The sequence below is a fragment of the Corapipo altera genome, unplaced genomic scaffold, assembly GCF_003945725.1.
Source record: "Corapipo altera isolate COAL_440 unplaced genomic scaffold, ASM394572v1 70, whole genome shotgun sequence".
In the NCBI taxonomy this organism is placed as follows: Eukaryota; Metazoa; Chordata; class Aves; order Passeriformes; family Pipridae; genus Corapipo; species Corapipo altera.
Genome location: NW_020884911.1, coordinates 5,362,673 through 5,434,761, shown reverse-complemented (window position 1 = coordinate 5,434,761; position 72,089 = coordinate 5,362,673). Strand labels below are relative to the sequence as shown.

Sequence of the window (72,089 nt, the reverse complement as noted above, 5' to 3'; positions counted from 1 at the left end):
AAAAGTGCTTCCCTACAGCACATACTTTTGCACAGAGAAATTCCAGACTCTAGAGAGAAATTCAGATCCCAAAAAGCTAAGGCACCTTTTGGATAGTCATGCAGATGTTTTTGCCCTTTCAGTCCTGCCCCTCTCTTAAAATCCAGCAGCAACAACTAAGAAGAAACTGCAACAGAATTGTCTACTGTGTTTTTAAACTGTTAGTCCAGGGAGACTCCAAAACCAACAAAAATACTGCTTTTTTTGCTTTTCTGCTTGTTTTTAGTCCAGTAAAGCATAGAATATAGATTTTATTGATGTTATGAAAAAGTACATGCAATTGTCAAATTGTGCCAGCATGTACATTACACCACCAAGTTGTTTAGTATTGTAGTCAATAGACAAATAGAGATCTAAATTTTGACTTACGTGGAATGAAGATAAGTATAAATATACTAATAAATACAGCCTACCCGAACATAAATCCTGAGTAAGTTTGCATATCTCTTTTTTGTTAACTTTGTATATTGCAGAATTAGTTCTGCAGTGCTATGAGGCTTCAGCAATATAAAATATTTGTCCAGGCTATGATTTACCAAACCTAAAAAGTTCACTGTACTTCTATAACACAATTTAATCATTTCTACACAAGGTCACTCACTTATTAAAATTTAAATCCATGTGCAAACATCACTAGACTGAAATATTACTGTATTTCCAATATAAAAAAGCAAGTCCTCAGACTACATTGACTTTAAGAAGGGCATCCTAAAGATTAACTGCAGGAGGAAAAGGAATAAAAGTATATAAGTAAAAATTATTATTACCCCAAGGATCAGAGAAGCAGAAAGATCAGACTGCATGCAATCTTTAAAAAAAAAATTAGCTCTGCCTTTATATCAGCCATAAAATAACTGAAACAGGAATAAACCAATTTCTTTTGTAAAAATCCTGCCTAATTTATTTACTTTTTAAATATTATATTATACTCAAATAAGTTAGTGTTAGGGTTTTTTATTTCTTAATCTGTTGCAGTTATGAAGACATTCAGTGTCTAAGCCTGTAGCAATACTTTCAGCCTTGTCTGCTGATCTCAGGTTTTAAAGAGCTGTAAATTTACAGGGTTCCAATCCTGTGCAACAGCATCACATCAGCTGTCACAGCACTGGTAACAGTCTGGCTTTCAACACAACTACCTGGAACATCCCAGTGGCAGAGGGGCTTTAATGCTCTGTCACACCAATACCTCAAGTCACTGGGCAAGCAACCAAGAACAAGGCCAGCAGGTGTAATGTAAAGATACATAAATATGTAGAACTAGAGATACATGAGTGTGTAGACTGTGCAACAGCCCCGAACTACATGAACAGCATAATTCTTAGAAAGGAAACAAGTGTGAAATCTCCCCTGAGGAAAAGAAAGGCAGCAAACACCTGGGCTGTGTGGATCAGTGGCCAAAGGATCAGCACTTAAGCTTTGTTATGATGGGCCAGCTCAAACCTGAGATTAACTATCAGGTCTAACAGATCTCGTGGTCTCACTTCAGAGAATAGAGGTGTCTCAGAGCAGTGGTAGATGAGATGTGGCACCAGGGCTGCTGCTGAACAGCATTAATGAGAAATATCCATTCCTCTGGTTGAAACACAAAATCTGAGATGTCAGCTATGAAATGCATTAATGCCCAGTTGTGATGGTCACAGTTTGTAGAATATCTCTGGTTTGAAAGTGCCTCCCCCCGTTCCTCATCTTTCCCTTTAAAAGAGCTGCAGATGTTGAGATTGCTTGGTTTGTTTTTTGGTTTTGTTTTTTGAGTAGGAGGATTTGTTTTTATAGAAGCATATCTAACTTAAAGAATTCAACATTTAGAGTGGAGAGTGGTAGAGGACAGGTGAGGGAAGAGTAGTGCAGGTTTTGCTTGCCCTTATTTTAAAAAAGTTTATTCCTTTTTGCCTATCACAGAGCTAGAAAAGAAACTGCAGAGCCTGAGGAACTGCAAAGCCTCATGGACTCCATTCTCCATTTCTCCCCAGCTAATAATTTGCTTGAAGAACTGGGTGTTGAGATTTATTTTCACATTTACAAGTGGCATTCCATTCAACCCCAAGCTGTCCCAAAAAATTAAACATAAATTAGGAAATCAGTTTAAAGAAAATTTCCCAGAAATGTTAAAAAAGCTCATGTGGCCCTTCCAAAAAAATCATTTCTCTTTTCAAACAGCAAATTTTGCTTTTAATCTCTGTTTTGTTCTACCACAAATAAGTTTCCATGACATATTTACAACTAGAAAGTACTGGATGAAGGCTCAGATGGTCCAGTTTAGTATAAAAGCAGTAACATCTTTTCAACTCTGCCACTGTGTGCTGAAGATCTTAACTAAAAAAACTGATGTACAAAGTGTTTTTTCTTCAATCTGCTAAATCTATGTTTGCCCATCAAGACTCCAGCTGAGCTCTATTAACACTAAAATAATGTACAACCACTGAATTTCACCCCAAACTTCATCAGCCTTTGTCTCTCTGTGGAAGAGCCACCAAAGCTCTATTTTTTATTCTCCCAACAAGCAGAGGATTAGTATATTGGCTGCCCAGCAGTGCAAGAAGCTCCTGAACAGAAGAGGGGTCTTGGGAATGGTTTGCATTTTAGGAAGATGTTAGATATCAAACTCCAATTTATTAATTTATTTACGCATTTTTACAGAAGTACATGAGAAGAAGCATGACTGCCAGCCATAGTTTAATTCACTCTGATAACACAGAGGCTATAAATCTTTGCTAACAGCTCAACATGAGAGGCATTTGATGTGTCTGGGAACCTGCTGCATGAAAGAAATTAGCTGTAGAAAAAGAAGCAAAATGCCTATTCCCATGGGAAGAGTCTGCAAGACTGGCAATAGATCATTTGTTCATTTGGAAGACACTTGTTCCTCTAGTAAAACAGCAACTAATATTTTCTCTTTCCACCGCTCGGACAGGAAATGTGGTGCTAAGGGCCAATAGACAGAGCAAGTCATCGTGCTAATTACACGGTCAGTAAATGTTTGCTCTCCCATGTTTCCTAAAGGCCTGAATAATTCCTGGTTAGAATTCAGCACTAGAACCAGCCACCTTCTTCCTCTCTGACGCAAATGCTGAGGAGATGTATCACATTTAAGAGGATATCCAGGTTAAACATCCCTATTTTAACGGGATGGTCGTGGCACCTGGAAAAGGTTGAGCGCTATCACATTTAGAGGGGAAATGAGATTCTTGAAGTAGCAGAGGAGAAAAGTTCCTAAACTGCCCATCAAGAGATGGCAAACATCCAAATTTAAACAGCCTGATAAATTTACAAACAGGACTGTAGAGCAGGTCAGTTACTGTGAAATTATTTTAATTTTTGTTTTGGTAGACAGATCCCTTTTAGTCCTGTGTTCAAATTCCATATGTAAGTTATTTCTCACATGCAAAATCATTCAAAATGAGCCACCTGACTACACAAGAGGGCATGATATGGAAAAGCCTTTACTGACCTAGAAAAACACAACTAAAGAAGCAGATTTTTCTTTTAAGGCACAAAAATCTACTTGGTTGCTCTAAGTTTTGGGTTTTACTACACTTGGTAGGATTGAAATTCTGACAAACCCAGTATTTTTTATTGGGCCACATCTTCTCTCCTGTCTACCCATCAAAAAATGAACAACATCCTAAGTATCTGACTTCCTTCCAGAGTGGGCTTGTTTAGTAAACAGAGAAATCTACCTACAGATTCCTAGTAGGATATTTTTGCATCCTCTCCAGGAAAGCAAAATACCTCCCATCCACACAGTACTCAAATTCCTGCCTGCTACTCACTGGATTAGGATGAGCAAGTCATGAAATGCAGTTGTGTCAACATCAAAGGAAAAACAAACATTTAAGTGTTTTGAAAATGCTTCAGAGTGAAATCCCGTTTCTCACGTGCCTTGAGTGCAGCTTCACCCCCATAAATTTTAAGTAAAGCAGCTCCCTAATAGTATTCTGAGCAGTGTAATTGCAGGCAAAATGCTTGACTTCCACCCACTGCTTCCCAAGCTCTCAACACGTGCCACCAATCATTTCCATTTTGATGTATAGTTGCTTTTAATTCTAAATGAGGGGATTATTTTGTTGTTTAATTTAAGAAAAAAAACAACTGTAGACTCCAAGTGAGGAGGAGGTGGGTTAGATCCTGCCCTGGTAGAGACTGACAAACCCTCCTGGAATAGAGCCACTGTGGTTGATATCAGGAATGAGCCAACTCTGTGGAATTTCTTCTTTCATACCTCAACTCAGTTGTACTCCAGAACTAATGTTCCCAAAGAGGACACTGATTTAGGAGTGCTCTAAGTGCTGGATTGTCAGAGACTTACAGGTCTAATTAACAGCAGTGCTGAGCATGGGATTCTCAAATAGACAAGTAGTTTGGGGTTCCAAATATCTCCCCAAATCCAACCACAGGCTGGTGACGCCCAGAAATCAGCAGGGGCAAGAGTGAGCAGCACATCCCTGAATCAGAGGTTGTTTCTGAAGCCAGCCCTAAGTTCAGTTCCAAGGCACTGAATCCCTTGGCATTATCCCCATCAGGTTTTAACGGGGTGCTGTGCTCATTGCACTGTTTGACAACTCCTCTCTCTCGCAGTTTGAAACACTGTTTAGTCAAGCTAAAAGTCTGAATGTTATAAGAGAGACTAGGACATACTTTTCCTGGAGTTTTCCCTCTGTAAGAACTCAGCTGGATAGAACAGTAATTATTTAAGTGATATTTTTAGCCACATTTGTCCCCCTTGGGATTTGATAAACTTTTCCCAGTGCAGCAGGTTGTTTTACTGGTCTTTCAAGCAATGTACTTAAATTGTTTTATTTTCACCTCCATTAAGGCTTAAATGCCTCCGTGAGGCATTAGAAACAGTTACTCTGGGCAGAAATTGCAGAACACCACAAATGACTGTGCATTAATAAACAGGCAGAGAGCTCTGCAGTTCTCTCCATTACTCTGTCATCAGAGATATCTGCTCTAGGTTGTGCTCGGAGCATTAGCCCATGTAGCCTGATATGAGTTCACGAGGCTGGAATTCAAAACATTAACCAGCTGTGGGAACCCGGGAAAGAGGCTGTCACACTAAATGGTATCCAGATTAGAGCTGTGAGAATTTGGGAAAGCCCGTCTAGCAAGCAGGATCTCTTGGGGAGAAGGGAAGGAGGGAGGGAAACAGTTCCCAAGTTGTTAGACTCACAAGCCTAAAGGAAACTGGGGCTCTGTTAGATACTAACACTGCAAGGCTCAGCTGGAATCAAATCTGTAACAGGAGATATTTTCCCAAGGGAAGAAATACAGCATTATATTGAATTAAAATATAGATAACTACCTCAAAGATGGTTTTCCCTCCACAGTGCAGTCTAGGGTTGGATGTACATGACTCCCTAAAGGATCTTAGCTGTGGTAAAACTGATGGGAATCATGATCCAAAAGATGGACCCTCTGTATTACCTCGCACAGGAAGGAGTATGTGCCCAACATGAAGGTGCTTGATTTAAAATCCCCACCAACTTGACAGCCAGATTCAATTGAAAGGGATGACTACACAGTTAGATATGCAAGGAAGAGGGAGAGCACAAATAATTTATTACTTATCTACCCTACAACTGATATTCCACTTAGAGAGTGATAAAGGTGGGGGGGAAAGTAGGAAATTTTTCTCTGTTTTGGCTCCAATACCACAGGTGATGTAACATAGAAAAATATCTTTACAACCAAGCCCTGCAATACCTTTTTAAAGGGATTTATTTTCCAAGTCTTGCCAAGGCATGGTAGACTTGAGGACCAAGTACCACACTTTTATTTGCTGCCCCTTTATAACAGTCTTGGAAAATTCTCTAAGAAAGCAGGAAAAATGAGAACTCTTTAAATATGACCACTGGCTTGGTTGGCAACCTGCTTGGTTTCCTTGGATCCAGCCACATTAACTCCCCACTCCACAGTGCCCACACACGGATGGACAGCCAGGGTTTCAGAAAAGGAGGAAGTGCTGAGTGAGTTGTGGGCACATCCATCAGTGTCAGCGCCGGAAAAGTGATGCCCGTCAGGTGCTGGCTGTTGGAGGAATCCATCACAGGGTGGAAGAGGCCTGTTCAAAGACAGGGATGCCTCAGGAAGTGATCCTGCTCTGCATACTCAGTGACCCTGAACACAGGAGCCACGCAGATGGTGTCAGATCACTCTGAGACTCCAGGAACAGGGCCCACAACCTGATTAATGTCACACCTGTACGACTCGTGGGAGGAACTAATGACACGTGTCCAGTGAAATTCCCCTCTGCAATTTCCCCTCTTCCACTAGAAACAGGTTTATTTATCTGCTAAACTTTGCTCCAGACTCAGAAGGAATTAAAAAAAAAAATATCCACAAGTGGTTCTCTTCTGTGACACATTAATTGGTCTGATTATGAAAGAAAACAATCACAGGGACAACAGGAAAAAAAACAAACAAAAGGACAAGACTTACAGACTCTCTCCCGTATACAGCACTGAGGCAACAAACCAAGCAAAGACAAGGGCAAAAATTTCTTCCTCTTTGTTAATTAGCAACTTACAGCAGTCAGAAAAATTTTGATGGTCTTTTGTCTTCCAATATATTTTGTTTCTTCAGTGGTAGCATAGCTGTGATATGACATTTTTCTTGTTGTAGAAAGTTTGGCTTGTAATGGAAATGGGTAGTACAGTCAAATTTGCAGTCTTGCATCAAACAAAACTGCAAATTCTCATTACTAGATGCCTTTTTCTCCCTGTTTTTTCTCTCTTTTCCGTAACAAAATACTAGACAAGAAGAAATCAGGGAAGAGAATGGCTGGTGAGTCTTTTGAAAGCTAGATTCCAAGCATAATTTTCACAGCTCAGGAGAGTTTCTCCACAGCAGTGACAGAAACCAAAGTAACATAACTCACACCTTCCCACCTCCATTTTCCTGCATAGGGAAGTCCACACTCACTTGCAGGAATCAGCAAGTTCTGGCTGTCATTCCTGCTTTTAACTCAAGCCCTGTTGAAACTTCTGCTTGGGATACCAGCCTCAAATGTGCTTTTGTCTGCCTTCATATGTGTTATAACACCAGATCCTGAGAGTTTCCATATCTTGCATGTCCATGCAACAGAACCCCTCTTCCTTGGGAATCCCCAGACCATCCCAGGGCACCTCTCCAGCTGCCCAAGAGGCAAAGATTATAAGATGCTGTTTCTTCCTGAAATTTGCTTCCCTTCTAGGTAAAAACAACTCAAGTCCTTGCAGAAACCCATCTGGCAGCCTTGGCTCATGTAAAACCTTCCCCAGCTCCCAGTACAGACATGGACTACAGAAGGATGTGCAGGATTAGGCTGTAAGAGATTTAACCTGAGGCTGGTTAATGTGACTCATGAAACTAGACATCAATTACTGAGCATGGGAGACAGACTGAGCAAGAAGTGGAAACTGTTTCTTTTCATTAACTCGTTTAAGCTGTGTTTGATTTAAGAGGTCTTTGACAAGAAATGCACTTAAGGGTTTTAAATGCTTCAGCCATTCCAAGCTGCAAGTGGATAAACCCAAAGGCCAAAGCACCTTGACCCCTAAACACTGATCAGCCAAAAATCAGTCAAGATATAACATGTCCAGCCCAACATCCTTTCCCAGATTCCAGCTGCAGTGCTACAAAGAGTCAGGCTGTCAGACGGTAAGGCAGCTCTTCTGGCTTGTTCTGCTGCAATCATTAGCAGCAAAATGGGTCTTGCAAGTGATCTAGTCAAGGCAAGTTTGCCTACAATCAGGATCTCAAATTGAAAGGCAATTTTCAGCTGCCCAGTGTTTATCACAGCAACCTGCAGAAGCTTCAGACTTGCATGAGAACCCCCTTAAGTTTCATATTGAACAGCAATTTGTAGGAGTCTGTACAGAAAACACAGACTTGCTTCCAGATTTGCGAGTCAGGAACAGTCTTCTGAACTAAACAGAGAAGTGGATGGGAATCACTGACATTTGCAAGGCTCTGTCCTGCCTGTGTGTCCCTCAGCTCCAATATATCTAGAGAGGTTCACTGGTTCTACACTTCCCCAGAATGCTTCAAGTGAGGTCTAAAAGAAAACAAAAATAACAGCTATGCTTTAACAATATGAGGATGCCTCTGCCTGAAAATATTCACATACATCAAAGAAGGGCCTGCCCAGTGTTTAAATAAGTCACTTGAATTTTTAGGCACTATTACAAAAGGAGTTTTTATTTGTACTGCTGCTTTTGATACTTATTCACTTATTAGCAAATAATTTTCATCTGTTAAACATTTGCATCTTATATGAGAAACATCAAAAGCTCCAGACCTTTGATGACACTTCTCCCCATCAGTGCACAGCAAATGACAGCCACGAGAAAGAAAAATCCAAACAGAAGGCATTCAAAGAAAACCAGCATGGAAGGCAGAAATGCATCAAGCTCCAGGCAATTAAATCTTAATGAATAAACATTGTTCTCCACTGCTACCTCATGCTAAGAGATACCCACAAAGCAGTCAGCACAAACTTAATTTTTTCCATTCCCTCTGTCTTCCTTAAGGCAACTTTGTCACTTTGCTTTCAGCCTGAGCTCTGCAACTCTGCTATCAGCTAGGTGTTCCCAACACTGATGAGGCAAAATTCTACAAGGTGAGGGAAGGAGAAAAATCTCACATACAAAATGTGTAAGTTTTAGGTACTGCCCAGTTTGTAACATCCATCACGACGTGCATTTCTGGGAGGTCCCACACATAAAGAGGCACATATTCAAATTATTGAGGGGTTATGGAAGGTAGGGGATGGGAAGAGGGAGGCAAAATTTGGTACTTAAAAACCTTGCACTGCTTTTTTAAAATAGAAGTTTCCATTAAACAAAAAAGTGCAAGGTTTGGTACTTGAACTAGCTCTGAAAGTTATGTTAGTGAAAAAAACATTGTGACATTTAGCTCCAGTGTGATACCAGAAAATTGGGAATGCTCAATTAACTATGAGAGCAGATGTTCTTTTCTGAGCAAACTGACCTGAAAAATCAATCAATCAATACAATCACTAATTCTGTCTTGCACATAATTTGGCTGTTTATCAGTTCAATAGATGTGCTACTAAAAGTCTTTTAGGTGCAGCTTGGAGCCTGTCTCTGGAGTTCCCCTTGTGACTCTGGCAGGTGGAATGCATTAGCTAAGCCTTCACCTTTGTGAGACAGGGAAAGAGCTACATTTGTTTACTTGAAATAATTCCTTTCTCCTGTAAGAACATCATAAGCTCCAGAGTTCTCTACACTTCACAATGCAAGCACAGTTTTTTATTGTGCTAAACCAAGCCTATATTTTATCAGTTACACACTGGAAGCTGCTCAAATAGTAGGAAATATTCTCTTTTTTTTCCAGTTTAGGATTGATAAGCAACACTTGGATGCAGTCCCCCAGCAATACAGATATATATATATAATTAGGTATATACATAACATTCAACCTCACAAGTGTCTTATTTACAGCTTTAATACTTTACAACACACACAGATCACACAGATCCACCACTTATATTCCCATTTGGTATGCTATAAGAAATTTTGACAGTAAAATATTGAAATTTCAGGAAGAAAATATAAAGAGATGGCTTTCAAGGCACTAACAGGATCTCAGGTGCCTCATGCCTTCTGTCTAATACCTGATATCACATCACCTGTGTTATTCAGGAATAAAGAGAAGACTTAAAATGGGTAGGGGGTCCTCACCCTACAAACGGCAGGATAAGGCCTCTTTCAGCTTGCTAATGTTGATTAAAAATCAGAGGCAATAAAAATTAAGCTTTTAACCAATTAAAAGCTTAGAGGTTGACTGTAGTGCTGATCTAATAATTTGAGTGAAATAATTCCAACTGCAGGTTCAACAGAACCTCCTGTCCTTTGCACAGGTTTATGCTAAACCTACAGGAAGATTAATGCTTAAGAGCAGTACCCCTAAAACTACTCATGTTGAAGAAGTTAAATCTATGGATTCAATGTCTCTTTCAGCTGACAATTAATGCAATCACGGAAAGAAAAGGAGGAAACACGAGTGTCAAGGGATGAGAAACGGGAGCTCTGATTTCTTTTGCAAAATTAACTCTTGGGGCTGAAATAAAATTCAACATGTTGGCTAAAATTTGGCTTTCTTCCTATTAAAATACCTGCCTAATCAGTTCAACATGTTAGATGTCTCAAACTGGACCTTGTACCTCTGGGGGAAGCCCCACTGTTGATTTCTTGTTCTGGAGAGTACTACCTAGAATGTTTCACACACCCAGGCCTCTTTCTGTTTTTAATCCAAGCATGCCATTAGTATACAGAAACAATGCTAATAGATAGTGCCAAGTCCTAATAAACAACATCTAAAATATTTTTCTAATTAGCAAACAGTGAGTTGTCCAAAACTGAAGTCAACAAAAAGCCCTTTTACCACAGGACAGGGCAGTAATTCAGAGGTGTGGAAGTAACTGTGCTGAACCATAACTTGGAGCAGGACATATATGCAAAGGAACATAATGTCATAGCAACATTTTTCTCTGGTGAAGCATTAGAGCACTTGTTTTTGAGCAGGCATTTAAAAATCAATCAACATTTAAAAGAATTAAAAAGTGTGTTGAAATGCGTTACCAAACTACACTCAAGAAACAACTCCCTTCCAGAAGTTAACTCTGATAATGGGGTAGGGTATGAACTAGAATTGCTCCCACATCTCTGCTTTCCTGAGGATGAGGAGCCAGGAGCATGAGGAAAGGCTGAGAGAATTGGGATTGTTAAACCTGGAGAAGAGAAGGCTTTGGGGTGGCCTAACTGTGTCCTTCCAGTGCCTGAAGAGAGCCTATGAGAAAGATGGAGAGAGACTATTTACAAGGGCCTGGACTGACAGGAAAGGGAGGAATGGATTCAAACTGACAGAGAATAGGTTTAGATTAGACATTAGGAAAAAATTATTGGCTGTGAAGGTGGTGAGGCCCTGGCACAGGTTGCCCAGAGAAGCTGTGGATGCCCCGTCTGTGGAAGTGTCCAAGGCCAGGTCAAACAGGGCTTGGAGTGACCTGGGATAGAGAAAGCTGTCCCTGCCCATGGCAGGGGGTTGGAATGGGACCATTTTTAAACATCCCTTCCAACCCAAACCATTCTATGATTCTCTAATTCCAAGCATCCTTCCTCCAATCCCAACTGTTAACTGGGACAGCTGTGCAACGGCAGGCACTTTATCACTGTGAAAAAAAAAATAGAAAAAAAAAGTCAAACAAACAGCAGAATCTTTCTATTTTATGGCCTGAAGAGGCAGGGGGAAAGCAGGGAGGGATCTGTGTCTCAGCAGCGTGGCTCTGAGTCACGCTGCCTCCCGGGGCTGCTCCTTGGGTGGTACAGTTTACACACCATCTCTTGCTCAGAGGATGAGCCTAAAGTCACCACTGAGCTCCTTGGGAAGGAAACAAACACAAATTTTACATATGCTTGGTCATATGGCCTATGTGATGTTATCCAACATGTAGTTATCAAGAGCAAATTTTCTATAGCTCAGACTGCTTGCTTCCAAAGAGATCCCAGTGGAAAGCACTTCTACTTCCACATTTCCCTACTTCGAATATTTTTTTTTTTTTGCTTTGGTTTTCCAGGTCCTCCTATAATTTATACCACCTACTCAGCAAGTTTCAAGGCAGTCAATAGTGACTGACCACAGCCATAGAGCAACTCAGAGCCCATGCCAATTATTTTCAACAATATATGGATTAGATTACACACACGCTGCCAGAAAAAACGATCTACCTCAGATTTAAATCATTAAGAATGACCCTCTGGAGACAATAATCTCTCCTAAATGTGAAAGCTACAGACAAATGTCAGAATGTTGTCTGGCCCAGGAATGTTTCCTCATAACAAGGCTGGTTTGTGCAATCAATGAGGCTGACAAAATCTCCGATACGCTCTCAGGGCCTGATCCAAGGCACAGGGAAGTTTATGGTAACACTCCCATTGACTAGAGCTCTGTGGGAAACTTTTTTTTCCCCCTGACCCACGAGAATTTTTGAGATTTTGAAAGTTTTTTCCCATCCTGAACAAGGCAGAAAAATTGAAATCTCAAATTTTTGCAACCTGAATATCTACTTGCATCACTCCCATAAAAGAGACGAGATTCAAAGAAATAATAAAAAACTGATTAAAATATTCCATTTAAAAGTGAAGGGAAAAGACTAAGTTCTGAAATTAAACCTCATATTTTCAAAATCAAAGGCTTTGCATAGAGAAGTTGGCATTTTTTCAATAAAAGTGTGACATCAAATACTTGTTGAACAATTCCAACATTCTCTCCTGAACTGTAGGGCAGGTCTTTCCTGCATGAATGAGTTCACCTGGGCTATTTTGCTCTTTAAAATAGAAATCCCTTATATACAGGCACTCTATTCATCTTCATAACAAGCATAATTTGTGTTCCAGCCACTGAAGAGAGACAGTCTCCCTTTGCACACCAAGGGGTGGAAGCCATTTGGATGCAAGGAGAATAAAAGAAATAGGAGAAAAATTCCTCACAAGCAATTGCAAAATGTAAACATCACATCTTAAAATTAATAAGACTTCCTTCTGTGAGGTGACAACTGTCACATCTCGTGCCTTAAAGTAGCATTTTCCAGCCCTGAAGGTCTTGAACCCCTGTGAACCAAATCCCACGTTCTTGTTACAGCAGGAGCCACTGGATGGAGCTGTTAGAAACAGTCTCACAAGCTCTGAGTGAGTCATGTCTAGTCTTTAAGAAATCTGCATTGGTCTGATTTTTAAACCATTTCCAATGGGAAAGCTCTTGGGAGCAGCAAGGAAGGTTTCTCTCTGTTTATGATGTTTGGACTTCTTGCTCAGCAGGGAACAGAGGCCTGCCAGTTTTGCAGAAGAGACACCCTACAAGGGCCCTGAGAGATGAGTGATGTATTTTGTGTAATAGGAGCAACACACACCTACATCCCCACACCAGTTTCGTTTCCTGGGAAGAGAAACCATCTTGGAAGACCCTCAGTATGGACTAGCATTCAAAAAGATAAACAGAACAAGATAAGCTCCACTCCACGTGGAGTTGAGAGAGGAAATAGAGTAATAGACATCTACTGACTTATGTGGTCATAAAAGGAAACATGCAGAAAAGCTGGAATTTGAACTAAAAAATTCTGATAGCAAATGCTAAGGCGTTCTCCTATGCATTAAGGAGTTCCTGCCAAGATTTGAGTCATCGCAATCCATAATTCTTAAGAACAGTAGTTTCCCAGACAAAATATCACCAGTAATAGCAATATAGAGCTGAAGTTCATTATTCTTTCTATACGTGTGTGTATGTGTAGCTAGAGAACAACCCTGAAAATCCAGGAGCTAATAATAAACCAGGTGACAGCACCTGCAAATAAATGGCTCTTCCATGGGAACTTATGGATTGACATTTTCCAGCCTCTGACTCTAAGGGCCACATGAACTGTCTCACCTACAGAACCTGGAACACACTTTTCTACATGACAGAGAGAATGGAGCACCCAAGGCTCCAGCTGAGTGTTAAAAGAAGAGCAGGCCATGTTCAGCAACATCCTCAGCAGCGCACAGTGTGCTGGATGACACCAGCATTCCCTGTGGAATGTGCCACTCCAGCAGGACATGTGCACACGGTGCAGCAAATCCCAGTGCTCCTCCTGTGCCGGTGACTTTGACAACCAGCACAGTAAGTTCAGCTTCATATTTTTCATAGTAACTTCAAAATAAGTGCATGTGTCAGCTCAGATAGCAATCTGCCCAGAGATCTTCCCCTCCTATCTCCATCTTTCCATGAGCTGTCAGGAAACTCAGGATAGCAGTCAGTTCCCTCATTTCTGCTCAGAGCCTAAGGCCAGTTTCACAGACACTCATTTAACCTCCCACTTTAAACCCTCTTGCTGAGTGTGCCATGTTTTGTATCATCAGCCACCTTTCCTCAGCTATCATCTCAGCTCCCACAGCAAGCTTTCCCAGCACAGGAGCTCTTCCAGTGCTTCCTGGACAAAGTAGCACTTGAGGCCCCTGACTGCCCTGCCGCCTTATTCTCGCATCCTTGCACCTATTCACACTTCCATATGCACCAGGCCAATTCACTGCCTGCTTTCCCAATCACCATCCAAATGCAAAGTCTCATCTGTCTTTTCAGATGGTGCAGCAGATGGAAAAAAAAGCTTAATTTGTCTCCAGTTTGTTGTATCATTGCTATGCATCACATGTGCTGTTAAAAAAAAATGAAACTGGGCAGTCAAAACATGCACATCTTGCTCCTTCATGGGCTGTGGGGTCCTCCAGGCAAAGAAAAGATTGCGTCCCTCCTGAGAATAACTGCACAAAGTAAGCTTTGAAGATGCCAGAGGGCAGGATGGGTCCATCTAAAGTTGTTAGGCAGCAAGCAAAGAACACAAAGGGAAGCTGGCAGACTCCTGAGAGGAGCAGGACCTTGCCTACCCCAAAGACATTTAAAAAAAAAGCTTCATTTATGGAAAGATGTAAAATACTCAAAGACTTCACAGGCACTGCATGGAATTAGCTGCAAGCTCAACATCACCAATAACTCAAAAACACACAAAGCAAGACTGAAAGGTGCAAAGCAAACTCCAAGGATGTGGTCAGAGAATGAGTTGAACTGGATCCCTCTTGGAAGTTGTGAGCTTTCCACACCAGAGTTTTTTTCTTGCCATTTTTTAACAGAAGTAGAGCCTAAGAAACTGAGCTTTTTGGCATCTTCTGGCACATGTTTAATAAAGAAGTGGCACAGTTCTACCTCAAGAGTAATGTACCATCCCATTAGAGGTGGGATCAAGAGATTGCAGATCTGTGAAGACTATGATAAAAGTGCCAAAAAGGCATAAAAAGGTCTGTCCTGTAAGGGACAAAGTTAACACATGTGCATTACTCAGCAGGTGAAGTGACGTTCAAAATATTCCTCAAATATACACTTCCATTAATTGATAATAACTTTGTCCTCCATCCCTTGTTTCCATCCATACATTGAAAGGGTTTCTGTACAGATGAGACAAGGTTTTATTCTCAAGCTGCATATTCATAGGCATAGAAGATGACTGGATTGGAAAGACAGTGAATAATAATTCCATTCCAGTAATTCCAGGATTACCTTTTACTTAAACTTGGAAATTAGATGCCTTTTGCATCTTTAATATTCCTGATTTCTAGGCATTTGGGGGGGGGTGGTGGGTTTGTTTCTTTGCTTTGTTCAGGTTTTTCTTAAGGAAAGCAAGATGAAATAACTGTATTGTTCTACTGGGGAGAGCATTTCCACGCTGCCATCATGGTTTTATGGATATGTATATACATACAGCTGCTCATGCCAGCAAGAGCACAGAAAATCTTTGCATCCAACTTTAGGAAATCTTTTCCCCCCCATCTCCCTCCCCAGAAGTGGAAAATTCAGTCTTTGAAAGGTCCTTTTATTCTTTCTTTCTGTCTCCATGTTACGACTAAGTAGAAAAGGGTAAAGAGTGACAGGAATAAAAGTTAAAAAAAGAAAAATCAGGAAGAAAACATAGCTTGCAAACTTGAAATTAGAACCTAGAAGTTCTATCAGAAATTTTTTCCAGGTATAAACCATTCCTGCTCTGAGTTCTTGTAAAAAGGAGAAGTACTTTGTTATCTCTCAATTTTGAAAATCTTTTCTATGTCTGAAGTTGCACTATTAGTACTATTATGCTTGTTACAATGCCATTCATCACCAAGGACTCAGCAACTGTTAAGTGTGATATAAACCCATGCACATATAAAAATATGTACTATACTAAAATGCATCTTTTTAGGATAGAAAAACACCTGATCTGTTAGTACCATATCATTTTTACCTAGCTAATGTGTGTTCTTGACTTTTACTAATCTCAAAAATGCAAGAGTACAGGAAGATTCTACATAACATTCATCAGTTCTCAATGAAAAATAAAAAGTGTCAGTCAGAGCATTCTTATCCCTAAGATAAAAGGACAATTTGCTTCCTCTGCTCTTTCCTTGGACATACCATTTGCACTCCAGAGGACTGAAAAATGCAATAAATTTTGAAATCAGAGACACCAGAACCTCTAGTAGTTTTTAAACCTAAGCTCACTTTATTTTGGCAGGAGTATAAAATAGCCCCATTTCTGATGATTAATGATCAAAAGACAGTTAGAGGGGGGAAAAAAATGTTCAAGTGCAAAGTTTAAACTTCATGGACTTAAAGGATAACTTTTCCTGGCATTCTGGAGGAGAAAGGAAGTAAACCCAGGCCACTGAACTCTCTGGCTTGCACAGGCCTGAAATCATGACCAGAATCTCATCTCTGGCTGCAAATGCACACCAGAATCATGAGGAAATAACTTATTCAACACTGGCATTTTTTGAGAGGGCACTCAAGGTTAAAGTTAAAATTCACAGGTGTTGCTGGTAAACAGCATTAACTAAGAGGGGAAAAAAAAAAAATCCTCTATTTTGTCTGTAAAACTGTTCCTTCCACATCCAAGCAGCAGACAGGCATGGATATATGCACTTGCTACTATCACGTTGTTGGGAGTTCTGCCAGCATGTAGGATTAAACCACATTGCACATCTGGGAATGATGTGGAAGTCAGAAGACCATCCTAGAGCATCACCTCCACAGTTTGCCCTCGGAATCAAAGCCCTTCTTTATCCCACCCACCACTAACATCGCTTCATAATTCACCAACCAGAGATAAATGAAACACATTATTTCATTTAATGGGTGTTGTGACTACAAGACCTGCCTCTAATTTACCATATTGTAAACTTGCTGCTCAGAAGCAGCACGTGTTTTCCCAGGCTTCAGCTACACTACCTGGGGGGGATCCATTCCCTGTGGTAATTCCCACTGGGAACAGGCAGGCGAAGCGCTGCAGCTGTGAGGTGTCTGCCCGGGGCTGACCCTGGGTCAGCACCAACAGCCCAGGAGGTGCTGGAATCCCTCATAACCTCCCGGAGGATTTTCACAGCTCTGCATTTTTGCAGTGGGACTCTTCTCCCCATCCCTGAGAGCATCCCTGGCATGGCCTGGGAACAATACCCCGACGGGATCTCAATTAGGTCGATAACAAATTCATGAAGGTTCAGCCCCCACCATCTGTCCAAAGGGAGCGAGGCTCTGTTTGCCTTGGGGCTTGGGATTTTTCCCCCCCCATTCCCATCCCTCCTTTCTTACGAGCACCATTTGACAAAGCCATCTACATAACAGAGAGATTTAATGGATTTTATGGCAAAAAAACAAAAGGGCAAATTAAGGCAGTTTCACTATTAATTCCCACCACATTGGAGCATTACATAATTTATCACTTAACATGTACATAATTTAGAATAATTCAACAGTCAAGCACATTAAACAAAGACAGAAAGACAATAGTGAAAGCTTATTAATAATAATGATTCTTCCTTTACAGAGGAGTCATGTCTGTTTGAAATCACAACACCACTAAAACTTCAGTTTCAAAAAGTCAGGTGCACTTGGTATTGGAAGAAAAAAAAATAAAATAATGGATCAGTAGATCTGAAGTCAGAATAATTAAACAGGAGAAATTTTATAGTTTGTTACAAGACTGTCTCAAAATCTTTACTTCCTGTACACACACGGAGAGGATAAATTTCGATTTCACAGCAATTTAAACCTTGAGATAACCTGTCAGATACTCACCTTGTACTGCCAAGAGCTTTGCAGGGCAAAAGGTCTACACAGACAGCCAGTGCACCTCACTCTATGGATACTTCCCATGTGGTAACTTCCACAGCACCACATTTGGGAATTACCTTGGATGGTTTGTGGCCCTGGGCCCTCACTCAGAGAGTTGCATGTTCAGAATTCATTTCTGTTCCATCAAGGGAAGAAAATAAAGTGCCATAGACCAGGATGAAGCAAGGAGTCTCAGTGCAACAGTGAGGGATGTAGGGAAGTACTGAGATAGGAATGTACTTTCTCCAGGTGTGTTTTAGGATGCTTTTAAGAGCCTGGGCCACTACAGCAACTGCATGAAAAACATGTGGGCAGAGAGGGGGAGAAGAAAGGTGGAGGAAGACCTTTCCTCCAACATACAGAAACAATCAGAGCAGATTTAATCATTTTGCTTGTGTTGAAAGGAGCAAATTCATGCTAAACTTGCCATGCTGAAGATAATGGAGCAAGTCATGGGAAGGAAGATGTTATTGAGCTAAAAAGCAACGAGGGAGAAAGCGGCAAAATTCTTTGTTTTGTTTTGAGATACTCTGTAAGGTTATGTCATCACACTGACATGAGTAATTTTTTCAGATGGTGGTTTTTTCACCCAGGACTTTTCTAGCTCTGTCTCAGTCAATACAAACAAACTTAACAGTTCAATATCATAGCTTTCAAAAATGTGGTCATTTTCTATATTAAGAAACAGCTTTTGTGCTCTAAAAACTAATAAGTTTCTACATGTCAATCAAAACAAACTGTTAATTTCCCTTCACTGCTCAACATCTGAAGCCCGAAAGGCACTTTTCACACCGACATGGCTGTCTGGAAAGTGGGAGTATAGCAGAGAGTATAATTCTTATAAATTATCTGCCATCTGTGGAAAAATAAATGGACATCACCTTTGCCCTTTCATCCCCCAAAACTGGCTGCACACAATCACAAATGGGGACAGATTAGGAGAGGAGGAAGCAGAGGGGAGCAGAAATCAATTCTTCCACTTACAAATAATTAAGACATAGGAGAGTTAACCCCAAGTTGTGGCTGTACAATCCAGTGCAAACATAAGTAACAAAAACTCGTTAGAAGAGATTGAGCATCTGAAAGTATTCCAATGAAATGAGTAGAAGGGAGCTTTAGTATGGGCTTCAAGTGAGTCACAGCTGGGGGCAAACTGGTTTTGAAAACCTGTTTCTAGACTTGTATTTCAGCAATTTAGTAAGTCAGGGACATCCATTCAAACCCTGCTCCAAAATCCATCTCCCGGACAACCCAGCACCAGTGAGTCATCCTATTTTTCTCATCCTATGGGACTGAGCACCAGAAGAGCTGCAACTCTGTTTTAAGAAGGTTTTCTTGTCTTGGTCTTTCCTGGGCATTGTGGAAGCAGAAGAGTGAAAGATGAAACCATGTTCTTCCAACCACATTTGTCCACATAAATCACCCACACCTACCCAAGAAAAGGAAGATGGTACCTCAAGCTTAACTTAATCCTTCCTTTGTGGGAATGGGAAACTCTCACCTCAAATATCTTTCACCAGTGCACTTATTCCACTCTTACTCTCCTTGATGACTCCTGAAGATAACTTTGAACTTTTGGAAAAGTCTGAAGCCATAGCAATGAAAAAAAGACATTCTTAGAAACCAAATTCAGTTTTACCTTTAAGCTTTTCTGATTGAATATTTCTCTCCCTCACTCTTTCCATACTGAGTATTAATCAGGAAGGGTTGATTTGAAAAGAGAAAAATATTTTTTTTTTCATAACTGTGTATTGAATGGAAGATTTACCTCCAGTTTAGAGAAAGCAGAACTTAGTGTTTCAATTATAAAGTGCAGAATTCAATGATATTTCATTTTCTGGCTACTGACAACCTTTATCGGACATTTCCTGTAATTCATTGCTTCTACAATCTACAGATATCTTTTGCAATGAAGAAAACAGTTTACATAAAATTGAAGATGTTTCACTCCACAGCACCATTTGAACAACAGTTGTTTATGACAGCCTAAGGAAGAATTTGTTTCACTAGATTTTTGGTCAAATAATGAAATCCTTATGCACAAAAAAAAAAAAAATTAAATTGGCATAATACTTGTCAGAAGGTGCAGAAGTCTGAACACCACCTGGAGTGCTCTTAGAGTAAGTCCAAGAGGAAAGGTCAGGTCTGATACATACTTTGTCCCACAATATCTTCCAAAAAATATTATTTGAATATCTTATGGACAAAGACAGCAGGGCTAAAACAGGCAAGTCTGTGGGATCAATGTCTAATTTTCCTAAAGGAGTTCTGGAAGCTTCACAAAGTCTTATTTGAAAAATTTAAGCCTTCTGACCTTAAATGTAAGGGCCTTTGGATTGTTCTGATAAGATGCATGATACATCTTCCTTCTGGTAAGGCCAGAAAGTTCAGTTCTTCAGGAAAATAGTTTTTTATACCATTTTTAACAAAGTAGAACACACAGACCTTCAAAATATTCAGAGTTCAGCTAAGTTCATTGCAAGAAATGAGTGAGGTTTTAGTATAATTCCTCTTTTCTTTAAGACTATTCACACCACTGCCATCCTTAATAACAATACTGCTTGTTTGTTTTTCTTTAAATAGGACTGTGTGCAAATGTATAGAGTTTGCTTATGCAGGAACATCTTTCCAAAGATGCAAAGACTGGTTTTTAAGAGTGCCTGGCACTCAGAAGCTTCTGGCATCAAATTGAACACAAATTTTTCAAAGGAAGATGAGCACTAAATACTCAGCAGCTTATGAAAAACAAGTCATATTTGAGCCTTTCTGAAAGTCTGTCCTTGATTATGGAAACTCAGTAAGATCAATTCTGAGAAGGGAGACTCATCACCGCTCACAAAACACTGCTGCTGGACCATATGAGGATTTGGCAACAGCAGCCTGCATTCTTCACTGTCAGCTTCAACCAGGACTAAATGAAGACAAGGCTTTCAGTTAAGGTAAATGCTGATTTTTTAATATTTAATAAAAACACCCCATTCCTACAAACCCATTATCTAATGAAAAACAGCTCTGCCTGCGGAGTAAAATGATAAAGGAGTTTAAACTTTAAAAGGAGCAATGCAGTAAATTATTACATCCTTCACTGATGTAAACTGGCACAACTTCAACAGAGATCTGTTGATTAACATCAGCACACAATCTTGTCCGACCTGTTCAGCACCGACAAACTCGTGCACTCGTGTGGTACTAACCTCAGAATATCTAATATTTGCTCTCTGCTGTCAGCAGGTATTAGTCAAAGAGAGAGATAACTCATAAATTACAAAGAACAATAAAAGAGGTTTTTCTTCCTCATTTTGTACAAACTCCAAAAGATCTATTTTCTTTTCTTGCACTTGGGTTATTTTTGCTCATAGAGGCTTTGGGACAGCGGCAGTGGAAACTGAAGCTGTCTGGTTAATCTGAGGTCAAATTTTGTGTAGGCAGCTGCAATCCAAGCTTCCCCACCCTGCCCTACCACTAGACTCAACTCTGACCTGCTGGGACCACCCCCTCACTCCTGCAACAGCTCAGTCCACATTTCTACAGAGTGAGCACAGACAGCTAAAATGCCAAAATATCTATGTGTGAAAATACATACACACTGTCAGGCCTCTGAGTTTTTTGGCTGGAAGATAACCAAGACCACCAAATGCATTTGGCAGTCTGGAATCTACTGATGAATCGAGTCACTTTGCACACGTACTTGGTCCCTGTGAACGAGCTACAGTTTTGAACTGAATCAGTGGTTTAAAGGGAAAAGAAAACACACACACAGTCACTGCCACCCCACAACCTCACACATCCGCAGCAAGGCTCTGAAGTCCTTCTAAATCTGTGACAACTGAAAAAGTGTTCAGTGCCCCAAACTCATGACTACCATATTCACAGCAAACTGCTGGGTCTTGAGCACTTCTGAAGTCAAACCACTGGTTCAGGGGCCTTTAAATTTGAATTTCGTAGGGTATCTAGGTGATCAGTCTGATGTTTTCCTGACAGGTGGGGATGGTCTTCAGGAACTGGGAAAATCCCATCCTAGAAACCTACAGTAAATTCTGGCTTCTGAACACCTCTGTTACATCTGTTACTTTAACACTGAAGCTCATGACCAAGGTCAGCCTCATTGATTTCGGTGCTGTAGAGAGACCATCAGCTGTGGAGAGCTGATCCCCTCAATGGCTAAGCCAGAGGAAGGGCAAGAGGAAGTTTAACCATCCTCATTTTACAGGTGGGAGACTGAAGCACAAGGAAGCAAAGGAGGGGCAGGAAAAAAGGGAAAGATGTAAGTGATATGTTCAAGGCCACCCAGGAAGACTCTTGCAGAGCAAGCACATGAATTCACATTTCTCACTCCACCCCATTTCCCTCCTCTCTGCATACAAAGTCTCCACTCTTGGAGCTGTGGGAAAGTTTCTGTGGGTCAGTGCTACTGTGTATGGTAGTTACCCAGAGGAGCCCATGTCCTCACAGGTGCAGAAGGATAGAAATCCATGTGCAGCTCTCAAATCAGTCCAGCAGAGAAAGGACCAGTGTATAAGAGCACTCACATCCTGCTCCCTGAGCTCCAGGAAGGAGACAGAGCTGGCAACAGAATCCTTAGTAAGGACCACACTGAAAAAAAAAAAAATCAGGGAAGCGCAGTCCATGAGCATTTCCTGATCAACATCAGATGCTGAAGAAGTGGGAGAACAGGAGACATCTAAATAAGCAATTTAAAAGGCCAATTCTGCCTATTTTAGAGAAAGATCAGCACAGGCCAACATGAAGACAGTGGAGCTAAAAAAATGCAGAATCTAAGTCCAGCTGGGCAGATGATCCCTGCATTACTTTTGGGAAAATCACTCCAACCCTTTCCCTTCACTGGTTTCAAACCATAAATGTCTTGAGGCAAGGACTGTGATTAAATCTGTCTTCATTCCACACTGACCTGTGGGACAGTTGTGTGGGTTTCCTGCACAGGGAAGACACTTTATGTGCCTGCACAAGGCAGTCCCAGCAACTGCAGCATTTAGGAATTACTATCACAGGGTTTTCAAATGCATAGGAAAAGTGCTGGGTTGATTGTCTTCCATCCAGGATGTCAAATCAAAGATATCCAACCAAGCTTTAGGTAACATCTATAGTGCCACTGACAGCCCAGAGTTCCCTGCCTCTGACAAGCAAGGAGGGCTTTCCTTTAAGAACAAACAGCACAGCAAAATCAAGCAGATCACTAGTTAGCTACAAGCTAGTTTTCAGAAAATACAGGACATTATATCCTCCACTAGGCTTTGGTCTACACACCAGTGACTGCATCTGTGAGAACCAAACATTGCATCCACTTCAGCATCAGTGCAATCATAGCAACAGTGCAATTTTGAAGCAGATCCACCAGCTGTCCCCACAGATCCCATCCAGGCTTGCCTCAGTGTGGTTTGGTGTGGCACATCAGCTAAGGCACCTTCTCTCCAAGGTTTTGGGATATACTCAGTCCAAAGTACATCTCCCCACCAGCACTGATGCACCCACAGCAGAGCCTCGAGGGGCTCAGCCCTGACTGCTTTGATCTCCTGATACTGCACCAGATTAACCACTCACAAAGTCAAAGCCAATGCAACTTGGAAATTATGGAGAATTAATTGCTCTGTTGATGGGAGCATTTTAATAAGAAATAATCACCATGAGCAAAGAGATAAAAGTTAAAAGCAAACTAGAGAAAAATTCCTGTGGTCAGAGCAGTTTGGCAATGTGTGAAAACTGAAAATGTAACAACCAAGGCACAGCACACAAGTCTTGTCTGAACTACTGCGAGAATGGCTTTCACCAGAAAGGTGGTCTTTTGAGAACAGCAGAATTCTGTTCACAAAAAAGAACAGTTCTCCCTCTAAAAAACAGGTTGTGTGTAGATGTTTCCTCCAGAAATACCAATTTCAATTCTTTTTGTACTTCTTCAGAAGTAGAAGAATCGCTGAAGTCATTAAGTGTTTCAAGTCAGAAGATGAACAATGAAAGCCATTAGGTATTCATTTTATCTAGATCAAGTGTCAGACTGCTTGAATTTCTGCTTTACTAACATATCAAGCTTTTATTCTGACTTACAGGCAAGTTAATCTTTGAGATAATGAACCTCTTACAAAAGGAAAAATTATCACCTACACTCTTAAAGGAGAAACAGAGTAAGTATTTCTACCTTATAGAAGTGTCAGCTGGTTCAAAACCTGGAAATAAGGACAAGATCCCACACACAGGCTTTTCCCCTATATAATTCACCCAAAATCAAAAAAAAAAAAAAAACTAAACAAAAAAATCCCCCCAAAACAAACCAACCCCCCCAACTAAAACCAAATAAATGCACACCTTCATAATTGCCTCAGCATTTTCCCAGTGTTAGCCCATTAACATCAACAGTTAGTCCCACAAAAAACAAGATAAATTGTCTTTCTAGTGATGTCACAGTGATGAATAAATTAGGTAGAAGTTAGGAAAACAAATAGAAATTAAAAAAAAAAATCCCAGCATCCAACTTCGTGCACACATTTTAGCCTAGAAGAAGGGAAGATTTGGCCTCCTGTTGCCCACTCATCCCTGATTTCATTGAATGCTGTAAACACAACCATGAAAATCTCCATTTTAAAAAAAATCACAAAAGAGCACATATATGTGGTAGGACATGAGAGTACCCTTGAGGCTTTCTGTCCAAACTTTTTACAGGCTCTAATGAAATCCAAAACTTTCCTCCATTGCCAAGTCAATACACATACCTTTAACCCACCGGCAAATAACAGACTGAGGAGAGATGCACAATGACTAATTAATTTTTTTTTTTCTTACAGTTTAATGGAGTTCTAGGAGTGCCATGTCAGCAAACAGAACACCAATATGGGTCTTCTTTGTGCCTTTTCATCAGTGAGAAGTTTGCATGGATTTGGGGTTAAAACATAAGCAACTCTAACACTGCTTAAACAGAAGCAAACCTCTGCATTTTCAGGCTGAACAGGAGTTTCAGCCCAGAAAAGAAAAACCAAACATTATAACACCACCAGCTTGATCTAACACAACTGGCATGACATTATAGTGCCTTCTCAGGAAGGGGAGAGAGTTTTCTCCCAGGTTCCATTAATGTTCATGGAAAGCCCAGTGCAGAGGTGATGAGGAGCAGAGTCACACTCAGCTATATGAAGCAGAGCATCCAGCCAAAATCTGCTTGCTTGGAGACAGATGGCAAATCCAGCCAATGCTCAAACTCCAGCTGCATGCCTGAGCTCCCTCAGATCTATGTGTGGGATCACTACACACTGAAAATTATCTAATAGAGTAGAGTCTCCTGGAGACCTGGGTTTCCAGGCTCTTGTTTTCTTTACAGAGGACCACATTAAACTTACCCAGAACAAAGCCAAAAGAAAACAGTTCTCAAGCTTTTCCATTTAGAAGTGTTATGTACACAAAAACACACTGAATGGACTTAATTTTGTCCTGTGAGTGCAATTTGCTCACACTCTGCATCAGAGGGAGCAGTTGGGAACAAATTCCAGCAGGAAGGATGAAGAGCTCCCACTGCACCTTCCCAATCTGGACAGCTGCCAAGTGGGCATCACCCTCTTCCTTCTCTCTTTGCTCTGGAGGGCAGCTCCAGCTTTCCTGGGTACCCAGGAACAGGAACATCCACCTGCCTGCTTGTTTGGAGAGCTCCACACAGAGCCCAGGACCATGTACCCAATCTGTTGCTGGTCAGGTTTTATTTAGCCCAGTGCCAGCAGGCACCAACATATTGTGGACAGGAGTAGAACATGTGCACTGGTAGGGCTCACATATAACAACTGCACTGAGACAGAGAGCATTTATTTTGTGCTTCTTCAAGGGTAGAGGGGATCTCTTTCATAGTTCTCCCTTAATATAATTTTTTTCCTCTCAACATCTTTTTTTCCTTTTATATCTGCCCCTCTCCCAGTATAAATGACTTATTCCAGGTCCTATCAGCGACACCACACACTGTTCAGACAGGAGAGAAGGAAGAGGTCACTCAGTGACACACACTGAGTGCTTTGCTTCACTGGTACTTCCCAAGCTCCTCAGCCCTCAAAGTCCAGCCAGCATTCAGCTCCCAAGGCTGGGTAATCCCACCACAGCTCATCCTTGCAACCAGGCTGGCAAACACCTGGCAATACCCCAGGCTAAGACTGAACATTTGCTATTAACTCTCATCAAGCATCTTAGCAAGAAATGTCCCTCCAGAACAAAAGGCTGTCCCCTTTTGGGGTGGGAGGTACCCATTTTAACAATATGTAATACCAAAAAGCCCAATTGCCTTATTGTAGGATTCTCCTCACTTCTTATTTCAAGATATTTTTGCCCTAAATCAAAGCAGACTCATGCTTTGGTTGTTAGTTGCACTAAACAAAGCAAAATCACTTTGTGCAAATAAAAAGCTTCAGCACTTCTTAATCACTATTTTTACTGTAATGCATTTGGCAAGAGTTAAAAAATTATTGACTTTTCTCCAAATGAATATTACCCATGGTATGAAAATCACATTTCCTGTACAGATACCTGTATTTCCATTTCTTATTACTGGCTACATCTATGAGGGGGTTTTGTTGGTTTGTTTGTCTTTAAGGGCATAAAATCCTCACGAAGGTTGGTGAAGGTATGTTTTTATAATAGCTTGAGAGTTTAACTCCCCTAAAAGATCAGTACCAAAACCTTGCCTCAAAACACATTCTATACAAAACACTACAAGCAAATGCAAAAATGGAGGATTTCTCCTGTACTGTGACCGTGATTGATTCTCTTAAGTCACCAATATTCAGATCAGAAACCAAATTTTTCAGGCAGAAGCAAATCTGAAAACAGGCAGTACAAAAAGCAGTTCAGTTTGATATCTGGAAAAATCGATTTGTCAGCGTGAAAAGTCAAATAATTATTAATTTTCAAAGAACAATGGTGTTTAGCTGTGTGAAGTCCATTATAACCCTGACAACCAAATAAACTCAGAGATATGTGTATATGACCACAAACTAAGAAGGTCAGTGAGCACCACACAATGAAAGTCTTGGGCGAGGAGTCCCTTGGAAAAGGTGTGTTTACTTCCCAGAAACCAAACAAGTAGGCTGGATTGCAAAGCAACTTCTCTTTCTGGCTCTGACTGATAAAAACTCATATGCATGCAAATGGAGAGGAGAAAACAACAACAACAACCCAGCCTTTGCCAAGCTGCATTGACCTGTTTATTCAGAAAGCTTGTCTCCACAGCCAGAGCAGCACTCCATCAGATAGCTTTGTCCTACAGGACTTCTGAGCCATGTAAACTATGGACACCCTATCATAGTGGCTTGCAAAGTAAATCACTTGTATGTAAAGTTGATGCAAACAAGAAAACCAAAACAATCCATCTCATTATTTTCTTCAGCCAATTATGTCAAATACAAACAAACAAAAGATATCACTTATGTGCAGAGAACACAGACCAGTGCTGGTTTCACAGAGGAGTGACCGACTCCAGCAAATTAAATGCCCAGGGCTTCAGAGGCTTCATCTGGTCCTAATTTTCAATTGGTAGTAAAATGATATGTTTTTTTTTCACTTTCATTGTAGCTTGTTTTCATCTAGTTTAAGTTCCAAGGCATCCTGTTTTGCAAGCTCTGATCTGCCACATTAAAAAAAAAAGAAAAGGACTTGAGAAATGTACAACAGCCGACATGGTGGCACCGCTAAGGCAGCTGAGCTCCTGCACTGTCAGCTGACTGGAGAATCCCTCTTCCCAAAGCCAATAAAATTTGGGAGCAGAGAGGGGTAGGTGGAGCAGAGGATTTGGCATCAGTAGAAAGCAACCAACTGCTACATCATCCCAAAAGATAGGGAAAGCACCACCTCCTCCTCCCATTCTCTGCAGGACTGAACTCTCCTGTGCTGCATTTTGGACATCCTGGGGTTTGTGTAGCATTGATCAACTCCTGAAAGCCTTTAGATCCATCCTGATACACTGTGCTCTGCCAACAGAGTGGGAGAGGACAGGAAGAGAGAAGAATGAAGTTGTCATCACGACCAAACCTTCCCTCTCAACCACAGTGCATCATCCCTTACCTTTCCTACTGCTGGCAGCCTCCAGGAACCAACTTCCCTGAAAGCTTGTGGAGCTGAGTCCGTAACAGCAATTAACACTCTGCAGTTGCAGCACCTCTAATGCCACATGCAACATAAATCACTGCAATTTGCATGAAGACAGTTAGTCCTCTCCCAGCACCAGGAATGACAAGCCTCAGCCAATCTCCCAAACAAACATTACGGGGCGACACAACTGTGTGTGCTCAGAACACGACTGTGGCACATGCTGAAGAACAGCTGCAAAACGGAGCTGGGTGCCAACTGCAAAACCTGCCCAAGAAGGAGGATAAATACGTGGTGCTCAGGCTGTGCTGAGCTCTGGGCTGGTCCAAGAATATTGTCACGAGTGGCAGAGGCAGATAGAGTTACACACTCACAGCAGCACGTTTGAGTGTGGCAGAGAAGTATGCTGAGGATCGATTTGTTACCCATAAAATGAAACCACAGTTTTACTGGTCCCATCCAGATTGAATTAGAACACTTCTAAAAGTTAAATTTGCAGATGTTTCCCAAGTGCCTCATCTCTGTGCAACGGGCCAGGCACAAGGACATTCATCTGAAAGACAGTATATCAGCATTTTCTGACTGACCTGAACCATCTCTCCTGAACACCCAATTAACTGAATGATCTTCATTGAAATAGATTATACACAAACCACGCACACATATTCATATAGAAGATTCCACTAAATCAAATAAACACTGCTCTTCAGCTTTCCCACCTCCCTCTTGAAATAAGGCAGTCTAATTTCACATACTCTGGTCTGCAAAAATAAATAATTAAGAAAGCAGTCCCTCAGCCAGACAGATTTCCCAGGGTGGGATTGTTCAGCATCATTGCTCCCATCACAGCTTTGCCTCCCACCCTGTTTCTGACTTTAAATGCTGCAGCCAAAACTTCTCTCACTGCCCCTCCATATATCTCTAGTTTTCTGTCCTCACTTGCAGGCTCACATATCTGCAGCGCTCTCAAGACCCTGTAGGACCTTTCTTGGCTGGTCTAAATCAGAGGGAATTTTTCTTATCCAAGTAACAGCAATTCCAGCCCACAACAGCAGAGAATTTGGCCTCTCCCAGAGCCCCTCTATCCCCATGTTCCTTCCATGGGCCCATGCTTCTCCTTTCCTCTAGAATTCAGTATCAGAATTCAGGTTTTCCTCATTCACCATAGATATGATCACAAATACATTGAAATTAACTGTAAATTTTGCATCTAAGAAGTTTCCAAGAATCACATTTTGATTTTTGGGGATCTTTTTTTAACTCTGGCTACCTTTACACTCCTCATCACCAGCTTATGATGGACAAGACAAGCTCCACAAGAAGAGGCTGGTACAACTGTTCTTTTTCATAACTATCTATTAACAGGCACAACGAGACTGAAAAAAAAATGAAAGCCATAATATCTGTCACTAAGAGTCTTTTTACTGCCTCTAAAAGGATCTCCATGTGTTAAGAAAGTTCTCTGCCTCATCTAAAAGTACATCCTTCCATTCATCTACCTCTGTGGGGATTTTCATGGAAACAATTTTTGAGGTACTTGGGCATTCACTAAGGTCCCTTAAAATACCAATGGTTGCTGAAGGTTCATTTAACACTGTTTTGTCTCAGCTTCCACTGCTAAGATTTTGCTGTTCATTTTAATAGCAGCTAAAAAAAGGCAAGTCAAAAGAGCTTTAACATTCCTGGTTTTGAATACTGCACATCGAAGGGAGGAGAAAAAAGAGTAAGTAGAGTAACTTACTTGACTTTCCCCAATTATTCACTAAATAGAACTGTAAGAAAGGTGCCTCATCTGTAGCAGTGCTATGCTTTAGTCATGTAGAAATATTTGCCTTAACTATTTTTTTACAAGGACTCCTCTGTGCATTGGCAGGTTCACCTACTTCAAGGTGTTACGTTTTGTCTTTTAAAAAGGAACATAAGCACAGCTGATCCACTTGTACCATATTCTTTCTCTCTTGCATACAATCAGATGGATAAGAGAGACAGGGAGGGGAAGAGTTCCACAACATAATCGTTTGGCAACTCATATTATTTTCTTTCAAAGGGCATTACAATACACTTCTCTCACTTGGGGAACTTCAAGAGAAGATAATTATTCTTGTCTGCCTTGTAATATATATTAAAAATGTTCAAATGTGGCTTTCCAGGGAATTCTGCCAAATATTTTTAGGCACCAGACCCAGCTTTACTTAATTTTATGTTGCCTTCTTAGTCTATTATAAAATACCCTTCCATGCAGTTTGAATTTGGTAAAAAGGCTGAAGCATACTCATTTATATTAGAAACATAAAAATCCCTCTTTCCTTGAAATAGAGATCTTTAACTCCTAATGTGACAGCCATTCAGATGTACAGTAATTAAAGTGTCTCTTCAGAGCTTAGCACACATCAGTGAGCTTTTACAGCCACAAAAAAACCCAAAAACCAACACCAAAACAAGCAGAAGCAGAGGATTGGTAAGGATTTTTAGTAGATAACACACCAAGAACAGAAAGTAGCTTTAAATAACTTTGTTTTATAACCACTTTATTAGTAATACAACAGTAGCACCTTGAGACCCTGCAAAAAACCAGAGCCCTGCTGCATGAGGCTTTATAAAAGCTTCAAAGATGCAAATCCTAAACCTTTAGTGTTGTCATCAGCTACAGTAAAGGAGGAGATTACACTATAGTTGGGTTTAAAAAAAAAAAAACCCTATTTAAGGTAACAATAATCCCTTATTATTAGCAATAATGTTTATTACAAGGGATAAAACAATGGCAGTGGGCAAACCCATCTGCTCCAAGGACTTTATAGCCTAAGCAAAAAATGCCAAGCACAGACACAGCTCATTAGACAAGTGTAGAATATGTAGAGTTGGGAAAAGATAAGCTGTGTAACAGAGAGGGAGGAATAAAACAGATAAAGAAGTACTGAGCTGGCAGCCTCAGGACAAAGAGCAAGTGGGAAACAGAGAGACTTGTTCTAAACCACAAGCAGAGCAACTCACAGTGAGAAGCCTCACAGCCAGATCCTCACTTGAGCATCCACCCAGCAAATTCTGGCATTACACTTTTTAAAAATTCAAATCTAGCCTAATACATCCCAGTGAGAAAGGCCAGGCAACGCTCATCCAGAACTTCTAAGGAGTCAGACATGACTTACACAGCAAGATCAGGACAAACCCCACAGTATTTTCATCAGCTTTCTGGATATGTCACCATCTCCCCCCCCACCCTTTTAAAAGCCAGCATCAGAAACTGCAGGTAATTTGCACAAAAGTCCACGTGAAGTGTTGTATTTGCTTAAAATATTGTTTAAGTGTTTATTTTGGCTTCCTAAAACGGGCTGGACTCCAGCTCTTGTGCTCAGCTCCACCTTAGTTATATTTGTCCTGTTATGCACAACAAACTTGGAGCCACATTTAAATATGAAACACTTGGAAACTGTATTAATTCGATCTCTATCATTAATAGACACATCAACTCCTTCCACAACTGTCCGTAGCTTGACTGGTTGACCTAAGTTGTCTTAAAGCATTTGTTTCACAGAATAGCAACGCTGTTTTACTTTTCTTAGCTTTCCCTGATAACCAAAAGGAAAGCAGCCCAGACTGCATGTTGAAAATTGAAACAGCTGAGTGGACTCCTCCTGCCTCCCCCCTCTCTTATGTTTTCATCTTTTATGGTGGCAGACTAGTTTGTGCCAGACAAACTAAGATTTCTTGTGTTCTTCAGTCACTTGGCTGTTCTTTCTCATGGATATTCCAACAGCAGAAAAATGTCAAGCCACGCTGAGCCAAGCACATGAATCTCTGAAGATTTCAGGCAAGCAGGAATGCTGCTGGATAGTCTTTTTTTGCTGTTAAACCAAGAGATTTCAACTGAACCTGGTCTCACGTGTGTGAGTAAAAGTAACTCTCACCAGTGTCAACTAACACGGGTGTTTGGGAGGTCAAAATCGGATCCCTTAAACACTGTCTGAAGAAATACAGTTGCATAGGGAAGCGAGGTGTTCCCTCTTTATCCTGCAAGCTGCATATGCTGTTCACACAATTTCAAAGCACTGGACTTCAGACAGAAGGAAACCATTCCACTCCCAGCACAGCCAAGGGCTGGAAGTGCTCCCAGTGCCCATGTCTGTTCCCTGCTCCCAGCAACTCTATATACAGCACATGTACTCGAAGGATGGACACAGTACCCAAACAAAACACCCAAACTCACAAATCAGTAAAAAGCCTTCAAGATACTCATTTAGGGCCTTGTCTTGCCCCATAGAACACGTGGGGAATTGATTGGGTCAGGCTGTAAGACAGATAGAGCCTTGCATCCCTCAAGGCAGGATCAGCAGCCTACAGTGCAAGGGCCCAGACAGTCATCGCTATTTACAGACCCAAGGATGTTACACTGGAATTAGTGGTTCAGGAAAATGCCCCTCCTCCCACCAGCTCCCAACTCAGTGGGATCTGCTGCCTCTTGCAGGAATAGCATATTGGCATGTTCTTACCTCTGTGAGGGGTGGCAGCTCCTACTGTTTCTACCCTTATGTTTACTCTTAACATGGGAAAGAAAACTCTTTGCTGAGACTCCCCTCGACCCCTCAAAGCAATGATAATTCCCTTGTTCCAATACCTCTAAGCCCTTCACAGACAGATGAGGGAACAGAGGGGAGCATTGCCTCCTCTCAACAGCTACTGAGGGATAATACAAAGGGAGAATAACGAAGAAGAAGCAAAAGGGCAAGTTAAACAGACACAGCAGAGCAGGGTGCTTCTCTTAAAGCAGCCTCCTTCCTAGAGTACATGGTAATTAAGCACTCATTAGTCACCTGTTGCCTCCTTTTGCAACACCATCCCAATATCTCCTTTAAAGCAAGCAAAACCCCTGTTGAATTTTAAGAATTTTTATCACAGCTATTTACCTGGAGTCATCTTGTACCCTGCACTGGCACAACCAGGTAGCAATACTTTGACCTCACCAGTCTGCATGTAGAGGTTTTACAGATCTATTCACGATGGTCAAACTCTCAAGAGAACACAGATCCCACTGACAAGTCAGAGACCCTCCTCAGAGGATCAGTCCAAGCCTAGCACCTTTCCTGCAAGCATCCCAGGCTTTAGAGAAGGTCCAGAAAACCAATCCTTGCACTTCAAGGCCAAGCTGATCTCAGCCTGCCAGCAGCCACTTCTCCAGGTCTACCCTAACCTCCTTCTTTGCAGCTCCAGCCAGCATTGAACCCACAACCCAACCACCCCTGAGTATCAACTTAAGTGTAAGCCACACAAGGAAAAACAAACAAACAAACAAACAACACACAAACCCACAAAATAATTAATCCTCAGCCACTCCAGACACAATACAGACGCATTTTCCAGTTTCTCTCCCCCACAGGTCAGTGAAACTACAAAACGTTTCCCATGTACTCCAGCCTCATATAGATTCATCTTAAAACAACTTAGTTGTGCAAGCAAATATCAAGATGAAAACTGCTTACCTGGAACAGGCCTTTTTCCAGCACAAAACTCATTCCTAAAGCACAATCTAAACCTGCTCTTGAAGGAGCAACTCGGAGGGTGCTTTTCCAGGAGAAAAAAAAGCAGTTTCCCCTCCAGCTGTGCCGATTTAAACCATTAGATGCTCCGGGTCATGCCACTCTCCACTGATTGAGATCTTCTGCCCCTCCCAAGTGCCCCCTGACAACCCTTTGCCAATTCATGGTTTAATTCAGCTCAAGGCATCTCTTGAAGACGGGGAACTACAACTTCATGTGTATCCAATTTAGGCCTGTGTGTAAAACTCGATTGCCCACTGGATTCTACAGAACAGTTCTTGTCACCTGTGCTGCTGTGGTGACAAAAACAGATAAATTTCTACAGAAGACAGGTGTCAGCACCTCCAAAACCATCACTGGAAGATGACAGACTTAACATTTTGGCAGGCTTCAGTCTTCAGCAGTATATTCTCCTGTGTTATTCCAGGAAAAAAGAATCATCTTTTGAGGGGAAATACATACAATCATGAGTGCACAAATCTAAAAGCCTTTGCTCAGGAAAAAAGGTCAATCTATCATTGAAGCAAAGGAACACTGATAGGGAACTGGTGGAAGAGACACATGGAGGGTTTTTTTGACTAGGAGACTCCACTATCACTAAATATGATTGACAAGGAGATATGAATTATTCGCGGGATCAGGAAGGGGGAAAAGAACTTCCAAGCTTATATAACTCAAACTATGGAATGTGAGTGCTTAAGTAGGTCCATAATCAGCCCACAAAAACACACAAAAGAACAAAATCTATAAATTCACTTCTATGCAGTTGTGCAGGGGGTCTGCATGATGGATCAAAGGTTGACAGTGGTTTGCTCTCCAAAATGTTTGGAATCCAGGCCTCCAAACAGTACAGCTTATGCTCTTCATCTATCAGCAGATTATGTTTCCAAAAAAGAAGAAAATAGCCAAAAATTTAAATGCCAAATGCCAAATCACAAACTTCTCAGAAGACATTCTTGAAGAGCTAAAGGAGAATTGGATACCAATGTTTTGCAGTTAAAAGTGCTGGCACTTTATAAAGAGAAGCCTTTTGTTAGAGACAGGAAGTTTAGTTTATTGCCTGGTGTATACAGTTCACCCACCACATTATTTTGGGCTATTTTCATTCCTCGCACAGTAAAGAGGAAATTCTAAGAACATTTCATTGCTTTTCTTTGTTTGATGAACAGCAAAGGTTTGCAGTTTACTGACCACTGTATTGCTTTGCTACTTTTGACACACAATTTCACTTCATATAGATCCTCAGGAGGATAAAACATTTGTTCCTTATAAAAATCAGTTGTTTCTGTCCCATTCATTTCAAATTCATCTCTCACCCTCATCTTTCATTACTTCACAGAGAGAATTCCTAAATACAAAACTAGGGGGGAAAAAAAATCCTAAGTTGACACCTTTTTTTTTTTTTTTAATAAGCAAAACTTCAGGCTTAGACACTCCAAAGAGGCAAACCATGAAATTTTTTCTCCTCCTTGCAGTTTCCAGAGAACTTTTTCAGTAGGACACAATCTGAAACAGAGAATATACTATTCAATAGTAAGGTTGCTTTTCTGAAAAGCATTCATTTTCACTCAAACAGATAGTGCATCTTATCTACTGATTGTTATAACTCTGTTGTCTGCACAACATGGCTGAAATTATAAAGCAAAGAGCTATAAAACGTGCCTGTCCATTTGCTCTCCCTCTCCCTTTTCATCAATTCACAAGGCTATCCCAAATGTTTGTATACCATTCTTGCCTAACAGGAAAAAAAAAAGGATTCCTCATAAAAGGCTTGGTTTCTGAAAAATGCTAAGCATTTAAACATTTATTAGAAACAGTTTTAGTTCCTCATTAATCTGTAGATGAAGTATTATTGATTTACAATGAGCAATTCATCCGATATCCATCAGCAGCATATAAAAACAGAGCCTGAGAATTAAAAAATGGGAGATGCCTGTTTGGCAGCAGTTTGCTGTGTCCTGCCAATGGCACAACCTGTCCAACTGGATGGAAAACAGCCCTGCTCTTTCTGTGTGTGTGTTCTGCATGCTTGAATGTATATGTCCCACTGATCATAGGCTAACCTACATTTATTTTTATACTACAGGATCAGCAAGTATATATTAGATCAAGGCTTTGGGGACTTTACATATTGCTTAACCTCAGTCACCCAGGCTCTTAGTCACTGCAGAGATGGGGATGGTAAAAACAGATAAACTGCAGGGATGGATTGACACAGAGGCACATCCCCATCTGTGCACATAGACATACATATCCCTAGGGCCTGATGGAACAGCTCCAGTGGAGTACAGTGAGCTTTGGATCAGGCCCAGCACTCGTATATGATATGGACTAACTGCCTCTGATCTTTGAAACCAGTTTTAAAAGGCTTACACAGGGGGGGAGCCTCCGTTCTCTGACCCTGGTTTTCCACCAGTGGAACTCCATCGGCTTTTAGCGGCGTGTAAAACCAATGTAATGAAGTGGAGAATTATGCTCACATTATGTTTTTTAAGTAGCTTATTAGCCTGCATATTACACCCTGTTTAGTGAGCTGGCAGCTGTGCAAAGGACTCTAAGGACCTAATTCACTGAAGCTGATATGACTCTTCCCACTGGCTTTGGGTCAGGGCCCTAAATCATTCTGAAAATTCTAGGGAGAGATATTATAAAGTGGTCCAGCAAAGGTAAAAGGGTGTTAATGAAAGTCCCTTGAGGAGGTCATGGCTTTTAGTAGTTTGAAGAGCTTTCCACACGTAAAAGAAGGGGTTTTTTTAAAAAATAAAACTTTTCAAAGTGTGCCAAATGTTCCTGAATGCGACTTTTTCTTCTTTGTTACCATTAAAAAAAAAAAAAGAACTAAACCCAACCAAATTTCAGGATGGACAAAAGAAATTTATTTTTCAGTCTAAATAGATTTGTTTATAGCTTGTAACATGCAGTAAGCACATGTGGTGGGGGTGGAAGGTAGAGAAGGAAACATATCTGTGCCACCCCCATCTCCCTTGCTGCATGTTTGGCCCTGGGGGCGAATTTCCTGCCAATGTTGCTTGATCTTAACTCTTCCCTCTCAGCCTTTCAAGGTTGCCTACTTCTCAGGTGTGCCAGAGTCACAGCTCTCAGCCTTTAGGGCTGCACCTGCTTTCCCCTCTGTGCTGCCACTGGCCTTGCATGTCTCCTCTGGGAGCCTCCTGTCACACCCAGCCCTGCTGCCTGGCCCAGCTTCCCACACACACACACTTAATGAGCAGGTACAGTAATTGCCTTCATAACATTTTTCCCACAATGACATTTCTTAGTTTGCTCAGGCAAGATTTAGTGTTATTGTGCCAGTTCCTCGAGTCCTGTCTCGGCCCAAGTTCCCTCAACACTATTAATAACTCCTATGGAAACAGGCTGAGGGAGCTGGGATTGTTCAGCCTGGAGAAGTTCTGGGGAGACCTTACAGCACCTTCCAGTACCTAAAGGGGGCTTATGAAGAAGAGGGAATCAACTTTTTACATTTGCAGATAGTGACAAAGCAAGGGGGGGACAACATTGAATGAGGAGAGATTAAGATTATATTTTAGGAAAAAATTCTTTACTGCGAGGTTGGGGAGACACTGGAACAGGTTACCCAGAGAAGCTGTGGATGCTCCATCCCTGGAAGTGTTCAATACCAGGTTGAATGGGGCTTGGAGCAGTCTAGTCTAATGGGGGATGTTGGAACTGGATAATCTCTAGGGTTCCTTCCAACCCAAACCATTCTGTGATTCTATGGCTATTAACAAATTCAGGTGCTTTGTCCAAGGAACGACTCCTGGACCCTCAGCTACAAAGGCCTGGAACTACAGAGGGTAGTTCCACTGCAAAGATAGGGTGCAAACTCCCAGCTCCTCCACAATCTCTCACCACCTCTTTGTTCCTCAGCTTTTGCAGGATGGAAATCAGCAACAGAACGAGTATGGCAGCAAAGGCATCAAAAATTCTAAAATGCAGAGTAGCATAACTAACAACTTCATGAAATTATGCCAGGCCTTGGCCAGGACTATGAACTAAGCCCTTCAAAAGAAGATGGGCCAACTTCCATTCATGGGATATGTCAGGATAAATGGGGGGGCCAAGAGGAAACTGTGGATCTCAAACAGGACCTACTTGGAGCCTGTAAAGCCATAAGATACTATTGTTATTGTCCGGGTGAGTTTGCAATGGGCCCTGAGAGATTCAATGATGTTGATTTGACTCTTCCCTTCTGGCATTGGGTCAGGGCCCTGAGTTACCAGGAGGTGACAGGCCACATCCAGAGGCACACCTTGCCTGGATATTCCATGAGCTAACAGCAGCTAAACAGCAGCTTGAGCAGCTCTCAGGAATATTTGGAGTAATGTAACATGGAGCAGTGGGCAAGCAAAGTCCATCTTGGGCCTCTGCCCCTCACTGCTCTTCCTTCCTGAAAATAAAACTACTTCAAGCGACTCCATTTTCTACAACTTTCCTCCTGAAGGCTGAATAAGTTTTCACTGAAAATCTCTTTTTTTCAGACACTTTTAAATTTTCATTTTTCCTATTACATATTTTTTATTACCTTAACTCTTGCATTAAAAATTTATATGCCAACAGACACACATCATTTTCCTTTCAAAGGATTATGAGTATTATCTACTACTCCATTATCATAGCTCAGTGACTCAGAATAATTTGCAAATGTTTAAAATTTTGACTGCATGATTTTGAATAGTGATTAATAGAAGGAATATAACTATCCAAAATGTCTTTTTCAAAATATATATTGGATTCACCAGAGGAAAATATTTTCAAAATTAGAAGATCTAGTCCAGAAGTGCCAAAATATTTCATTTAGCCATACTTATGAAAAAAACAAAGTAATGAAATTTCAAGGTATTTTCATTTCAAAACACTACCTTTTGTTTCAAAAATATCCTTAGAACAAAAAGAAAGTGCAGGGTAAAGTCATATTGTAATCCAAAATATATATTCCGCTGCGTGCCAAAATGTGGATGTAATTTGGGAGGTTCACATATTCTTGAAAGACACAGAAAATGTCTGCTTCAGTTCCTGCTCAACCAGATTATTTTCTAATAGCTCGGTTCAGTTAACAAAATACAAAGCAGAAAGGCATCCATTTCTTCACCTCTAAAAAAGAGATTTTCTCCAGCACATCCAGAGTATAAGATGTTATGTCCCCAGACACTGATGATCTGAAAGCAGCAGCTTTATGATTTCAAGAGCAATGAGAGAATTGCACAGAATAGACATGTCCTGACAGCACCCACTGAAAGGCTGTTCTTTCTCATGTGGAGCTGATAAAAGTAAATTAACAGTTGTTTCTGTCTATGAGAGTCAATGCTTGTTTCATGTCACCAATGCCATCTAAATCATTGACCACGTGCCCCTTTCTTAAGTGAAGATACACTGAGGGCTGGAGAATTTTCTCTCTGTTGGACTGAAAAAATTTATTAAACCCACATATTAATATATATAAATGCCCATATATTAATATCAAAACACTTAACAAACCCCTCCACACTTCTCAAATTGGTGTGTTGAAAATCAGAAACAAAATTTCCCTCAGAACACCAAAACCTCAATTGTTATATTCTAAAGGTTTCTTGACGAACCCTCAGGAGTGCAAAACTCCTGAATAATGACCTAAATAAAATGACCAAGAAATATTTCTTGATAGCCACTCATGTTTACAATTTCAGACTTCTCTGCAATAGTTTTAAGTGAAATTTATCTCAATGAAATTTATCTTAATGAAGTTTATCTTAGTGAAGAAGTTCCTACACAAGCTTTTATACATCAGCATTTGAGTCCTTCTCCTTCCAGGTACATGTCACTCTTCACATGACAAAAAGCAAGGGATAACTGTGCTTAACTGTACTAATAATGTATGAAGCAACTGGTGAATGAAAACCCTGTGCTCCTGATTTGGTATTATTTTGAATCAATTGCTGCTATTACTCACTCATCCCACAATAACATTGCAGCAGAGGCTTAGTGAAGACAAGAGGAAGGAATTTAGCATTGAAAAGGTGAGTCTGAAACCCTGCCAGTCCTCTCTGAATTTTCTTGGCTTAATGATATCCAACAAACCACAACATGTCCTGACCATGGCACGGACAACTTTCCCTGTGGCACAAACATCTCATCGGCGTCACCGGATCCTGGGACTTGCGTCAGCGGGACGACCTGTGGCAATGCACATTACTCACATCCAGGAGGGATTCAGGCTTCAGTCAGGGTCTGGAGACTCTGTCCATGCAACCCACAAGGTGGAAGTGAAGCCATTAAAAAGCCAGCGGTGGGTACGATATGCACACCAGTATTTGAGGTGTTGCTGGGATGGAAGGGCAGAATTTTCCAGCCAGGGTGGGAAGGAAACACATTGTCCTAATACAGCCATGATTCAAACATGAAAATGCTGGGGGTTCTTGAAAATTAATGCAGAATTTTAACTGGTGTGATAATTAACAAGCAGGCCTGGAGGTCAGATAGGCTGTTTTCACAATTCAAGGATTATGCATTTTTCTAGTGGATCCAAGGTTTGGAATCGAATTATTACTATTGAAATTATCATTCCAAACCCAAGACCTGCTGTGGGAATCCTTACCACTTCTACCAGACTTTTCAAACCAAATCAAAATGAAAAACTGGCTGAAAGTAATCAGTGGCAGAGCTGTATACTGCACTCATCAGATCAGCTCTGATGTTTGATTTTCATCTATTAAATTGGCCCAGATTTTTGTTTCAAGATGCATTTCTCAGTACTTCATTGCTTCAACTGTAGGTGACTCAGGAAGTCTAATGCTCTTTGCTTTTGAATGATGCACTGTCCTATCCTTAGCCCTGCTTTTCCAACTAGGGTTGGGAAAGTTCCAAACTACTTTTCCAATAGGCAGTGAGTTTTGGAGGGAAAACTTTCTCTGCACACTGTTCCTAGTAATTTCATATTCCATCACAGTTAAGCAAAAAGAGATTCTGTAACAAACTCATCCTAAGAAAAACAGAAAACAGGCTCTAGTTATCATAAAATTAAATCCTTAAATCCTGCTTAGTCCTTGACCACAGAAATAGAATCAGAAGACAAAACTGAAATTATTTACATATTGACTGGTATTAAAGCAAACAACATCCTCTGCTATTTAGTTTTTATTTTTGAAGGGAATAACCTGGAGATGCGTTAGTTCTTTTGCAATGTCTCAGCAGTGTGTTGGGTGCTGTGTTACATAAGAATACGCATTCCCCGCTGCTGGTCTTATCTAGCATCCACTTTGTTTCTGTTAGCTCGCTCCTTTCTCACAGGCATCACCAAAGAAGTGGTACTTGAGCAGGATTCAGCAGCTGTGGACTCCAGACTTGGGCACATGTTTGTATTCACCACCAGTTATGCTTTAAATTGAGACCCCGAGTGACCCAGTTTGCTTTCGGTGTTCTCAGTGGGACTGCCAGAATATTTCCACTCTCCCCCATTGGTCTGAAATTCCAAAAGGGCTCTCAAAGTTGGAGGCACTGGCAGCAGTGGATCCCTGACTGTCCCCCGTGAGGGACAGGGCAGGCAGTGGCAGTACAAGCCCTTCTCCTTGTGTGATTCTTTCCCCTCTGCTCACTGAGAGGCTCCAGCTCTCCCAGTCAACATCATGTGCATCCCAGTGGGCCAGCACACGGGCAGTGAAGTGCTCCAGGTTGTCCTCCAAAGGTCTGATCCTCCCAGAACATTTCTAATTTTTTGTTGTTATTAAAAATGAACAGTTCCAGGCCTGAAAGCCAAGCAGTTTACTCACTGTTCTATGTAATTCTCTTATTTCCTGACTAATATAATCCATAAGGGCCACAATATGTTAATTTTGTGCTCAGTCAGCCTTTTTTCCTTGTTTAGACTTATACTGCAGACATCATAAATTTGACATAGCAAACAGTGACGGGACCTTTGCTTTACTTAAAATATTCTGGATAAAAGTGTGTCCCACCAAGGCAATTTCCTCTTAATAGGAACAACTTGAGAAACTTTTCTTTTTTCTTTCTGCAACATTAATCATTAAACTTTAAAAATGGATCAGACTAAGCAGCTTCCTGTTTGGTGGTGACTATCCTTTTGTATCTTACTCCATCTATTCCTCCTGCCTGCTGAAAACACCCTTTGCTTAAAAGACTTCCTATATGGTGTTTTTTCCATCTTGCTTGCCCGTAAGACAATTAAGACAAGCAGTAAATATTTACAGCTTCGAACAAGCATCTGGGGAATAGTTACTACAACTGTCTGAATTACCTTAAATTGATTGGCAATCAATTAACCTGAGGGAAAATTATCTAGCATGCAGTATCTGAAGAGGAAGAGCTGAACTCCCTAATGGCCCCAAGTGGTTTAGTAGCCGACAATCACAACCACTCAGGAAAACAATGGGAATTAGACCTGCTCAGACAAAGCCTATTCGGCACCTGGTATGGAACTGGGCCTTAAATGTCTTTAAAGCCCCTGTGAAAATTTCGGATATTCTGATACAGACATTTTTTAAGAGGTGAATCAGTTGCTCTGTTGAGAGAGTTGCTAATAACACACAGATCACAGGTTTCTGAGTCAGGCAGATGCATATGCAATAATGTTCTTTACCGGAAACACAGCATTGATACGTGCAGATAAAGCCAGATACAGATGCAGACAAAAGATGGCATGTGATGGTGTAAAGGCTTCACTGGCAAAGGTTTGGGAAAGCTGAATTGCTCACAATTAGGGAATTATGCAAAATGTCCTCAAGGAGTGATGATGTATTTCAGAAAAATTGTTATATGCTTACTTCAGACCTCAACTCTTTACCTAACCTCTGCCTTTCAAGCCAAGCACATACTTGACAGATAAGTAATGAAGTCCAAACTCTTCCTACCATAATCTCAGGGCTTGCAATTCCAGAAAACTCCTCAAGCAACATCAGCAGATTGTTTATTTTTGTTAAAATTAAAAGTAAATTTTGGAATTAATGGTGTAGCTTGGTGGCCAAAGTAGGGAGAGATAATTTGAGGAAAAGGAAATGAAGAGCATGAAATTCTCTCTTAAGTCAGTTGCTGGAAAATCCAATGTGCTCAGTGCCACTGAAAATCTCATAAACTAATTTCCAATGCTGAAAAAATCAAACATTTGCCATAAATCTTTTTATACACTTGCAGGGGATTAAGAATAATTACAGCTGTATTGTTAAGGGGGCCTCAATTAAATGCAATCACTTTGATTAGTTTATGTCTTAACCTCACCATCATTTAACCATCAGTTTTTGTGTCCTGCAGATTCTGGATGCTGATAGATCATCCCTGTTCCCCATTTTTTCCATTACCAAGGTTTCATTATGCACGTTAAGCATGTTTCCATTTGCCTGAGGTACACCAGGGGCAGGGAAGCATTTTTCAAAGATAACTCATTTAATATTAAATGTCAAAATATTACTCACTTCTTTAGCAAGATCATGCAGCTGCAACCTGGAGAATTAATTTGGGATGGTGTCTCTGTGGAGTTCAGGGCGTTGGTCTAAGCATACCTTTAGCTAAACAAAAAAATCATTGACTTACCCAGAATTTAAAACATTGTATGGAACTAACTAAAGGGCAATAATGAACAGCTAAACATACGAAGGAAGTTGTTTTTAAGCCAGAAACGCTGTGATTAATTATGGATAAAACAGCCAGGGGAACTTCTCATTACTTAAAGTAATGAAATAAGTCTATTAGCATGATAACAAAGAAAGTGGAAATGGCTGTAGGCTTTGTTTTGAAGATTATCACCATAGCATTTCTCTTCTGCACAAGCAATCAAGAACCCATTAAAGAAAAGATTCATGAATACCCCCCACTTTAGAGACAGAAAATCGATTTAGGAGAAAAAGGCAGGCTGTTTATATTATACTTGCTTCCTGTGTTTCATTGGAGGCAATTCCTGATTTACATTCATGTAAATCAGGTTCCAGACAGCCCTTAAATGACATGTCCAAGGATCTGTGTCAACAGAGTGAACCATCACCTGATCGTCTCCATCTCGGCTCTGAGAATATGCAACAAAGGCTATCTCTTCATGGGAAGGCTGAAATGATAATCTGAGTTCCAAGAAGAAGGGTTTCCCATACCTGCACAGGTAATTGCTTCAGGAGCAACAGACACCCATCCCTGAACTGTGCATTTGCCAACAGAACAAAAAAAAGAGGTGATAACTGATCAGCCCTTATGTGGACTTCACTGTTTATGTTGTTATTTGGGGGGTAAGGCTTGAGTGTTGTGGAGTTTTATCCTAAGTTTTTCGTTATGTATTTAGCTAATTCCTTTCTTCTACACAGGAGCAAACTAGGAAACAAATCTTTTGGGATGTGTTTTTTGTTGGGTTTTTTTTGAACTCACACACTTCTAGGGACCTTCAACACATAAAAGCTATTGCACAGAAAAGGCAGAGTGAACTTAAAACAGAGTAAAACCCATATACAAATACCTTCATTTTGTATTAAGAATGTCCAAACTGGTTCTCAGTCAGAAGCAGTGATTCTTCTTTCTTACCTTGAAAGCGTCCAAGAGTCTTTAAAGCCAAACTGACCCAGCTCTGCACAGTGCAGGGTGTCAATACACAGTTTGCAGCAGTCAAAACACAGCCACCTTTACTGACTCGCTCCAGCTCATTCATTACAGAACCCATATGAAACTTGTTTTGCTAAAAAAGCAAATGGAAAGGAGAGAAATTGAGTTATCTGATGTTTCTTAAAAATGGAATTTGAATGTGATAACAGCCACCCTTTTGCTTATAAAACAAGACAAGGCCAAACTAGTCTTCAAAATTATATGTCAATCCAAAAGCCTGAGAACAATTTTAGTCCTTCTGTTTAGTTCCATTATTTAGCAAAACAGTCAAAGTTAGCCAGGCTTATTCACAGGACCTAAGGTTTCTTCCTGAAATCTAAGGTTCACATATGGCTTTTTTAAATGCTCTTCAGTCTTCTCTCTCTGTTCCCTGCAAGTGTCTTCTACCAGATCACCTTTCTGCGTGGGACTAAAGCTCCACGATTTCCTCTCAGCATCTGTATTTCAAAAATCGCTGCCTTTGAGCCATCAGGAAATTTTTGGTGCCCCAAACCAGCCTTCAACACGTCCTTTTGGGTTCCCATCTATTTATTTCTTTGCCCCTCTGCCTGCAAAGAAAAACAAACACCTCAAGAAGGCTCTTGAGGTTTGCTCCACAGCTCCCCTCTAGCACTGGCCACAGGCCAGACTTCTAGGTGGGGCTTTATAACCCCAGGATGAACCAAGATAAATCTGTGGCACCAGCAAGAAGTTGGGAATGCAATACCTGCTTCCATTTCAGAAAATGGCAAACAAAAATAAAAGTGGCTTTTTTGTGGCTACATGCAAATCCAAGCTGTACGAGACAACTGCCTGCTACCAGCTGCTAGAACAGCACAGTCCTACATGTTAAAGTACTTTTAGACAGCACAGCAGTGGTTACTATAGAAATACATGGGTTTTCCTACAAGAATCACAATCTCTGGGCTGGACATCATGGCCATCACATATGCTGGCACAGCCAGCAGCATACAAGAAATGAGTTTCCTTCTTTTGACAGGTCTTTGTTTTGTCCTTCCCCATGATTTGGTTCTCACAAATATTGGCATTGGATGCTCCAAGTCATAAAAGCTTTTTAGAAAAAGTGTTCAACTTCCAGAGAATCCTTTTTCCTTGTACACACTAATGATAAAATACAGACACTCCTCTAGTTCCTCTTTAAAGCCTAGGAAGGGAAACTGAGCAAAGAAGAACTGCTCTTAACCCAGCAGAAACATTTCCACACTCTCCTTTCCTCCATCCAACTGGCAATGTTCTCATTTATGGCCAATCCACACAGATGCTTCCATAGGAACTGACTGCAAAAACTCATAAATTGAGATGTATCTGTTTAACTTTAGTAATAAAATTAACATAGTTTGGGGGCTCTCGAAGACAGGCACATAAAGAAAATGCTTGGTCTGAAGGGCTGGCTACAGAGCTGTGGGTGTATAATCAGCCCAGCTTTCCAGGAAAAAAAAGCTACATTTCCCAAAAGCCAACACAATCAAAACAGATTTTCACTTTGAACTGGTTAAGTACTTCTTTATGCTGATCTTTCACACAGTTTTGCAGGTCATATAAGGAGTGGGGAAAATACAACCCTTTGCTAGTTCCAGCACTGGTAGGTGGCTGCTCATGCTGGCACTGCTCTTCTGGCTGACAAGGAATATCACCACGCCCTAGAAAATGCATTACACAGTACAATGATTATGCATGTTAAAGAAAGAATCATTGCTGCAGGAAAAAGTAAGTCTTAATTATAGATGAGCAAATAAATTCATAATAGCGTCTCTCCCTTTAAACTTTCACATGGTATTTATTTCAAGCTTTTTAATGCATCTTTCTCATTAAGATTTGGAAAATTCTAAGTTTCTCTGACAAACCCATCTCTACAGTACATCATTTTACTTCACCAGGAGCTGGTAATGACCCGAATTACCCAGGATAGTGTTTGTTTCCAGGCTGAATAATTTAAGAACAGTTCAGCTGCCCCATAGGATTTGACCCAATCTGCTTGGCATCATATGGTATCTCCTAGAGGGGTCAACACAGATCTTTCTGAGGAACTGATAAATCTCAGTTGCTGCAATATGCAGGAAATTAATTCCCACAGAGGACTCATCCTTGTCTTTACAGTCAGGTACTGCCTTAAGACTGAAAGCTCAGCATTCCCTCTCTAATGTTGTCAGCATCAATTCTAAATCTGGAGAAGATTTTTGTCCATATAGATAAGCAATTTCTAAATGTGGAATATTAAAATCAAATGGTCATACTTGTTGGATTTTGGTCCGCATTTTTCAGTTTAACATTTGCTCTTCATGAGCAAATCTTCTCTGCTGAACCCTGAGTGCTAAATATTGTCATAAACCAAATATAAATGAATTGTGGATACCACTCAACTCAAATTCAGGTTTGCACATGTAAATTTCTTTCCTCTTTCTATGGATTGTATAATAACACCATGTCTGTATTTTATTTATTTGCCTTTGTGTTTGATACCTTTCACTCTTTGATACCTTTCAGTTTGACACTTCATCAGGCTATCATACATTGACAAGGTGGCTCCACTGAGAATTTAGACTTTAAACAATAGATTTTATTCCAGCCACCATTTCATTTAATCAAGAATTAACATGACTCTTCAGCTTTCACCAATTCACTGCTTACACACCTTCATAAAGACTTTTGCTAGATTAATGAATATGTGGTTTGGCCTCAAGTGCTGTGATATTCTGATTGTGTTTTTTGACATGCCTTTATTTTTCTGTCATGTGTTGCACAAGCCTCTTCTCATATAAGGGCTATTGCAGTCACAGAGATTGATAACTTTAGATGATAAAACAATTACTGGGATAAAAGTACCAGCTTTACATTTTGCGTATCTTAATAAAAATTCAGCATTCAAAGTCAAAAATTACACTCCAGAAGCTAAACTCTCCCTGAAATTCTATCACACAAATCACAGTTGTTTATTACCCACAAAAGTGTAGTGGAGGGGTAGGTCTTTTTTTGTAAAAGATTTAAGGAAATTCTGACACTTTCAATCCTTCTAATTAAAACTCTGCTCCCATGACTCATTTAAGTCACTTTAAAATGTAGACATACATCAATGCAGGCTGTGGGTGTGCACTGATACTGTGATTTACTCTCAATTGCTGGCCAGACTTATCAGTTAAAACAATTTAAAACACATGGGATATTTTTTTTCTCAACCACAGACTAACAGGCAAAAGCAAAATGCATTTAACCCCTCCAGTTTGAGAGCTGCGTGGGATTCAGCCACACAGCTCCTCATTAAAGTCCACAGGAGTTCAATTCCATGGGTGTGGTGTGGCACCTTCCCACTCAACTCCTGTAAAGCTGGAGCCTTTGTGTGTCTGTGGGGGGAAGAGGGTGGGCAAAAACATCTTGTCTAATGGGGTCACTGCCCTTACACTGACTAATGGAGCATCTGACCTGATAGCTCAGCCAGCCACAAAACAGAAGGTGCCCAGGTTGGTGGGCCAGTATCCAAATGGTAATTTCCCCCTGCAAGTATGGAGCAAGTGGAGTAATCCACTGCTTGTACCCATCCTCAGAAACAGGCCACCTGTGCCACCCATAACCCGTGAGGGATCAGTGTCACCCCCTGACAGCAGCAGCAATCAAAGATTCAGACAAACTTCTTAAGGTCATTAGCAAAATGTAGGAATTGCTGAGACCATTTAATTAGTCAGGTTGGCCATAAGAGCTGTTGTGTTTATGGTCTGTAAAAGACCTGCTCCTTCTTTACACTTGAATGCAGCTCAAGGTGTTGGTTGCTGCTCTTCAAAAGCCACGGGTGGAATCCTGGGCCCATGGATGAACATGGGAACACTGCCATGGAAGACTTCAATGTGGTGGTGAAGATTCCTAAAACAAACTTTCCTAGAGGGGAAAGACATTTTGAACTGTTTAGAAGGCTTGCAGCAGTGTTTCAACTTGTCCCAAGCTCTATTGCCTTTTGCATATTTTCTCAGTTTTGAAGAGAGCTTGGGAAAGACTTCCAGGAACTGATATGTAAAAACAGGCTCTGACTCCCGCATTTCGGCATCTCCAGCAGCTCCTGCTGAGTTATCTGAGTGCAGTTCTGGGCTCTGTCTCAAATCTTCTCTGTGACCTGGGGTAAAGTTGCTTACTCTCTCCTTTCCTTAGTTTTCCAATCTTGAAGCCCAGCTGATAATGCTTCCTTTCTTCTGTGTCATGTCCTGTCTGCAGAGACCACCAGCTCCAAGAGAGGGTCTCTGGCTACAAGGCGGTGTTTGTTCTGTGCCTCCAGCACAGGGCTGGGATCCCACTGAAGCCTCTTGGGGTACCGGGCTCCGGGCCAAGACTCGGATAAGCTTGGCTTTTGGTTCAAACAAAGGTTCTCTCTCCTCACAGGCCATCACACTCATTTATTTTGCCCTGTGGTGAAGTTAATGCTACATCTGTGATGTCACAGTGGTTCCCATGACAACAGGTTTATGACTTCAGTGTAAAGTCAAATGGAAGGAGAAGCTCAGGGACATGAAGGAAAGCTCTTATTCAAATCAGAAACATCTGACACAATAACAGAGAAAAGAAATGGCCAAGAAGGTACATTTCTTTTACTGTTATACATGTCTGTTGTTTCTTCTTAAGTTTTCAACACCGCATACTTCTTCCATCACGTTTTAATAGCTGCTCTTCCACTTACATTGCTTCAGTTAAAACTGTTTTCTTTCTTCTTTTAAATAAAAAAGTAAATTTAATACCGTTTGTTTAACTAGTTAATGAATGTCTTTGCCTTTTTTCAATTAGGTTTAATTTAATAGGAGTAAATTTGGACTTCAGTATAGTCTTCCTTCTGATGCCAACTATGAACGATACTATTTCTGAACAAACAGGGGAACTGTTAAAACTGTGGCTTTCCATACTTAGCTGAATAGGCTTTCAAAGAAGAAAATAAAAAAAAACACCCACATCAAAGATTTTTGGAACATGGATTTAAAAAAAAAATGCAAGAAGGCAAAGCTATTATGGAATAGAAATAAATATTGGGCAGGGTAATGTGAAGACTCAGAAGCTTTTCATTCCATGTTGTTTCTTTGCTGTTTGTTTTTTTCCCTGAACACCAACCTCCTCAAACACAGATGGATTAAGGTGCCACCAAGGCACAGACTGAAAGTGGCACTGATGTGGCTCAGTGTTTGTCCAACACTGTGGGAACATTCACAGGAGCTATCCCTCCTGCAGCCTCAGTAAGGAATTCCCAGGAGCATCTAAAGGTGGAGATGATGCCTAAAGAAAGCCTGTGAAGTTTTTACCATCCACCCTTGTTAGCAAGTCTAAACACATAAAGTAGTCAACTCAACGACCCTGAGAGCCACACTAAACATGAGGATGGATAGCAATGCTTGTTACACACTGCGGTTTGATTCACTGGAATCACTGGATAACGTCAGCCAATAATGAAGCCTTTAAAGTTTCAGTTGAAAAGTTTTCAGGTAGCTCCTGTGCAACCAAAACTGCCTGGATTTAGTGTGTTACGTCTCCGCTGCTTCACAGATAGTTGATTGAATTAGTTAATTAAGGCTGGAATTTTCAAAGAGGCCACAGGAATTAGGTAACCAAATGCAGTGAGATTTGGGTACTTAACTCCCTTAGACTCCTTTGAAAAGGCCAGCTATAAACGTTCACCTCTTTAGTCGCAATTATTTGTACTCCCAGGATTATGAGCGCAGCTGTTTATAAATGCAGGAGCAAGGTTGCAAAAGCAGACATGGCATGAGAACAGAGATCTGGTCATGCACAGCACACTAAATAAATGTATACAAGCAGTGGCCGTACATTCAATCCATCCCTAAACTAAAAATACCAGTAGAGTCAGTAATACCTCTGAGGCCAGTGAGAGCTTCTTAAGCTCACCTAGTTAAAATCAACTAGATAAACACACTCAAATATACATGTGCACAAACTTATAATATATATATAAATACATATGCATACATAAAGTATATGCATGTCTATAAAAAGCCAGATGTGAACATGGGTGCAGACAGTTATTTGCTTCTGTGTGCATTTTTTTTCTTTGCAAAACAGTAAATTGTAATAGTATTTGCTCCTGGGAAAAGGGGCAGCTTATCTGCTGTGGCCATACCCATGATCTTATCCAAGTATATGAGGAAACACCTTCCTTAACAGGCATATAATACAGGCACTATGGAGGCAACTCTTATTTAAGCAATACAGAAGGAAGCAGAAGTATCATCTAGAACAGTAACCATCTGATTAAGAAGTAAAAATAACAACCTACAAATAGTATAACAAAACAACCCTATAATCAACAGAACCTGGCACCTTTGTTTTTGTGCCTCACTGCAAGGCAAGAGGACAAAGCCAACGGGGCTGTTTGATGAAGGCTTGAGTTGTTAATAACAAAAATATGGCACAGTCAACCAATTCATCCTTGGTGCTGGCTCCCAGCAAAACCAGCAGTCACCCAGTGGCACGCTGAGGTGAGCAGTCAGACCTCGACCTTGCTGAAGAGAATGACACAGAGTGGGAGCTGGGATTGCCTTCCCCAAACACAGCCTAGGGCTTCCATCCCAGGGCTGCTGCCTCCCTGGGAGGCCGCTGCCATCACCATTATTGCCAACAGGAAAGTCCATGTGGCCTAAATGAGCTTCTTATCCAGCAAAATGCTCTCAGATATGAGTAACCTTTGGATGTTGGGACTATTCATGTGCTCAGAGATACTCATGGGCTTAGGCACTTTGTTATGAAGGGACTCTCTAGAAGGAGACCAAAGAAGTGGGAATGAAGAGCATCCAGCCAGGTCCTGTTCATTAATGGACAACATTTTTTTTTTCTACTAAAAATTGCCAAGACTTTATTCCATGTGTTCACAGCAGGAGTGTTGGCCCATAAACAAATCCAAAATATACAGAAGATCAATTTCTTCACATAAGGTGGGTCGGTGACTTTCCGTTAGGGTGAGTCACCAAGTTCTCCAAACCCTTAAGGTGTAGCAGAGCAAATAAAACTGAGGTTAGGTGAGGAATGCAAACAGATATACAGCACATATAGAGCTTTAGCTTCACTCCAACATCCATCTGTGGCCATAAAATACAACCTCTTAAATGTAAAATGTATGGATTTCCCTCTGCAACAAAGGCATAAAATATCTCAGTCCCAAACAAGTATTTGAGCATATGAACATGATCCTTCACTTCATCTAGAACTACCCACCCAGTAAACCAAGCTGTATTCTTTCTGGGTGGCTCAGAGAATAGCATATTACAGTGGAAACACCCATTTATTTCATTTACTGCCATTTATAATATTTTCCACTATTTGCAGATAATGAATTCATCCACTTTTTGCCAAGATTATGCAGCCTGTTTTATAGCCAAAATTATCCAGAATCCTTCTAAAAATGTGTTACCCTTCATTTTCCATGATTGCTTAGTGGTTCTCTTGGAGCAGGACCAAGATCAACCATATTAACAATGCACAGCAATAACTGAACTGTCATACTCCTACTCTCCCAGCAGCAGGAAGGGTGCCATCGAGCTGCTCCCTGAAGTGTGCACAGCTCCAGAGCGTAACTGTTCAGGTTAATTAAAGCCATTCATTAGATGAGAAATGAGGAATCACTTTTGGAGTTCTTTCCTCTACAATATTCTACAAAGGTCTTCTCATAAAGGTAGATACATTTCAGATTATCTGATGTCTTCTTGGTGCCGCCAACCCTTCAGTTCTCCAAGATAAATTGTGCTTGTGGAATATAACACAGAGGAGACCTGCAATGTGTAACACACCTGTCAAGACTGACACTCATCTTTAACATCGCACACCACGAGGAGCCCTTCCCGATCCAACGGGAACACCGAGAGCGGGTGGAACAGGCACTCCATGGCCAAGCCCATGAGGAGGGTGCTGTGTATCTGCAAGGCACAAGCAAGGAGAAGACGAAGAGGGCAAAGTCCTTTGTGAGATGATAGTGCTGGTTTCTGAGCAGACAACTTCCAGCTCCCCTCACTGGCTGGGCTGTGCTGGCCGTGGAGGGTGGAGCTGCTGCACCATTCGCTCCCCGTTCCATGAAAAACCAGCCCGGCCAAATCTGCTCTTCCCTTGTGCAGTGTTTGGCTGCTTGAAAATCCCATGCAGGGGAGAAAGAGGGCTCCTTGCCATCACCAGGCTCAACAGCTGGGCCCAGCATGTAAGATGAGGCACATGCAAATCTTTGCAGGAATTCCTTAGTGCTCAGCCTGAGGGTTTGATCTGGGAGTCAAGGAAATCTAGCTCAGGACCCTACACGAAAGAAGCAGTGCCTGCCCAAAGGTTCCAGTGGCCAGTGTTAGCAGGGCTAACAGAAGGAATCACACCAAAATTACAAACAAAGGCTAAACAAAACAAACTCAAGTTCGTTTGTTATAATTTTACACAAAAAGAAAACCAGTGCAATAAATATCCCAACAGCCAAACAGTGCCTGTTTCCTAACATTATCACTATTTTCTTTGGCACTTCTGGGAATCTCTTAGCAGGAGCGATGAGGAAGGAGAAACTCTGGCTCAGCAAGAGGCTCTGTAGCAGCCAAAATCCGTTTTTCACCCAAATCAGCTGCAGGACTAAAGCTGAGCAGCCACCACTGAACAAGTTAAGTAGGCACCATGTGTGAGTGGAGAACCAGGGGAACCACACAGCAGGTTGAGTTACGGCCAGTGGAACAGAGACAGCTTGTCATGGCATAACTGAAGATTTCTCAGCACTGACAACTGACAGCGGTGCAATAAATATTAATACTCCAAACTCCTACTTGGATCCTCATAAATACTCCAGACTTTGCCAGGAAATCCTTTCCCTTTGGCCACTCTGTTATTCAGTTTTACCATGGGTGGTTGGGGCCTTTATAATTTCTCCCTTCCTCTATATGCAGCAACACTTCACCTCTTCATATAGAGCAGGCTCTGCTACATCACCCAATCCAGCCTGGCTGAGACTTCTCTAGCCAACCCAAAACATACAGATTTTCTCTTTCTTTGGCTTCCTCCCAGTAACATTTTGAGGCCCTCCTTAATACTCATCCAGTTGATCTCAATGGAGAGGGATCTCACGTTGATTAGCTTTATTCAGAAGAGTTTGTTTAATCTTAATCTCTCTCTCTCTCTTGCCTCCTCCATTTCTTTTTTTTTTTTATTTTTGCCAGACTCTTTGATTCCCTTTCTGGTTCTTTTCAGGGTCTCCAAGCTTCAGGCACTTCTCTAAACACCCTCTAATGTTTTGATTTCTGATGGTTAAATTTAAACAAAACTTAAAAGCTTTTCCCAACTATTTTTGCTCATTGTCAGAGTCATTTATCAATCCCATAGAGAGCCTAGATTCCCCCTATATAAATGGATTGCCCCGTTCATGTGTAGCTAATGTGTAACCTCCTTTATCCCACAAAGACAAGAGTCTGTCCCCTTCTTTCTGGGTGAAGCAACTAGAAGCCACTGAATCTTTCCTGCTCAAAACATGACCACTTTTGGAACATGTCCTGTCAGACTAAGGCTATAACCAGCCCAGGTCCAGGCTTTCGAGGCAGTTAGGGTGCCCTCAAGGATGCTGCAACATACTCTGGCTGCAAAGGTAATCATCTCATTTGCCCTGGCCCAAAAGGCCCTGTGTGGTTGACACTCGAGTCTGGACAGCTGCATTCCAACTCTTCCCATGTCCAAGGTGTATTTCCTTTCAAAGTCCGGCCCCAGGCTACATCCATGCTGCTGCTCTGGTTGGTCCAGTTCCCCTGGCAAGGATTCTGCCTTGCACTTCTTGCACTTACTGGAATTGCAGAGGCACATGAGGAGGAAATGTGTGGCCTCTGAAATCCTCTAAACATTGTCCAGCTGCCACTAAAAAAGGTACCCTGACTTGAATTATTTTTTTTTATTTTATTTTTTAATAGACAACTACTCTGTGCTTTTGTGCAAAGCCATAGGAATTTTATTCTTGGACCAGCAGATAACCACAGCACATCTCTCCCAAGTTTCCAACACCACAACCATTTTTCTTAATTTTGAAACTTTAAAGGAAGAATGCTGCTTTGGCATCACAGTTTTGCACAACTTGTTAGAACCACGGGAGAATGTTACAATACCAAGCCACATGAAATGGAAACATTTGAACAGACCTTTGGGCTGGATCCCTTGCTTCCACCAAGCTGCATTCAGCCCATGACTGAAGAGTGTCTGGCTTGGGTAAAAGACAGTTTTGTGCAGCCTCAAGTCCTGGTGGCCAGCAGGGATGGTTTGACCTCCCAGTGCAATTAAGAACAGCCTCAAATCTACTCAGAACTGCGTCCCTGACTCCTCAAATCTACTCAGAGCTGTGTCCCTGACTCAAGACATCCTGGGGACTTCCTGACAGCTGGAGATAACTGAAGCCCTACATGCTGTGCTGTGCTGCCATGAGCAGCTCTTTCCTGACACCTTTGGCAGGAGGCTCCCAAAGCTGGCTCCCAGGGTTTTGCTGCCAGTAGAGCAGTGCAAGGAGACCAGAGCAGTTCCAAGGAAACTTTCCCCTAAGAGGAAATGAAAAGAGAGACTGAAGGCACTGGCAAGCCTTTCGTGAGACATTTTGGTTAAAAGCAGCTAGACTGCACTTTGGAATGACTAGTTTTTGCAGAAGGCTTTGTTCTTCTCCTGTATGGATCATACCCTCACAATTCAATGCTCCGGTTACAGACAGTGCTTTTAGTTTAATCCTCCAAATAGTACTTTTTTACCACAAATTTCCACATCACAACAGGGCTTAAATAACAATAGAGGTATTTAAGTGATGTTCTGCTCCTGGCTCAGTCATGGCAATTCAAAAGGACACAGCCCAGTTATAAGAACAACATAGGAATGTGCATGGAGAAAATCATGGTTACCAGGAATCAAAGGCAGAGATTCAAAGGAGATGGATTTATTTTTTTTCCATATGGCATCTACACAGCTCAGGTGCTCTTAGGGTGGAGCCTCTTTTGCGGCCACAGCTCTTGGCCACCTGAGGTATCCCATCCCAGTCTGATCATTCCTTAGGCTGGGTTGCTTTGCTTCCCAGAGCAGAGTTAGCCATTCCCTTCAGAGCAGTAGGTAGCCCAGTATTCGTTAGGTCAGGAGCCCATGACATGGTTCTAGGCACTGGTAAAACACATGTATCACAGTATCTGCCCAATAACCACAAAAACTGCACATTTAATATCAGTATTTTTGGCAATGCTAATGCTGCTGTATTACCTCTCTTGTACATGGGCAAGAGAAGCACACAGCAACCCTGTGACCTGCCCAGGGTGAAGGACCATGTCAAAGTGATTGTTTTGCCTTCTGCAGAAAGTCATTCTGCCTCCTGTCCAGTTCAGTGCAAGTTGAGCTTATCCTACAACATCCATTAAAATGAAATGCCCCAATCTGGTATTTGAAAACACTTTACAACACAAATGCTTTAAATACAGAGAGAAGTCAAGAGTGGAAGCAGAATGAACTTACGAAATTGAGGCAAGGAAAGACAGATATGAGTTCAACTGAAATGGAGAATTGATGGCTGAAGCTGTAGAAAACCTCTTGCTCTGAAGCTGGTCATACTGGATTAAGAGAGAGGTTTGGGGATGATAACTGGGCTTCACTAAGGACTCAGAAGAAAGTTCTTTGCAGCAGGTCAGAGATTCCTCTCATGGACAGGCAGACTGCAGGTGAGCCCTCAGGTGATGTTGAAAGTGAGAAAGACCCCACCTGTAAACTCAGCCAGACAAACAAAATACTGACAGACAAATAAAGACAGGAGCAGTGCAAACCTCCCCTCAGGAGCAGTGCCTGAACACTTAGCCATCCGAGGTGGCTTTTGCAGCCTTGGCTGAATCTGTGTGACCTCTGCTTTGTTGTGATCAGTACCCCACTCTGACCAGTCCAAGGGACCTCAGAAGTGTCCCTGTGGTTGTAGTCACATCTGTGAATCACAGACCAGCCGGAGATTTTGCAAATCCTCCCCAAGAGTTACTTTGTCTTCTTTAGCTTTGCATGTTTAGAAACGGCTGAGAAAAACCTACAGAATAATATCTACTGAAATGGCTTTTAAGGGTTCTTTTTTTTTTTGTCAGATTCCTCACCTGCTCTGTCAGGATGTTCTTTTAATGCCTTTCATATTTCCCATGAAAGAGCATTAATCTCCCAAAGCCCCGGCATATCTGCCATCTCAGCGCTATCAGGAAAGAGCTGATGAGAAGACGATTGTCAGGGATGATTACAAGGACTTTACAAACACAGGAAAGCATGTTCTGCATTAATTGCTAATCTATTTCAGCCAATTTGGCACCATGACAAACGCAACTGGTTGTATCTAACAAGCCAGGGGGTCGGGAATAATTCCGTGTCAGTACAGTATGTCCAGGGAGAAGAATCAACCGTTAATCCCAGGTGACCAGTTTCTTTATAAATATATTAGCAACATAATGGAGGGCTTTTTAATGGGATTATAACCACACAAGCAGACCCCAAGCAGCTGCTCTGCTACTCAAAGGGAACATGGCTGACAATAAGATTTAAGGGACTGAATGGGGGGAAAAGGACAAACCTGTGGCATGGCACACTTAAATGACCTTGCTGCTTAAAAGGAGTTGGATCGTGTTGCACCCATGAAAAGAAAATCAAATATGCTTGAAGCAATCTCTTTGGGCATGCTCATCACTACTTTCTCCCACTGATCCTCTGTCAAAAGTGGAGAAAATGGCCAAATGAAGAAGAACACCTCTTTTCATATACTGGGGACGGATTTTAAAATCAAAAAGATTTCGCTCATACACTGAGGGGTCATTGTCCAGAATGGCAGGGCCCATACATCGTCACACAACCTTTGTGTTACTCCCTCTGCAGAGCTGAAATAATTCTTCATTCTGAGCACAATTTAACAGCTCAATGCTGTAAGTATGTAGGTGTGCAAGCAGGTCTTTTGAGTGCATGTGTGTATATGGGTTGCACTCAATGATCTTTGGGACTGGATTAGATGATCGTTAAAGGCCCCTTCTAACACAACCCACTCTCTATATAAATATATATAAATGTGCATAAAAAAAGGACAGCCATGAGGCAGCCACTGGGAATGACCCTGTAATGGCAGGAGCAAGAGAAGAAACAAATCTCATTCAGAAATCCCCCTCTATGCATTTTACAGCCTGTTAAAACCACAGCCCTAGATTCTATCCATGGCAATACTTGGGTTCCCTTTCTTTCCATCCCTTTAACAGAGAGGTGTAAGGATGGTATTGTAACTTGCTAAAGAAATTCATGTTTTTTAAATTGATGGAAGTAGTGAAAGTTGACTCTGCCTGTATAAATGGCACATACATCTCAAATATAACACTTATCTATTTTTTTTTTTTTTTGAGTCATCGCTTGTTTGTAGTTCAGTAGCTTGAAGCTGAGGCTGGGATTTGGCTTTGTGGCTTTGAAAGGAATACAGTATAGCATAATGCACATGACTACTATGGAATACAAGCACTGCAGCACGGAGCTGCTCTAGCAAGGACTATTTAGGCAGCTTAACCCTAGCAGAACAAAAAATATTTCCTGAAGTCCAGATATAATTTGTGCAGCTCTGGAATTCTGTTACCAGAGGCCCTTAGTTCAGGGTGGCAGAATGACTGGCAGGAGTATTTAAGTATTCATTTAACACCAAATTACACCTTACGTCACTCTGAAACGCTTTTGTTAGAAATAGCTAAAACAAGGGCCAGTGGCACACCAAGCCTGACTGATCCACACTGCCTGTCAGAAATCCAGTGGTACTAATGAAATATCTCTAGTGATTGCAATGGCTTGGGGATCAGACCCACATGTTATTCTTGAACACCTCTTAAACTTTCAGGGCTTGACCTCAGGGTGCCCTGGCACCAGTCCAGGTGACACCATGCTTCCTTTCAAAGAGCTGCATGGAGCCCTGACCTTGATCTGCTGTTCCCAACACTGCTGAGCCCATCGTGGGGGCACAGGGAGTGTTTAGGACATGTATTCCTATCCACATGCATCATTAGCAGGGATGCCAAGGTGTAGAAGCTTAACTGGCCTCAGTTTTCATGACTGTGATGGTGAGATAACGAGGTTCAGCAAACACTTTCTATGGCGCTGTGGTTTCTTCAGGCAACACCAAATGTTGGTAAGCACATACCTGTGCCCACCCAAACAATTTCCAGCTGTGTGAGTGCATCACCTCCAGCCAAGTAACCTGAGTGTATTCCTGCCTGTTCTGTATGACAATAATCGCTGTTATGAAAGCTCCTCCTCTTCAGTCTAGCAGGTGACAACACTTGTGTAGAGCACATCCATGATCCCCTGACACATTTACATTTTACTGATGATAAGCTCTGGCTGTGATGCACTAAAAATACCGTGACTGTGGAGAGAATTAAGTGTATCTCTAGTGCCTGATTCAGGAGAGCAGTTAATGCTGTGATTAAGTCCATGGCTAGTCAGGACAAGACAGCTTATGTTTAAAGAGAGCTAAGTATGTCCGGTAGTACCATCCTGAATAACACCAACCTCCAGAACTGGGTCTGTACCAAGAGTGTGGAAGGATATCCTTAAGGAGCTAAAATCCACTATAGACCCAGCTGTCTGTCACTCAAAGGATAAAATGTGCTTTTTTGAACTGGCATCGTCACAAAATATAGCAACCTGTGTAATTTTAAATCTATATAATTTTTAAAAAATCCAAAGCAGAAGACCACACTGTACATATTTCTCCTCCTAAAGAAAGAATGAAACAGTCTGGATGAGCTGTTAGGCACAGTGAATAACACACTGCTGGCAGAACACTCAGAGAGGAGTTATAGGTGCCTATTAAAACCCATACAAAACCGACTAACAAATGCTGGAATTAAAAATGAAGACTAGCAGGGAGACAGAGGCTTTGAGCAGCACAGTATTTCAGATCGTCTTACCGAAAGCTTCAAAATGTCATCGGCTTTCAGGCTGAAATGCGTCAGCAATCGTTTCGTTTTTATCAAAACACAATTAGGCTGTGGTGAATGACAGCATAAATCTTAAATAGGAAAGATACAGGATGAAAGACCACCAGGGTGGAACATAACTGTAAACTCCTCCATAAAACTGCATTTGAGTTCTGATCATATGCACAGGAACTCCTTTAAATGATCCAGCAAGGATCTTAACTCAGTGACTTCCAAAGAAAGTGTTACCAATTAAGGGGGAGAAACTTTAACAGTCAATTTTAATTACGCTTCGAGATTCACCAATCAATTCCCAGCTCAGGCTGAAGTTTTTACTAGAGACGACTGGAACCAATTTACATGCTTTTATGTTGCGTCTAGACTTTAATAAATGGTCTAAGCACGGAGCAATTCCATGCCAGTATTCAACTAGTTTTCATGTACACTGAGAAAAGCACCAGCCTCTCTAAAATTCTCCAGTTTTTGTGTCTTGAAAGGTTCCCCTGAGAACTGATTGCAGGGCTCACCCAGTGTATTACATAAGTGCCACTATGGGCACTGCTGACAATGCATAACAAGGCAGAGATGCCACAGAGTGTCCTCCAGCTCCTTGCTTTGGTCTGACACGTGTAAAGTGTGCAGAGCCAGCTCTTCTCTTTAAAGTGAAATGGAACAGCTTTTATGATTGTAAGACATCATTCCTATCAGTATTAACCCAAGTTCATTAGACTGAAAAATCTCTAAACACTGTGGAGGCCCCCGGGACAGCCACAAACATTTAACTGATGGCCCAGAAAGGTACACCCAGGCAATCTTTTGAACACCTAAAAAGCTCATCTTTCTGTTCTTTCATCCCTTCTCTGGACCTCTCCTGGTCCCAATTAAGCTGTGCTAAAGGACCTGAGCATCCAGTCAGCCCAGCAGCTCTGGTAGAGAGGAGAATGAAGCACCTGGTTGAGAGATTGTTTAAACGGGGCAGAGCTGCCACAGCACACTCAGTAGTGCTCTGGCTGTAGGAGACTCACCACGGCGGCGTCACTTTGATCATTGCTGTAGGTCATGGAATCACTCTGAAACCAAAACAGTCTTGTTAAAAAATTAAGTTGAATTACCATTTAGTGAACTCTGTTGCATTTTTTTTTCCCCTTCCTTGCCTTTCCTTCTTTTTAAACATGACTGTTGGGAGTGTGAAATTGTGTGCATTTATCACTGCCCTGCTGAGCAAAGCTCGTTAAATTAAGAAAGACATATTTTAATGGATTGATAGACATTCATATACTTTTATTCAGAGGGAATATAAACTCAATTTTTAGAAACTGAGAGGTTGCTGTGGTCATTCAGAGCCTCTTAGGATGTTTCCTACTGGATGATGTCAGACTAATAAACCTCCAGGAAGTTCTGTGTACCAGAGGCCTGACAAAGTTGGGCATCCTGTCTCCAGGAAGCAACACAAGGATTTACCTGTTACTGTACGTTAGGAAGAGGCAGCAAACAATTCTGGAAGTGCTGCACCAGCTTGGCTGCCACCAGAGGTAACAGCCTTGAAACCCAGAAAAAGCTATTTTCCTTTTTGCAGCGGCACAGAGCCCTTTGGGGCAGAAATGGGCAGAGGGTGCTCCATCTCTGGTGGTTCTCCCACCTCCCTGCTGTGCAAAGAGGTCCAGGCTGTGGGGCCACATGACCCTACACAGCAGGCACCTGCACACAGGGCTGTGCATGCCCTGTAAGCCATTGGTTTGACCAGAACATCTGGAGGATTGTCTTTGAGTCTCTTTTAAACCTGTGACATAAACAAAGACTGTTCTGTTAAGTACAACCAAAATAGAGAAACAGTCTGCTTCAGGGACAGTGTGGGCAAACAGGACAACAGGAAGCAACTAATAAATGTGGTTACATATCTTAGATCAGCCAGTAACAGGGCTCAGAGCAGCACCTGCCAGCCCGGTTCCCTGTTCTGTTCACAGGAGTGGTTTATCCAAGGTGTAACCCACGACTGCTGCCAGAATGAGCAAAGCAGACTCCCACTCAGGCAGCTGGAGCCTTGACTTGACAAAGTATCCCTTGCTCTCCAGAATTAATTTTGCCAAATGGCAATAATAGCTTCTAAACCCCAAATAAAACCCCAATGCACTGCACATTGCAGGGTGCTGGGATTGGATGGGGGACTGTAAGCAATGCTTTTTGCAAAGACAGGAGTGTTATTCATCACAGTTGTCTGTGGTGGGCAATTTGGTTGCCTTTCAGGGAACTCGCTCTAACACAGGATCCCTGCCAATAAAAAGAAGAACCAGTCAAAGCACTGAGCTTTTCAAAGTGGAAGGTTTTTTTTTTTTTCCTTCTCTCTCCTTCAGAAAACATACCAAATTTTAAGCACTCACAATGATCTCTGCTGCTGAAAATAAATTACTAGCAATTAAAAATCTTTTGCCCCTTGCACACTTTCATAACACAGAATAATACACAATGTGGAGATTCACAGCTTTTCGAGGAAGCATCGTGATCTCCAGACCTGACCTCCCAAATACCACGGGCCAAAGCACTTCACTTAGTGGTTGCTGCCTCAAGCCCAAATCTTGGGGCTGAACTGTAGCAAGTCATTGAGAAAGACATTCATCTTGATTTATGGGTACCAGTCCTGATGTGAGAATGCCACACAAAGCACTTCCTGTCTTGAGCTTCATGGAATGAATTGCCAAGTTAAGCTGGTTCATGAGTTTGAAATGCCTGTAGTCCAGTAAGATTGTCTCTCCAATTCCAGGCGGAAATAGTGTGTAGGTGGCTTATAAAACTTCCTTTCTACAGTGCCCCCAAATCTAAATGGTCAGAACCGTTTGTGTTGCTTCAAAGGCTCAATTGTTGTTCAGGCCAACTAGTTAGCCATGAAAAAACCATATCCAATTCCTCAACCCATGACATAGCTAAGACAAACATGGTAAAAAATTGTGATTGTTTACTTAAATTCTTTTTCCGCTGAGAGAAATTGTATTGCCACTTTTCAGTTCATTAATTGCTTATGGTTTTTAAATCCCATGCCAGAGTTTTTAAATCCCAGGTGCTAATAAGTACATTTTGCTCCCAGATATGTACACAGGCAATAGACTTTCTTTACAGGAATTCTAAAACAGGTGGAGGAAATACTTGTCCCAGTGAATTTAACAGGAATTTTGGCAGAGTCTGTAACCAGCAGGGCAGTCAATTCCCTGTGGGAACAATACCCATTCCGGTGTCAGCGGAGGTACCAACTGCAGCAGCAACTGAGGTGAGAAAATGAATCCTTTAACTTGCTTGAGGAAGTTTTCTGTTCCGTGATAGTAAATCCCTGGCAAATACAACCTTGAAATGTGGTAGTTTTATTTAGGAGAGGCTACATAAGTCTGCACCCCAGTACAGCCCCAGGATGTGGCTGTTGCTGTGTATGTGCCCATGCCTGTGTTTAGTAACACATCTCCTCACATCAACTGCTGTTTGCTGCTACACCGGAATACAAGGCATGAAAGTGACTTCCCAGTACAAGTATTTGACTGACAAGTTCTTAATGGACAGTATCCCATGAGACTCAAAAACAAACTAGACGAGGCAGGGAAACAAACAGTAGAAGGCTGAGTAAGAGGAATTGATTCATTGATGGCCACTCAGCAGAGAGCAGCAAAACCCAGGACTGGACAAGACAGGTGAGAGAATTAACTCAACCATCTACTGTTTCCCAACAAATATTAATCATTCAAATGCCAGAAGGTCATTTATTAAGTTACAAGGCCCTCCAGCTTCTGTCAATAGTTATTCCATTTCAACCTGGAGTGTACCTACCAAACACACATAAGCCCCATGGAAGTGTTCTTTGAAATGCAAAGCTGGAGCTCCGTGTTTACCCTTTCCAGTCCTGTAAACCTGAGAATAAATCCACCTGTTGCCCTGTCTCCATGAGGTCACAAAAAACCCTCCCTCCTATTTGCAAACAGCTTAGTGGCTACCAGAGAGCAGTCACCAATAAACTTATTCCAAACAAAGATTAAATCCTGATTAATCACTGAGAAGTGGTAAACCTAAGGGAAGTGCCAGCCACTGAAGAGTGAGATTTTTCTGTAGTGATTTATTGCGACTCTCCATGCTGGGGCTAATTAGAACTGGACAAAAGAAGATTTAAAAAATTGTGAGAAGTGGAAGGCTATAAAAATGGAGAAAGTAAGTAATACAGAACAACAAGATAGAGAGGGAATCAGGAAGGATAACAACAACGACATAACCAAACTGAGGATGTATTTAGGTGATAACCTGGGAACGGGAAGCAAGGAGTAAAATTCACCTCTATGAAAAGTCAGGTCTGAATAAGTCATTTGAAAAGAGCTGAACTGTTTTGGGGTGTTTTGTGATTTTTTTTTTAATTAACAGTGTATCAAACTTCCAAAGTCCAGCTGAGATTTGAAGGCACACAGCTTTCTCTGGGCTAAAATCTTCTGGTTTGAGGGAGTGAATACGAATCCAAGGAAGTGGATGTTGAAAGAAGAAAGACCTTCCTCCCAAATTCTCATGGGAAAGCCCAGGTCCTTAGCAGGCAACAGCCTGGATGGAAGCTTTTTGACCTGGCCTAGCCCTAACCAGAGCTGGGTATGAAGCTCTTTTCTCTCCCCACCCAAACTTCAGAAATGCTGCCTCTAATAAACTACAAGGAATATAAACCAGTACAGATTTTAATGAAAATCCAAAACAACTGTTTCCATAGTCCATCAGCCTTGAGCTAAATGTTTTACTTAACTCAATAGAATTCTGCCTCTTGATCTTATTATTTGATCAGAATCAAATTTTTTTAAAGTTAAAAAAAAGTGCAAACTAAATGAAAGGGAAAAAATGACCCAACACAAGAGTGTGATCCTCATGTTGATCAAGCACCATGAGCTGAGTTCTGAGTCTTTTCAGTAACAGAAGTTCCATGAGCAACTCTTAGAGCTTCCTCATTGTGCTGCACCACTGTAAATTGAATTGTTGGTGAGCAACACAATATAATGTGTTTGCAAAGCCACTGAGACTTGGATTTACTCCACTCCTGTTACATCAGTAAGACTTTGACAATTAAATTCAGTAGAGGAAAGGGTAAACTACAGAATCCAGAGGTTTTTCCAGTATGATTTCCTAAAGAAGACTTGCTAACACTGCAGGGACATGTGTGGGGTGTTGTTTACTGGAGCAGTTACAGCGACAGTCTTTGTTATGATTTGGCCATAATGATAAACACATCTGTCTTAGGCAGGGACTGTTATTTAAGGCTTAGAGAATGATGCCTTTCACTTGAAGCATTTGCTCTAATGATGTGTTTTTCTCTGACTTTTTCTGGTTTTGATAAGGCAAGATCAGGAAGGGGAGAGAGGGAGAGACAGAAAGAGAAGAGGGAAAGGCAGAAAGAAAAACGGATGCAAGAGAAAGCGAAAAAGGACTAAAGAGAAGAAGAAGGACAAAAGAAAGAAAAGGAAGAAAGGAAAAGGAAAGAAGGCAAGCAAAGCAAGCAGCTGGTGCTGAAAGTGAGCAAGACTCTTTCTCTCTCATTTTCTTCTGTCTTTTAATAAATCATTGTAGCAGCTTTGTGACAGGTCTCTGTTATCCATAATGCCCAAGCAAACAGCTTTTCTTTCAGCCTCTATTCACTTGGCTGCCAGGGAAGCAGGACTGCAGGCAGGAAACTTCAGTGGCTCAGCCTGCTCCCCTGTAATTCAATTAGAAAAGCAAGCATGAAGTCAATATTCATTGCGCCCGGCCAGGGCTGCATGACACAATGAAATGATAATGAGAAAGTTCACAAAGGAGAGGGGCTTAATGATAAGTTTTTAAAGAGGTGCTGCAGCGGGTGACCCTCTGTACAACTGGCAAACACACGCGGGCATATGGGTCTTTACCCTCAGGGATTTACTCTCATCCCTCGCCATCTGTATCCAGGGCAGACGGCTGATTGTGAATCCAAGGGAATCTCGTGATATACTGTCTTGGGTCACCCTATTCAGCTGCTTTGCATCTCTGAAGGGACAGAAGACATGTTTCTTAAACACCCAGGCCCCAAAGGAACACACACACCAACTTGCTGGAGCACAGGCAATGCCATTTCAAGTGAGCTGCGACTCCAGAGTCCAGCGGGGATGTTGGGCCTGTGGGGCACAGACCAAGAAAATCATGAGAGAGAACTTCCAACACTTCATGGAAGTGCAGAAGATGAAGAACTGCACCCTTGTGCTTTCAGAGCAAGGCAGCACTCACTCCTACCACCGTGAGAACTTGGAGCATTTGTCCTTTAAACTGAGCAGCACTGGGTAGATGCTGGACCCAATTCTGCAGTTCCCTCTCGAAGAGATCTCCCACTGGAGAAGCTCTATACAGGATTTCCTTTCTTCTCCTTTTAGCACTTTGCTGGTGACAATGAAATATGTAGTTATTTATTTTGTAAACATCAGTGTATTTAGTTTTAAAAATAATGACTGATTGAAGTAGTAATTAAAAAAACAGTATTGTGTGTACAAGCCCAGAGCTGTCTTGTTCTAATTTGGCTTTGGGATTCAACATTCCAGATATTACTGAATTTGTTCTTTTCAAAATTACTTCCATGGTAAAGCCCAGGGCCCCTCACAAAGAGTCTTGAGTTTCTTTCTTTTTGGTGCCATACAGAAAGAACCAGTAGCCCCAACTCTAAGCAGGCAAACACGACAAACAGAAAGATTTTTTTTTCTTCTCCTTTGACAAAAGGGAAACAGGGCACACAGAGCTTATATAAGTTCCCTGAGGTCACACAGGATGTCAGTGACAGAGCCACAAATTGAATTCAGATTCTCAGGCTCTCAGTCCCAGTTCGTGTCATGTTGTAGTTCAGGGCACTCCAAACTTTAAATGTCATTTTCAGAAATATGTTGCAACTTCCCTAAATTAATCTCTCAGCCTAATGTATATTAACATTCCACATATCCCCATCATCAGTAAAGGCCACTTAATATGTTGGTAAATAATTAATACAAGTCAACAGCAGGATATTTTCTTAAAATCAGGAGGTATTTTTCAACACTGCTGATGACAAGAGCCCATTTTTCACTTCAGAGCCCAATAAAAAGGAAGTAAATTTTGCCATTCTTCCTGATTCAAAAAGCCTTCAACTACTAATAATAGAAGTGGGTGGTGAATTGCTTCATCTGCAGTAGGAAGCTCTTCATGTCCTATTGGGCCAGTCCTTCAGCTTCTACAAAACCCACAGAGCTTCACTGGAGGCAATTTGGATTTGTCAGGTCACACTGTGTGTGTATTTGTGCTTCACTGCCCACTGAACCTCTTCTGACTGACCCAGTCTCTGCATGTCATAGGGAGAATGGAGCACTCCCCACAACTGGAGCTATTCCCAGGGATGCAACAGGTAGAACAGGTTGGCTGGATGCCTCTTTACATCCATCACACCAACAAAGGGCCAGATCCCAGGATTTTTTTCCTTTTGTTTAGTTAATCTCCAGTGCAACTTTCTAAGAGACTAGAGAAAAAGGAATAGGATAGCCACATCTTTCCTATGAAATTGTGTTCATTCTTATTATATAAAAGGCCAGATAATATAAGAAGTACTGGTCACTTTATGTATTGATACATAATTATATTCTCTCTATGTTTTCACAAGCATATGAACCCAAATTTTCACAACCAAATGCAAATTTTGGGTACTCTCCAAAGGCCCAATATGTAAGATGGAGTCCTTGCTCCTCAAAACAACTGGAGGTCAAATATCCCCATGTAACTCCTGCATGTAGCTGTCAAAAGTGATCACAAAAAACTTCCCCTTTCTTATTTTAGAGGCAGCACTCTCACTCTTATGTAACAGAGGCAAAATCTGTTGAGGTCAGGGATTCAGAGACAGCAGCTTCATCCACAAACAGCCTTTGCCTTTCAGTGACAGGCCCTGGGAAGTTCACAAGACACTGTAGGTATCTCTGTCCCTTCAGTTATCACTCCTTCGTGTCAGGCCCCACAATCCTGTCTTATGCTCTGTGCTCTGACTGGAGGTGTTGTCTGCACAATATCCTCAGCTGAGAGTTGGATTTTGCTGGAGACACTAATGCATGTAATTGGCACATGCTTTTCTGGAGTATTTCTATCACCTTTCAAAGATAGAGACAATCAAATCTCTCCTCCACTCATCGAGGAAATGCTTAAAGCATCAAGTGGGGAATTCCAGGCCAGCTTATAGGTGGTACTTACTTTACATTTTCTCAAGCAGCAAGGTAACATGGGACAAGGACTGTCACAGTGTTTATTTTGAGTTCCCTGGTGAGAAAAACATTTTACACTTGTCCTGTATGGTTGAAGCCTCCCTCCTCTCCCGGGGAACTCTGCTATCTCTGCTGTTCATGCAGCTGCTGTCACTTGAGCCATCCCCACTGAACACACAGCACTGAGTCAGTTATCCCAATCCAGGCTCTAACATCCACAAGGATAAGGTAAAATCAAGCTCTTGTCTCCACCTAGGTCATAGTGCTCATTAGAGATGAGCTCAAAACTCATAAGCTCACCTCAAAGAACAGTATCTGATAGACCTAGATCTTTCTCAAAGTTCTGCACCTCCCTAGTTCCTTTTCAGTCCTGGACAGGGTCATTTCAAAAGGGAAGAATTGAGAAAAACACACTCAAAATGGAAAAGGTGGTCCTGTGATTAAGTGATCAGCCTGACCAGGGTTTCACTTCAAACACTGACAGACATAAGGCTGCTTTGTATCCACGGGCAGGTGGAGCAACAAGCTCTTCACTGTGCCCTTTTAAGAATAAATGAGAGCTGAGAACACTTTTCTGCCATTCTTCATTTGGACTGTCAGTGTTTAGAGGCAGATGGTTTTTATTTGGTCAGAGAGTAGCTTGCAAAACAGCCCTCTCATCTTCTGAGAGATCCCTGTGCTGTCACACACCTTTTATTTGAGCCCTGCAGAGCACACTCAGATGACAGGGAATGTCATGCTCTATGCTCCGTGCATCCTCCCAGGAAAAAGGATTGAAGTTGGAGGTGAAGACACAGATGATCTAGATACAGGTTATAGTCCAAGGCCTACAAAATTGCCTGTCCAACTCAATCCAGCAGAGAAATTACAGAAACACCAAATGGAGAGTCTATTTATGTTATTATTAATAAAGGTACCACAACCAGTGAGCCCAGAGCTGTGCAATTACAAGGAGACATGCAGTGTACACAATCAGGAATCCTTATCAGATTGTTTGGTCTATCTTTTCCATTTAAAAGTGATGTTGAAACTGTGTTTATAGACAAAAGAACTGATCAATGAACCTGTCATTTGGTCATGAGTAACATGGAAAAAATTAATCAGGTGATGAAAATATTGCCGTTTCTTGTTTTGGGGAACAAGTTGAAAATATTTCAAAAAGATTTTGACAAAACTTTGGGGACACATGCATCAGCAAAGTCAAATGTTACAGCTTTAACAATTTCTCAAAAGCAAACAAAAATTAGATATTAGGAAATGAGATTTTCTGAAGGAAAATAGCTGGAAAAGAATAAAAACAAAGATTTACTATTATTTAAGCTTTTCAGCTGCTCCCTAAGAAAATAAACTTGAAGTTAAACAAAAACTTCACTGTTTTTCTACAAAATAAATAACAGTAACATTACACCTACTAAACAGGAATCAGCTGCATAAACAGTTTACCTGCCTCTGACAGGATCAAAGAATTTCTGGGCAACTGTATTCAAAGAAGGAATAGCCCAAGTTATGGTAATCATTGTAATTCAGTGTATAATAAATGTGAAGCAGTAAGGAGGAGGGGAAAATCCTTTAAGAATTCATCATCTTGACGAAACATCTTCACATTTTATTGCTGAAAAAGGTGACAATCACCGCATTTCTCCTGCTTGTCAATCTAAGCTTGTCCAATAGTTGCCATAAGAAGCCTTTCATTTGAAATTTGACTCTCCTTAACCAGGTCATCTCAGCTCATTAATTTCTGAAACTTGGGTGTCTGATTTTCCACATTCATTCCCTTCACCCACAAATGGACACATGTTGTATGCAATCTGAAAGTATTTTGGAAACAAACCCTTATTTCTCTGTCATGTAGCCCCCTGGATACTTGGATTAATTTCCATAAACTAAGTCTGAAGAGCTCAGAAGCCTCACATCAACCAAGCAAGGGAAGAAAGTAAAAAATTTAATCAATCATATTCGTAATATCATTCTCTGCACACTTGAACTCCAACAACCCAGTGATCAAACGATTTGCAGTTGTGAACACTAAGAAATGGGAGCCTTTGAATTATGTCACCATGGCAGAAACATCTCTCCCCCTTACTCTCATCCTTCCCACCAGCTCAGCATATGTAAACTTTTAGGTAGGGCATGTTCAAGTTGTTCCCACAATATATAACTGGAAAAAATGTATGCTGCTGTGGAGCAGAGGCATGTGGAATAAATATCTTATGTGCTCAAGAGCTCAAAAGTAGATTGTAGGCTGCATGTGGATGACAGACTCGTGACAGCACAGCCAGATCCATCAGGTGCATGAAGAGAAATGATCCTGAAGGACGTAGCTGGCTTTCAGAAGCTGCCCCTGCAGCCTTATTTATAGCAGCAAACCCATCCATGCTCTGGTTCAGCTCTTGACAATAGGATATATGACCATCTTTGCTCATGGGGCTGCAGCTACAGTAGGAGCACATCAGCTGCACAGCACATGAGATTTGCAACTGAGAGAATCACCCAGCACGAATCTGGCATGAGATCTAGGGACAGAGGCTGGATGTGCAGGGATTACAGCCATTAGTCTCCCAGCAGAACTCTCTGAAGAGTGAAAAGGGCTTGACTCTACCTGGCCCCAGATTTTGTGCTGTCATCCTCACCAAAGCAACCAAGATGAAAAACCTTCTCGGTTCAGTCTTGGAGAAAAACCCACCAAGGGTTTCACCCTCCTTTGAGAACAGCTTTGTTTAGTAACCCTGAATTAACAAACCTGAATCCTCTCATACAACATCATCTTTATCACACCCAAAGTCACTTTTCTTTTAGAGGATTTGCAATAGGAACTGAATGCTCAACTCCTCTATGCTTTTTTGAACCAGACCCTCAGGTAGCACAAACTAACTTAACACCCCCAGATGTCACAAAACATTTATACCAGCTGAAGATCCAGGCTTTGTTTGCCAATGACAGTGTTGCTCTACAGTAATACTATTTCTGGTCCAAGTAATTCCTAATTATGGTAATTCACTACACTACCAGGCACTAAAGGGAGAGAGCAACCACCAGGAACCTTCTTTTCTGATTCTCTGAAGACATGTATGTAGCTAATATATGGCCAACAGAAAAAAATATCCTATAATTATCTTAACCTGCTGCTTTGGGGCAGACTTTACTGCTCCCTTCCCTCAGATGCTCTTCTGCCTCCTTTCTCACACCCTGAGCACTGTCAGTTTGCTGTCAGCTTTACAGTATCAGGCATGTGATCTCTCCAAAGGTGCCCTGCTCAGTGTCATTTAAACTGGCCAGTCTGCGAGGCCACCAAGGTCAAGGAACTATCAAGAGTAAGGTTTCTTAAGTGCAACGTGTGAGACACCATCTGACACTGTTTATAGATAGACTTAGCCTCTTATTGACCACAAGACAGAAGTTAAAAGCATTGCTTCGGGAGTTCAAATGTGTTAACCTCTGAAGTGATGTTTGAATTAGGGTTATAAAGGGTCTAAAGTTTTGATCAGAGGCTTGGAGAATAAAAAGGATTTGGAAAAATTTTAGAGTGGGATCAGAGTAGCTACACTGAGTGTGCCAACTACTATATTATTGTTGATTTAATTGAGTCCATCTATCAGGTCTGTGCATTATGTGATCCAGTTCCAAAGATGTTTCCCTGCTGCAGCTGACAAAATACAGACTATACACTTCAAATGCAGTTGTCGGTCTTTAAAACAGGCAGTTACAAAACATGTTGGCTGCTCCAGCAATCAATAATGGGAAGGGCAGTGTACATTGGACAAACTCCCAAACAATTAAATACTTGCCAGTGTTAAGCAAAAAGCGACACAAGACCACGCCAAGAGCTTGTTCACTGTTTGGCAACTCACAGGATTACAAACACTGGAGGTTTAATATTTGGGAAAATTAACAAAGCTGGAACAGCCAAAGCGTTTTCTGAGAAGTTTTCTGATGAACACGCTGAAGAGGTAACAAATACACCTTCCCTTGAATTGTATCCACGTGGCACCTGGGATTCCTGATGCGGTTTTCCTGGAAGCTGACTCACAGAGGAGGAGGTGAGGTACCTGTCAGGGATTGCATGCACAGACTGTGAAGACACCACACCACCTTCAGCAAAAGAAGAAATGCCACCTAACAGCTTAAATATCTTGGAACACTGGCTCTGAACTGGGAATGAACAATCCAGCCCAGCCCTGAGAACAAGGGAAGGAAAGTGTAATGTCAGGGTGCAGCAAGGGTCAGTTACTCCCTAAAGGACCAGGAGCTGAGCCAGGGAGCAGGTCAGACAGCTGAGCAGGGCAGATCCAGGGTGACAGCCCAGAGCCCAGACCACCAGCCAAGTTCACAGAGAGCTGAGCCCAGGCCAGGACATAAGGCTGTAGGTAAGGCCTGGCACAGCAGGCCCCGTGCCTACAGAGGGTAGGGCTGTGACAGAGCATCCTATGGTGTCTCAGGGACAACCCCAGCTGGGCTGACCTGCAGCCCTGAGCCATGCTCAGGAATGTGAGTGGAAGCCCCAGGAAAGGCAGGTAGGGCCAATAAGGCCATTTTTTCCTTAGGAACTTCACTGGTTTTCAATATGAAATTATCTCCCCTCCCATGCCTTGGTTTCACCAGAACAAAGTGTTGATTACATTGGCACTTTGAGTACTCTTATTAATTTTTCCACACTAGTGATCTGTCTTATCAATACAGAAAAGAGACAGAAAGAGTACCAAAACTGCAGAGAAAGAGTGGTAGAAAGGTTCATGTTCTGTGGTGCTTCAATGGTTATGCTTGAAAAGTAGGGACTTCCTTTTACTACTCTAGAGTCTTGCTCTGTTACCCCTATGCGCCAAAATAGTAACTCTTGAGTAAGCTTGCTTTGATTTAGGGGAGGAAGGAGGGAGTTACTCAGGGGCTTAGAGACAAACTCTCTTTTGCTATTTATGCCAGTTCATGTGTTCACTTGTTACCATCTAACATGCAGGTACAGGGTTGCTGCCCTCAACCTCTCTGTTCAGATAAGGGCTGGGCATATCCCTGCTCTGTTCCACGAAGGATTGAGAGGGATCTGCAGCCAAACTGGATAGATGATGCCTCAGAGATGTTGT

General features: G+C 41.5%; 1 long non-coding RNA gene across 1 annotated transcript; it reads right to left on the bottom strand.

The window, feature by feature from the left end:
- Positions 1–42,720: 42,720 nt before the first annotated feature.
- LOC113952154 lies at positions 42,721–44,575 on the bottom strand. Its single transcript, XR_003529412.1, has 3 exons — positions 43,812–44,575; positions 43,288–43,435; positions 42,721–42,814 (listed from the first exon to the last, which is right to left on the bottom strand). It is a non-coding gene; the product is annotated as an uncharacterized LOC113952154 (long non-coding RNA).
- Positions 44,576–72,089: the final 27,514 nt, after the last annotated feature.